This window comes from Anabrus simplex, chromosome 1 (assembly GCF_040414725.1).
Source record: "Anabrus simplex isolate iqAnaSimp1 chromosome 1, ASM4041472v1, whole genome shotgun sequence".
NCBI lineage: Eukaryota > Metazoa > Arthropoda > Insecta > Orthoptera > Tettigoniidae > Anabrus > Anabrus simplex.
The window spans coordinates 708,699,044-708,771,132 of NC_090265.1; positions in this window are offsets into that span (position 1 = coordinate 708,699,044).

Genomic DNA, 72,089 nt, shown 5'->3' on the forward strand with positions numbered 1-72,089 from the left:
CATAGCAGGTGAGGCCGCCTGGGTGAGGTACTGGTCATCCTCCCCAGATGTATCCCCCAACCCAGAGTCTGAAGCTCCAGGACACTGCCCTTGAGGCGATAGAGGTGGGATCCCTCGCTGAGTCCGAGGGAAAAACCGGGATTCGATCTACCGATCCCGCGCTTACGAAGCATGGTTCTTGCCGCTGCGCCACGAACTCGTCCTTTTTGCAAACATAACTTGCACATAAGCGCACTGGAATTTTTCATTAATTAATTTCTCCGAAACGGCTGAGAATTGCGCCTTACTACTTCCACCTGTTATACTCCTGGTGATGCCCTACGCGTGTACCAAAGACGGATCGAGTCGGTCACCCACGCGCCATAGCCTCCCCTGATAAATACATGTTCTTCACTTTATCGTTACCGGTACCATTAATAGTTACCGTGATACAGGCTTGAGGATTTGTGGTGGTGGTAAATGAAATGAAATGGCGTATGCCTTTTAGTGCCGCGAGTGTCCGAGGACAAGCTCGGCTCGCCAGATGTAGGTCTTTTGATTTGACTCCCGTAGGCGACCTGCGCGTCGTGATGAGGATGTAATGATGAAAACGACACATACACCCAGCCCGGGACCCCTGTGACCAAAGGCCAGCACGCTAACCATTTAGCCATGGAGCCGGACGATAATCACTGTTTCACCAAAAGATGAATGTTATTTAAAGGAACTGCCGCAAGTGTCTGTGAGTGTGTGTGAGACAATGAAAGAATGACAGACCGGTAGAGTGAAAGGAAGTATGTGAGTACACGACTGAGTAAATGAATGGGTGACTGGAATTGATTAGTCAACTAGTTGACTGAAAGAATGAATGAGTAGTGAGAAATTAGTTACACAGGACATGTGCTGTGCTGCTGGGAGAGTCGGCATCAAATAACTCGGCAACCATTTAAGATATCAGAAATCTGTTTTCACTATTTAATAATGTTGCTAAGAGGCCCATAATCAAACTTGCAGTAATTTTCCCCCAAGTATCAGTATTTGCGAGGCGACCATACCAAGTTCGATTTCTTACACGCAACCACATCTACCATACGAGTCATGAACATTGTAAACCAGTGGTGTGACTATTTTTTATTAAATCGGACAACTACTTCTCGAGACCACTAGTAAATGTATTCACCCCCCCCCCCCCATGAACGGGGAGGCTGGCCTCCTAGTCCAGCGGTATTCAAACCTCTCGGTTGGCGTTCCCCCAAAATCCAATTGTTTTATCTTCGTACCCCGAAGTACGAGTATATTGCGATTATACCAGAAATAACAAATGATTGTTGCTGGATGACAAATAATAATAATAATAATTGTTACCGTGGTTTGGTGGATTAGCAGAGGTGAAAGAAGGTGCGGGGGTGAACAGGTCTCAAAATACGAAATTAAAGTTAAGATAAAATTTAACAAGGTTATATTTTCTTTTCAAGATTAAGAAATAACAAATAGAACAGGTACTCAGTAGCCGAAACACAATTCGAAAATGTACAATTACAGTGATTACAGGATTTGGGCTCCGAGAGCCAGACACACAATTCTTGAGCTATAAGCCCAACCTTACGATATACAGAAATCAACAAAGGGGCAGAAGACCCCAATCATGCCTAGGAGCACTTGCTCCTCTTTACACGGTAAAGCCTCCTCGAGGCATACAATAACTCAATTTTCAAGAAAGAGCAACTCGCTCTCAAAATTTAAGCCTATCAAAGGCCACACCAAACTCCACATTCAAGTTGTCCTCCAAGGACATGAAAACAGGGGTAAAAATACCCAACCTCCTGAGGCCTATTAAGTAAAGAAACAGGTAAATTACATGGCCTCTAAAATACCAGCTTGAGAGGAGGCGTTCTTGCACTCCTAATACACTTTATATAAAACCTACTTGGCACTAGGCCGTTACTGCAAGGGCTAATCCCATACTAAAGAGGTGACTTTTAGAAGGAAACAATTTACATTACGTTAAGGAAGAAACGGTTGTGAAAATAAGTTCACCTCAATGCAATATGAGTGGGAGCTCGAGAGGGTTAAGCACTCTCTATCCCAATATGTAGTTTAAAAGATAGAATTGATACTAAGTGTTTTTACATTTTAGGGAAAAGTTACATCGTGGAAAGGCTTCGGACCTGCCCCGAGAGTTAAACTGCTGAGCTGACAAGAAAAGAAGTTATTAAACGGCCATTACCTGGTGGCTGAACTGCTGCCCGAAGAAAGAGGCGCTTCCCGCCCCCTGCTACGTACTTTACGCACTGAAAGATGTTACTGAAGTGGCCCGGAGACCCGAAAATCAGCAGTTTATATACCCTCGTGGAAAGTTCGAGGCGTTTCAGGAATGAGAACACCCTCCCACAAAAATTTTATTGGTTAACGACGAAAACCCCTACACTTGATGAGGAAGAAACACCTTATTGGTGGAAAATTAATTACAGAAAATTATGATTGGCCAGTTTCAAAACTGGCAGAAAGAAAGGGTTAATATTGCCAACTTAAACAATAACTGAAATAAATTTAACAAAGAACAAACTTATGAATTCAAAATTTCTCCAAAAACATAGTTCTTTCACTTCGCACTAGGGTGCACAATTGTAGTTCTTCAGTAGTGCCATCTGGAAGAGAATGTCCACACTTCTTACTACAGGCAAAACAAAAATACATCGAAAACGACCCAGTTCAGAAACTTCAAAATTTCCAAGTAGTGACATCTTCTGAGAAACTTGAAAATTAACACAGTAGATAAAGTTCAGACTTCCTCCAGTAGAGGAGTTTCAACTGGCGCACAGTTTGAATTAGCGGCGTGGAGGTGTACCACCCGGTACAATAATAATAAGAAGAATCTTTGGAACAACAAGTCAACAACAACCTGGATTCATGAAGTCAAGAGACATTTGGAAAGAAACAACATAAGGGAAGAAGAAGCAACAGAGAGACAGAGACTTATAGAAAGAAAGTGTTAAAAATGGAAGGATTCCAATCAATCAATCAATCAATCAATCAATCAATCAATCAATCAATCAATCAATCAATCAATCAATCAATCAATCACTGCTGATCTGTATTTTTGCAGTCGCCCAGGTAGCATATTCCTTATCTGTTGTTTTCTAGTCATTTCTTATATGTTTGCAAAGAAATTGGAAATTTATTGAACATCTCCCTTGGTTATTCCAATCCCTGACCCCCCTCCCTCCTATAAATGAAATTTGCTTCAATATTTCCTCTTGAATTCAGACTTTATCTTCATATTGTGATCTTTCCTACTTTTAAAGACACCACTCAAACTTATTCGCCTACTAACGTCATTCCATGTCATGTATCCACTGACAGCTCGGAACATACCACTTAGTCGAGCAGCTCGTCTCCTTTCACCCAAGTCTTCCCAGTGCAAACTTTGCAACATTTCTGTAACGCTACTCTTTTGTGGGAAATCGCCCAGAACAAATCGAGCTGCTTTTCTTTGGATTTTTCCTAGTTCTTAAATCAAGTAATCCCAGTATGGGTCCCATACACTGGAACCATACTCTAGTTGGGGTCTTACCAGAGGCTTATATGCCCTCTCCTTTATATCCTTACTAGAAAAAACCAAACCAAACTCCATGGCACTACACCCCTTGAAGGGCCTTGGCCTAACAAGCGACCGCTGCTCAGCCCGAAGGCTTGCAGATTACGAGGTGTCGTGTGGTCAGCATAACGAATCCTCTCGGCAGTTATTCTTGGCTTTCTAGACCGGGGCCGCTATCTCACCGTCAGATAGCTCCTCAATTCTAATCACGTAGGCTGAGTGGACCTCGAACCAGCCCTCAGGTCCAGTAAAAATCCCTTACCTGGCCGGGAATCGAAACCGGGGCCTCCGGGTAAGAGGCACGCACGCTACCCCTACACCACGAGACCGGCATTACATCCTTAGTACAAACCCTAAATAACCTCATAACCATGTGCAGAGATCTGTACCTTTTATTTACAATCCCTTTTATGTGATTACCCCATTGAAGAGGGAGGGAAAGGAGAGAGGCTAAAATGGCCCGAGGAGAGGAAAAAGGGGTATAGAGCGCATATGAAGGCGTAAGTGGTGGTGGTGGTGGTGGTGGTTATTGTTTTGAGAGAAAGTACAACTGGGCAACCATCCTCTATATAACACTAATCAGAGAGGAAAAATGGAAGGGGTCCGACACTTCGAAAAATGAAGGTATCGGCCAAAGAAAGACAAGGGCCACGAAGGGCGGAGAATGAATAAATGACAATAATGAGAGTCATCATCATCATCATCATCGTCGTCGTCATCAGTGGCGCTGATAAGAATCCCGCTGACCCTGGCGGGAAGGGAGGCCCATGACTATTTCTTAATTCAGTAGCTGAAAAGTGATTTTACATTTTGATGAAAAAAAATGAAATGGCGTATCGCTTTTAGTGCCGGGAGTGTCCGAGGACAAGTTCGGCTAGCCAGATGCAGGTCTTTTGATTTGACGCTCGTAGGCGACCTGCTCGTCGTGTTGATGATGATAATGATGAAACGATGATGAAGACGACACATACACCCAGCCCTCGTACCAGCGAAATTAACCTATTATGGTTAAAATTCCCGACCCTGCCGGGAATCAAACCCGGGACCCCTGTAACCAAAGGCCAGCACGCTAACCATTTAGCCATGGAGCCGGACTACATATTGATAAAGCTACAGCACACAACACAGTATTACTGTATTACAGAGCACGGGCGCCCATATGACAGTTTTTAGAGGGGGGGCCTGACCTGGGGGTGTGTAGTATTTTAAATATTTTGGAAGATGAATGGTGACTTGTATTCCACAGAAGAATAACACCCACGTTATCCTCTGCCTGTTGATGGGGTGTGGTACTTCCACTTCTCCGTAATAGCGACTTTTAAACCATTTTCTTAAAAGAAAAACACCTGACTACGTAAGACTTTTGCCTTTTCCTGAGAGCTAGAGGGGGGCCGCGGCCCCTCCTTGACCCCGGGTATGGGCGGCCTTGTTGCAGAGGGTTATTCCAAGCTCAGGCCGTCGTAGCGCAGAGCTTCTTTCGTCAATAGGAGTACGGTAGTTATTTCTGAAAGAATGTGGGTTTCCTAACCTGTTTCAATAACAACCATCCCTTGTTGCCACTCACAACAATCAAGAAGGCTTTTGAAGTAATTAGCCGGTTCTGAGAGCCCAGTAGTCAGCGAAAATGCGATAACAAAGACATCCTAAACTCTAAATACTGAAGTTTCGAGCCTGTTTATAACTCTCAGTAGTCAGTGTAGGTAAGTAGGCCTACGATAGACGGTTTGGTCCTAGGAACGAGATTATTTCTTTATATTGTGACGGCCAGCGTGTTTTGGTTACTAAAGTGGAATATGCATTCCTTCTATGTGTGTGTTCGTACCATATATGTGTACTATTTATATTCCCTTGGATTTGGAAACTAATTTGTGTAACTTATTATTATTATTATTATTATTATTATTATTATTATTATTATTATTATTATTATTATTATCGTCGTTGTTGTTCATTGTAATAATATACATCCTTGTATTACGAAATAAACTGGTAACTTTCCTTATCAGGAAATGGGGAGCCCATTTCCAATTATTGTGGGGGGGGGGGGGGTGAGTTTCTTAATGCCGCTATGATCATCTTCCGCACTGTGGCATGAAAGAGTTGTGTCCGGGGTTTTAAGGTCGCATGCCCTTCCTGACACTCCCAGCAACACCAGGAGTCAAACCACGGTCGTGGGAATGACAGGCAAGCGGCTAAACCGCAACACCACCCTGTTCCCCAATAATAACAATAGTGTATTGTATATAATCTTCGCTGGCAAATGAAACTTGTAACCCCTTCGTAGTAAAGTTACAGAAGGCACAAAACCGAGCGGTCAGCAGTGGGCGGAGAACTAACTGTTCCTGATATTTTCATTGCTTAACGATAGACAGCCCAGTTATTCAACCATTAGAGTATATTTTTCCCTTCTCGTCGGTGTTGTCAGGTCTAAAAATAAGAAATCAATGGATTGTACGTAAAAATGTCGGGAGTTTTAATGAAACTTTCGGTAGTTTCTCGAGTCCTGATTTATGAAATCATTTAGGAAAAGGATAGGAAACCAACAGATAGGGAATCTGCCACTTGGGCGACTGCCCTAAATGCAGATCACTATTGATTGATTGATTGATTGATTGATTGATTGATTGATTGATTGATTGATTGATTGATTGATTGATTGAAATGTTACAATATGACTAAATTAAATTGAAGACATCATGTGAAGTCGTTATGAGAAAAATATACAATTTCAATCACCCGTACACTCTGGCCACTCTATACTTCTTCTCTTTCTCCTCCACTCTTCCTGTAGATGTAGTTATTCATCAGGCGTAGAAATTGTGTGCCAGTTTTGAAGTCGTAGCAGGATGCAGATTTTGTATTCTATATGCGGATCGGTGATTTCCCTTCGAATGATGCAGTCAAGCTTGAGTTTTGAGTTCAATAAGAGGGGAGAAATTACGTAATTCGAGCCTAAAAATGAATGCGGTGAAGTTCATATAACGAGTGATGTTCTCGATAAAACGTCACGCAGTGAGACGAGGAAAGAGTTTTTCGGAACACATATATTATGTACCATTAATCATTATTATTCATGTTCCTTAACTTCAGATTAGAAGAAATTCCGGAACATTTCTTTTTTTTTGGGGGGGGGGGGTTTCTGCTGTGCTGCAAAAAATTGGGAGATCTGAAATTTCGGTTGACCTGGCAACACTGCTTCTCAGGCAACGCGGCAAGCCTTCACAAGACAGATGAAAAGCGGTGGTTTTCTCGTGAGTGGAATTGCGAGGTTTTCATTGTCTAGCAACGATACACGAGTATATGCAACAATTACTATTGTGCTTGTACACTGCTACTGAAAAAAAAAAACTTGCAGTGATTGAGTGTATTTCGAGACAAACAATAATTAGAAAGAAGGAGTGAAGCATTTTTATATACCTAGTCAAAGGGAGGTACAAACTGGCACGTATTTTAGAACTGTGTATTGGCAGACAAAAACTCTAAATCAAAACAAGATTTTATTGAAACTGGGCAGCCCCAATTTATGTCTGAACTGCTCACTGAAAACAAGCTACGTACCCCTTGAGACGACTCGGCGTACTACACTCACTCACTACTGATCTGCATTTAGGGCAGTCGCCCAGGTGGCAGATTCTCTATCTGTTGTTTTCCTAGCCTTTTCTTAAATGATCCCAAAGAAATTGGAAATTTATTGAACATCTCCCTTCGTAAGTTATTCCAATCCCCAACTCTACCTATAGACGAATATTTGTCCCAATTTGTCCTCTTGAATTCCAGCTTTATTTTCATATTGTGATCTTTCCTACTTTTAAAGACATCACTCAAATATATTCGTCTACTGTTATCATTCCACGCTAACTCTTCACTGACAGCTCGGAACATACCACTTAGTCGAGCAGCTCATCTCCTTTCTCCCAAGTCTTCCCAGCTCAAACTTTGCAAAATTTTTGTAACACTACTCTTTTGTCGGAAATCACCCAGAACAAATCGAGCTGATTTTCTTTGGATTTTTTCCAGTTCTTGAATCAAGTAATCCTGGTGAGAGTCCCATACACTGTAACCATACTCTAGTTGCGGTCTTACCAGAGACTTATATGCCATCTCCTTTACATCCTTACTACCACCCACAAATACCCTCATAACCATATGCAGAGATCTGTGTCCTTTATTAAGTGATCACCCCAATGGAGATCTTTCCTTATATTAATATCTAGGTACTTACAGTGATCCCCAAAAGGAACTTTCACCCCATCAACGCAGTAATTAAAACTGAGAGAACTTTTCCTATTTGTGAAACTCACAACCAGACTTTTAACCTCGTTTATCACCACACTTTGAATATTACTATCCTAGACGGCGACGCCGTCTCTCAGGCCAGGAGATTCGTATCGGAGATAGAGATGTGCGGAGAAGGTGAGAGGGTTGGCGGCCATGGCCTATACTGGGAACTGACCCTTCATTCCCCTTTTAGTGCAGAAGAATGGAAAATCACGGAAAAACCATTCTCAGGACAGCCGACGGTGGGCACCAGTCCCTCTCCGTCTCCCGAATACAGAGGAATGGCATACAGTACTCATTATGAGAGATATCTAGCTCCCAGCTACTTCCCGCGAATATTCAGCCAGACTGTTATACTCGCTACGCAGCGGTAGTCCCATCTATCGGAGATGTGTGGCAGTAGAGGACACAAAGCACATCACAACAATGGTCAATGTAATGTTATTTTCGATTAATTTTATGAGCTTTCTATATTATAGGCCTTCACATTTAGTTTTCTTCCGACTATGTGATATTTGGGCATCTAATAGAATTAGATATAGCGTAGACGGTAGATTTTTCTATTTGCTTCACGTCGCACCGACACAGATAGGTCTTATGGCGACGATGGGATACGAAAGGCCTAGGAGTGGCTTTAATTGAAGTACAGCCCCGGCATTTGCCTAGTGTAAAAATGGGAAACCGCGGAAAACCATCTTTCGGACTGCCGACAGTGGTGTTCGAACCCACTATCTCCCGGATGTAAGCTCACAGCTGCGCGACCCTAACCGCACGGCCAACTCACCCGGTAGAGTGTAGCTCCTTATTCCCCGACTTTACATACCGATTTTCATTAAAATTTGTTTACCCAACATCTCGCGACTCGGCGCTGATATGAAAATCGGAATTCATGAATACAGTATCGCTGTTGTCATAGCCGGTACAGTAAAAATGTATAAGACATAAACGAGCGGAAATTTAATAATATATAACTTTAGTTATGTAGTATTTATCGATAGGACTATTAATAACATAAATATTTGAGAATTAAATTTTAGGCCTTTCCCTAAACTACCATTTCACTCAGCGTGAAAAGAATATTTATTGCCCAGATTTTAGCAACTTATTCCCCGACTTCACACACCAATTTTCATTAAATTCTCTTAAGCCGTTTTCTCGTGATACGCGTACAGACAGACAGACAGACAGACAGACAGACAGACAGACAGACAGACAGACAGACAGACAGACAGACAGACAGACAGACAGACAGACAGACAGACAGACAGACAGACAGACAGACATGACGGAAAATTAAAAAGTGCATTTCCTTGTTACTGTGCACACGACCAATACAGAAATACCATCATTTTTAAATTCTGGGTAATGTACAGACAAACTACTACTACTACTACCACTACTACTACTACTAAAAATGTCATTCCTCCCCTGAAGGGGTAGGCGGGCCACTTAGACGATGACGCCGTCTCTCAGGCCGGGAGATTTGTTACGGTGAAGGAGATGCTCGGAGAAGGTGAAGGGGTTGGCGGCCGTGGCCTATACTAGGAACTGTCCCGGCATTCGGCTTAGTGCAGGAGAATGGGAAACCACGGAAAACCATTCTCAGGACAGCCGACGGTTGGGGCCAACCAGGAGGTCCAGCACTGTCCCGTCTCCCGAATGCAGAGCCGTGGCCACCCTTCCTCTGCTCGGATTGCCGGTCAGAGTGCAGAGCTGTTGGACCACGGACCAGCCGTGGTCACTTATGGGCCGATACCCACACTGCATCTACCGACCACAGACAAACGAACGAACGAATGAAGTTATTTCATCCATGGGCGCCCGCAGGATCTTTTCCAGGAGGGGGCACATTAACAATTTTCTTGAATATAAAAACCAATATAACGTCAGCAACATTAAATTGTTTACAGAAACTTCCAGTTATAACATATGCTAGATGACTGTCAGTAATTTCAGTTTATGAAATAATCTGGTATGACATTAAACAATTGAACATCAACATCTTTAGAATTCCAGGGGGGGGGGCAAGTGCCCCCCTTGCCCCCCCCCCTTGCGGGCGCCCATGATTTCATCCCTGTCCTTTTGACAGGCAGGCCGTCAGCTAACTACAGTAGTAGCACTTAGGCCTTTGATCTTTAGTTTGATTGACTTGAGAGTTGGATGAGTTCGTGTGTTTTGTACATGCGTTCTTTATTGTTGTTTGATTTTGGCGCAGAGGTCGCCGGACCCCCAAGGGGCAACCCAAGGAGAGGAACCGCACCGCACCCCCCCCCCCCCCCGAATAGTTTTTCTCTGCTATCCCACGTTTATTGAAATGTTTGTTTTGTGTTCATGGCATTTACATAATTTATCTTCTCCCCTGCTATCGCCCGTTTATTGAAATCTTTGTTGTTGTTTTTTTTTTGTACATGATATTTACATACTTTACATTGAGTTATATACATTTTATATATTTACTTTGTTATTTCTTTGGTATGCCACTTGTTTGGCTTAAGTCTTTGTGTCCATTTCTTGATGTTATTCGCGTAATTTTAAACAGTTGTGGTAGTACTATTGGATATATGTTTCTTAGGAATACTATTCATTAGTCGTAGTGGTCACTATTAGAGAGTCAAACTCTTATTTTATATATATAGATTATTGCAAACCAAATGACATACGAGTGTCAATTAAGAATTGTTGGTAAATCTAAGACAACGAATGCAAGTTGAATTGTAAAGCTCGAAATACTCGTCACCAAACGCAAACGAAAAATAAAGTATGCATTGAAGGGTTAAGAATGGCAGGAGGGCTGGTGTGTGGTTGAAATGGTACATGCAGCTCACGTCCATTGGAAAGAGCTACACCACCTCGGGATGAGGAGTTCGAGTTGACTGTTTCCTAACACAGCGAAATTGACAAGTAATACAAGGGCCATTAGCCAGAAATAACTAATTTGAGAACGAAGAAATAGCCTGGTTAATACAGAAAAGATGTTTGAAAGTACAGAGTATGAACGGAAGAGGGTTACTGTGCTCCCAGACAAAAACTGGCCTCCGGGAGTGACAGCTAATCACACTAACCACTACATCACAGGGGCGGACATTATTATTATTATTATTATTATTATTATTATTATTATTATTATTATTATTATTATTATTATTATTATTATTATTATTATTATTATTATTATTATTATTATTATTATGGAATTTCTGTGGTTTACAGAGGTGTAAGAAGGTGCTGGTGTGAATGGGTGGACAGAGAAAAGATCAGAGCATAAGTTGAAACACTAAATTTTGAAATGTTACTTCCCTCCTTTTCTTTTTCCAAATTTGGTAGTTAAAAACCTGAACCAACAACAACAAATAACAGTTAAATATGAACCCGTCTGCTCCCACAATAACCACAACTTAAAGTCAAAAATCAGGTACAATGGAGAAGATCATAGACACAATAGTTTACAAGAAATGAGCATTGTAGGTACACTCATTTACAAGAGCAAATTGCTCCATTCACTTACATTCTAGGAGACCGAGCTCCAAAAATCAGGTACAATGGAGAAGATCATAGACACAATAGTTTACAAGAAATGAGCATTGTAGGTACACTCATTTACAAGAGCAAATTGCTCCATTCACTTACATTCTAGGAGACCGAGCTCCAAAAATCAGGTACAATGGAGAAGATCATAGACACAATAGTTTACAAGAAATGAGCATTGTACGTACACTCATTTACAAGAGCAAATTGCTCCATTCACTTACATTCTAGGAGACTGAACTCCAAAAATCAGGTACAATGGAGAAGATCATAGACACAATAGTTTACAAGAAATGAGCATTGTACGTACACTCATTTACAAGAGCAAATTGCTCCATTCACTTACATTCTAGGAGACTGAACTCCAAAAATCAGGTACAATGGAGAAGATCATAGACACAATAGTTTACAAGAAATGAGCATTGTAGGTACACTCATTTACAAGAGCAAATTGCTCCATTCACTTACATTCTAGGAGACTGAACTCCAAAAATCAGGTACAATGGAGAAGATCATAGACACAATAGTTTACAAGAAATGAGCATTGTAGGTACACTCATTTACAAGAGCAAATTGCTCCATTCACTTACATTCTAGGAGACTGAACTCCAAAAATCAGGTACAATGGAGAAGATCATAGACACAATAGTTTACAAGAAATGAGCATTGTACGTACACTCATTTACAAGAGCAAATTGCTCCATTCACTTACATTCTAGGAGACTGAGCTCCAAAAATTTTACTGCAGTCCAGCCTCTCAGAGGCACACGCTTCTTGCCAGATTTATACTAGATAAACTTCGAAAACTGTGTTTACTGTCATTTCTGTTTGACAGTCTGTTGCACACTCGTCTATAAATAATGACAATTTAAACAGGGGCAGTGAGTGGACATTATAAATGGCCTAAATGTACAAAATCAAAGTTTTAAGACGATCGGCCATGAACAAAATGCTTAGGACGCGTAACACTTGCACTCCTTTTGAAAAAAAACACTTAAAATCCTATATGGGATTATGGCCCGAAGTTGCAGAGGCTAAGCCTATACTACAGACGGGTGACTAGATAGCGAAATATTAAGTACCAAAATAGTGTTAAGAATTTGTGGTGAAGATGGTTTTCCGTGGTTTCCCATTTTCACACCAGGCAAATGCCGGGGCTGTACCTTAATTAAGGCCACGGCCGCTTCCTTCCAATTCCTAGGCCTTTCCTATCCCATCGTCGCTATGAGACCTACCTGTGTCGGTGGGACATAAAGCACATAGCAAAAAAAAGAATTTGTGGGTTTAGAAAATCTTTATCACCCCATACCAAGATGAGTGGCAATTAATAGAGGGTGAACACTATTCCCTAAATGTACATACAGTATTTCCCAGCAGGGATTTGAACCGTGCCCTTAGACTTGCCGAAAATTTACATTTAAACAGAAAAGAAGTTTGAAACCTTCCCCTCAAGTTAACTGCCTGGAGCTATTACATGTTAAGAGCTGTCTCCCATTACCTTGAGTTGTTGGGCCTTCCGACGACGACAAGGCTGCCCCTGCCGCCTATTACGTCGTACACACGCTAGACCGGAGCGATGAAGATGACAATACGGCCCTAAAGCGCCGAGCTTTTATAGCAACTCAGAGGGGAACGTTCCAGAACTCTCTTGAACTAGGCAGAATGATTGTACACACCTCCAATTTTAATTGGCTAGAAAATATACACAAAATTTTCTGCTTGGTTAATAACTTAAGGAAGAAGGAAGCCGCAGAAGTGCTAGTAACCTTAGCACATAATTAGTTTGGCTAGGATTTGAATGAAAAAGGAAATAAGTGAAGAAACAAGCGTTTTTAAGCTGTTTTTTCGGAATTTCACTGAGGCCGGAAATGATTTTTCGAAATTTGCTTCTTTTTTTAAGTTTGTTTGAGCTCTCCAAGCCTCACAATTTGAAACCTTTCCGGGCCCTTCAGGTCTTCAGTTCTCGGCATATTTGAGGAAATTGCTTAATTTTACGTTTTTCATAGTATGAGGGCCCCAACTTTATCTGTTAAGAAATGGTTTCAACCTTTAAGAAAATAATGTGAAAGAATGTCGTGCAATTGAAAATTCTGACACGGCATCCCTAAACACACCTCTACAGTTCATAATAATTTCCAGATGTGCAAGTCTGGAGTTTCTTAAAATGTAGAACCACCGACAATGTGGTAGCGGTGTTTATTTTTATTGCGACAAGGTGTAATGAATGTCTTTGTGAGTTAGTCTCTTTGGCTCCGTCCTCCTATGATTTGCCTTTTTCTCAAGTCCTGACAGCCATACCCTGGCGTGTAGGCGCGCTTCCCGGGAACTGCCCAATGCTACAGACCGTTCTGAAAGCATACTTACCTCTAGCATCTCACTTCTTTTCAATTTCGCCCACTCGCTACGTCAGGTGAACTCATGTGTGCCTGCGAAGACGTGCTCCATTCTAAACCCACAACTATCCGCCAACATTGTACGGCAACTGTAGTGCTCCACTAAATTAGCATTTGAGGACCATGAAATTGCAAATTTACATTTAATCATTGAAATTAACGACCTATGAATACTAAATTTTCCTCAGTTTATGTTTGAAGAATGGAGACTTGAATTACTTGGTCAAGTGCCCAAAATAAAACAGCAGATACAAGAAATGGGGTGACAAACACCAATGAATTACAGTTTCATTCTGTTCGTTCACTACTCCCGCATTTGTAAATGACAAGAAATAAATCCAGGTTTTTCTTTCTTTCTTTCTTTCTTTCTTTCTTTCTTTCTTAATCCGCTTACCATCGAGGGTTGGTTTTTCCCTCGGACTTAGCGAAGGATCCCACCTCCACCGCCTCAAGGTCAGTGTTATGGAGCGTGACACTTTGGGTCGGAGGATACTGCTGGGAAGGATAAGCAGTACCTCGCCCAGGCGGCCTTACCTGCTATGCTGAACAGGGGCCTTGTAGAGGGGATGGAAAGATTGGTAGGTACAGACAAGGAGGAGGGAAGGAAGTGGCCGTGGCCTTAAGTTAGGTATCGTACCATCCCAGCGTTTGCCTGGAGGAGAAGTGGGAAACCACGGAAAACCACTTCCAGGATGGCTGAGGTGGGAATCGAACCCACCTCTACTCAGTTGACCTCCCGAGGCTGAGTGGACCCCGTTCCAGCCCTGGTACCACTTTTAAAATTTTGTGGTAGAGTCGGGAATCGGACCCGGGACTCCGAGGTTGTCAGCTAATCACACTAACCACTACACCACAGAGGCGGACAAATCCAGGTTCTAAGGAATTAATTTCCTTTTTTCTATGTTTCCTAAACTTTTAAAAATTATTTTCTTTAGATCGCACCGACACAGATAGGTGTTAATGGGGACGATGTGATAGGAAAGGGCTAGGAATGGGAAGGAATCTGCCGTGGCCTTAATTAAAGTACAGTACCAGCATTTGCATGGTGTGAAAATGGGGAAACCACGGAAAACCATCTTCAGGGCTGCCGACAATGGGGTTCGAAGACGCTATCTCCCGGATGCAAGCTCACAGCTGCGCTCCCCTAACAGCACGGTCAACTCGCCCGGTCTTTAAACATTTGATTGGGGTTTAGAAGTATATGAAGGACAGTACTATCATGCATACAGTTATAAAAAACGCTTTTACTGATCTGGAAATATCAATAAGGAGTATTTATTTTGGACCAATCATTCAGGTGTATCAATTTCTACAGGAAATGAGTGAAAAACGAAACATTCTCTATGACTGGACAGAACTTTGGTAGCGTTCATTAAAAATGTTTAACGTTATATCCACTCGCCTTTCACTTATTCCTGTCATACACATTCACCCTATACAGAATTTATTTCAAAGATGTCAAGATGAAAATTGCGATATAACGCGCGAGTTGGCCGTGCGGTTAGGGGCGCGCAGCTGTGAGCTTGCGTCCGGGAGATAGCGTCTTCGAACCCCATTGTCGGCAGCCCTGAAGATGGTTTTCCGTAGTTTCCCATTTTCACAGTAGGCAAATGCTGGGGCTGTGCCTTAATTAAGACCATGGCTGCTTCCTCCCCTCTCCTAGCCCTTTACTCTCCCATCGTCACCATAAGACCTATCTGTGTGGGTGCGACGTAAAGCATATTGTAAAGTGCTATATATATGTTTACATCATCGAGTATGAGAGGCTTCTGACACAATAGACAATTTCTAACTTCAATATTAGCTGCCATCCTCGTAGGCCAGGGTTCGACTCCCGCTACTGCCAGAAATTTAAGAATGGCAGAAGGGCTGATATGTGGTACCAATGGTACATGCAACACACCCCCAGTGGGGGTGTGCCTGATAGGAGCTACAAATGAGGACATGAGTTTAGTCCGACTCCGTGGACCAGAGGATCCCGAGTTCGATTCCAGCCGGGTCGGCGATTTTAACATTCATTGGTTAATTCCAATTGCTCGGAGGCTGGTTGAATGGGGCCCCACATGGCGTCAACTCGAAAGACCTGCCATTATTATTATTATTATTATTATTATTATTATTATTATTATTATTATTATTATTATTATTATTATTATTATTATTATTATTCCAAACATATTTGAAGATCTGTTTGGTTAACCTGTTGTCACTCATTCTGTATAAATGTCCAAAAAATATCAAACGCCTCTGGCGCATTGTATCTGTTATGTTTTCTATATTCCGGTATATTTCATCCTTACTTCTTGATTTCCAGAGTTCTCTAGTTCTTAGCGGACCGAGTATTTTCCGTATAATTTTTCTTTCCAGTACTTCTAATTTATTCACCTCGTAATTCAGTACTAGACATTCACTCGCGTATAGGCATTCCGGTTTGACTACTGTGTTGTAGTGTTGTACTTTGATGTTTTTAAGCACTTTTTGTTGTAGATATTCCTAGTTATGCTGTATGCTCTTTTCATCTTGTGTAACGTTTCTTCTAGAGCGGATTTTCCTGATTTGTTTCTCCCAAATATTTGAATTCCTTTACCTTTCTAATTCGACCAATTTCTGTTATTAGAAATTCAGGAGCATTTTTTTAAAAATATTTGTCATAAATTTGTTTTTCTACAGAAGTTCTTAAACCTGTTCTGTTGGCTATTTCTTCCAAGAGATGGACTTGTAATGCTGCATTTTTCAGGTTTTATGAAAGTATGGCAAAATTATTTGCAAAAGCTAGAGAGTTTATTTCAACACCTCTGTTCTTTCTTCCCAGTGTTATTGGTGATAGCTTGTGTTCTTTCAGCTCTTCATTCCAAATTCTATTATTATTATTATTATTATTATTATTATTATTATTATTATTATTATTATTATTATTATTATTATTATCATTACTATTACTGTAAATCCCCAAAGAAACTGGACTTGATAATATTGTTAAGAACTATTATAACTACACTGGAATAAAAAATATAACTTATGTCTTATTCTCCGCTACACGGGAAAAGCATTGAATCATGTGTATATTTTTGGACATAAAAGAGGACAGAGCGAGTACAGATTCCTTGGTTGTTCCTCTCTTAGTGCACACGCTCCCTACCCATAAGGATCTCCGGCGATAAAATACTGCCCCGACTCCTACGATAGATGAATCGGTCTGAACAATAAACTTCTGTGAGAAGTCCGGGTATCCTAGCTTGACACTATGGGCTAACAAATCTTTCGCTCTTGCAAACGCCTCATCACAAGCAGTATCCCAGTTCCATTTGTTATTTTCTTCAGGAGATCCTCTAATGGTGATACTATGTCAGTGTAGTATGGACAGTGATGGGCGAAAAAGTTACAAATTCCCAAAAATTGCCAAACATGCTTCACCTTTGTAGGCTTAGAAAAATTTTTAATGGCCTTCAGTTTTACAGGTTTGGGAACAATACCCTGTGAATCTATTACATGGCATAAAAATAAGTTACTCTTTTGCCAAAACTGCGATTTTGATAGGTTCATCTTGAATTTGTTCTTTTCCAAATCTTCTAACAACTTATAGATTTTCTGTAAATGCTCTGGCAAGGTTTCCGATGCGATGAGAATGTCGTCCACCTATCTCAACGTGAATTGCTTGACTTCTTCACTCAAGTTCTGATCTAGTGCCTTAATTAAGGCTGATCTCGCCGTTTACAATACAAAAAGAAGCCGATTAAAACGTAAGTCTGTCCATCGAGTAAAACTCCAGTTAAAATTTTGGAATAGGGATCTAGCTCAACATGGTGGAACCATGATGTCAAATCCATACCACTAAAGAATTTCATGCGTCGAAACTTCTTAAGAACATCCTTGATGCCTGGTGCTTGATCATATTCTGGAACTAACCGTTGATTGATGACTCCGACGTCGAGATAAACTCGCAATGAACCGTTTGCTTTTTCAACCACCACCAGTGGATTAAAAATGGGGTGGAAGATTTCGAAATAATGCCGTTTTATCTATTATCTGTTTTAACAGTACACAAGACAAAAGAAACTGGAGCTCAATCTAGACACATATCTGTCCCTCGCGAGAAGGAAAAACCGACTGCCCTGGGGTGACTTTTCTAAAGCCTTATATTAACTGAGAAGCTTCCCCCTCTCAAAATACCTATACACTCTGTTTTCGGTGTATTTGAGGCACAATAGTGCGATAATCAGGTAACCAAAAATCTTATAATATAGACAAGACACATCCGTGCGAAATTCAATACGAGAATTTCCTCTAATAAATATATTTCTTCAATTTTCCCCTGCACTGCACAATGATTCAAAAGAGCTGTTCGTGATTAGAGAATTTATTTAGAGTGTGTTACGTCATTTTTGGTAATAATCCTCTGTTAAAGGAAGGAATAGATGATTAGGTAACAGCGGAAAGTTACAGAGGCTATGTGTTATATGTCTTCCACTCTGTTGACAAGGGGAATCCTGTGAGCAGTTCTTTTATATAGAACGGTTGCCTTGTGAGCTTATAGGCTCGAAGGAGCATTTTTGCCAGGCAGAGAATTTTTTGAGATACATGCCTCCACTCTTTCTAGAACTACTGGAAAGAAAAAGTATACGTAAAATGCTCGGTCCGCTAAGAACTAGAGAACTCTGAATATGTTTCTCCAATACTCCTTCATCTCTTCACTATGCCTCCTTTTCCTCTTCTCGGACCACTTTGAGCATGCTCTCTTTCCCTCTCGCCCTTGGAATCCTTCCATTTTTAACACTTTCTTTCTAAAAATCTCCCTCTCTCTCTGTTGCTTCTTCTTCCCTTATGTTAATTCTTTCCAAATCTTTCTTGACTTCACGAATCGAGGTTGTTGTTGACTTCTTGTTCCAAAGACATTTGAAGATATGTTTGGTTAACCTATCGTCACTCATTCTGTATAAATTTCTTTGTTCGGTAGCGAGCTCGCGGGAACTCGAAGCTTGGAAAATATCAAACGCCTCTCTGTTATGTTTTCCATTTCCAGTATATTTCATCATTACTCTTTCTAGTGTAGCTAGGTTATACTTCGATAGGTGTTCGAAGATAGTACCTAAGGCCTATGGCATAATAGGGGTCGGTTTGTAAAGAGATTGTTTTCCTTCAGCAGCATGCAAGTTATTAGGAACGCTCTGCCATCTTTTGAATATATTTGGAAGCTGGGAAGGGTTAGAGAATCAAAATATATCTAAGAGAGAATAGTATACATCCGCTCTAGAAAGAACGTTACACAAGATGGAAAGAGCAAACACCATTACTAGGAATATCTACAACAAAATGTGTTTATCTAAAAACCTCAAAATACAACACTGTAACACAGTAGTCAAACCCGAATACCTATACGCAAGTGAATGTCTAGTACTGCATTACAAGCTGAATAAATTAGAACTAGGGAATCCCCGGCTGAAAGAAAGGTAGAAGTCATCCCCACCTCATGTTGTTGCTGAGTGGGAGAGGTACACTTTTTAGCATTGGAATATGGGAGCCATCTTTAAATTTAAAGGAAGAAGAAGTAACAACAAAGGAGTGAGCATTGAAATTGTCACGTGGTCCCTAGAAGACCCTAACGCAGAGAGAGAAAATTCAATAAAATATTAATAATAATAATAATAATAATAATAATAATAATAATAATAATAATAATAATGTTAGGTCTTTCGAGTTGACGCCGTATGGGGCCCTATCCAACCAGCCTCCGAGCAATTGGAATTAAGCAATGAAAGTTAAAATCCCCGACCAGGCCGGGAATCGAACCTGGGATCCTCTGGCCCATGGAATAGGACTACAATCATATCCTCAGGCACACCCCAATGGGGTATTATAAAATTCGTTAATTCTTTCATTATAGAGGACGAAGTTGATCATGCGATTAAAAATACCCTTGCCTTCTACGACTCAATACCAAGCTTTACATCAAGAACTGTAGGATCAAAAAGCGAATATATGGATAGATTTTTACCAAAGAGACGGCATGATGACGTCAGAATGAAAGAATTCTGGCTACGAACTGCGGCGTACCATATCGAGCTTCTTATTAAATGTTCATGAAACCATTGAAAAAGGCAGGCATATCAAGACGAGTTATGTGACCTAAATAGAACGAATGCTGCTGAGCAGCACAGGTCCTCTAGTGTTATATAAAACGCTAACGTGTATGTTTCACAAAACTCAAGCTCTTAAACCAGAGGGAGTTAAATGGTGCGGATTTTACAAAAAATTCCAAAATCATCTCAATAGAAGAGGAAATATCTCGCATTTCCTGAAAAGTCAACGGAAATAATGGCTGGATACACGAAGATCGAAATATTGAATTCAAAACTTTGAAATTGGCAGATTTATTTCCTTTCTTAACCTTCTTCCTTCTTTTCAGATGTTAAATTTTAACAAAAACAACTCGCTAAGCGAATAACAAAATCTCGGATACAACAATGAGCTCGAGAACAATTAAACAACATTAATTGACAATACGAGCTTGAAGCTCCTACCTTGCCCATGTGACAAGAGCAACCACTGCTCCATTCAATAATGTCTCTAGGAGACAGAGTATCCAAAATATGCTATCTTACAAGAGCATCCTTGCTCCACAAAATTATCTAGGAGACTACACTCCAAACATTATACCATTCCAGCTTTCCAAGACACCATTCAACCTTTACATTAATAGGAAGAGCGTCTTTGCTCTATAACTTCACACTTTCCAGGCCTATCCAGACTCAACCTACATTTAACAAAATTAAACAGTCTTCACTGTTTTATATGCTCAACAGTCTGTTAACATGAAATTAATGAAATAGTGTGTAACAGGGGTAACAAGTACCCATTCTGCATGGCCTTCGGTAAAAACAAAAGGTTAATGGCCAAAAACCAATAGGTAGGGAGGCGAACACCTGCACTCCTAGAAATTTACAGAACTGTTGAACACTCTATTTGGGCTTATGGCCCGACGTTACAGAGGCTAGGCCTATACTACGAAGGTGACTAGATGGAGAAAAATATTTAAGTTACAGAAATTACAAAATAGAAAAGGTTACATCATACTCGCCTCAAAATCAAGGTGAGGGGGAATACGAGAGGGTGCCTCACTCTCTAGTCCCAGATTTCGGTTAAGTTTTTTCGTATTGATTGAAATTGACTTCTAAGGTTTGAAATTTACATTTTAGAAAATAAGATTACATTACTAGATATATAAAACCTTCCCCTCGAGCAAGCTTTGAAAGACTATCACTGATCTGCCATTACCTTGAACTGGTGGACCTCCCGAAGAGGGATGAGATGACCCCCGCCTCCGTTACGAACACACTCTAGACTGGAGCGATCACTAAGACAACCTGGTCCGAAAATGTGCCAGTTATTACAGCAGAGGGGAAGGTTCCAGAAATGTCTTGGCCAAGGCCCTGACACGCCCCCAAATCTCATTGGATAATCAAATAAATATCAAAATTTTGCCATTGGTGAATAAATAAATGTACAACATTTTCGATTGGCCAACGCCTTAAGTTGACGGGAAGAGATAGTACTGTTGATAACATTTGAACATCAAAAACAAACACTAAACATTCCAGTTTAGGAAATGATGTGGGCACGACATAAGTTTATAGTAGCAACATCTGTTGAGAAATGTCCAAACTTCTTGAACTAGTGGTTTCCAAGTTTATATTGCAGATGGCATTATCCAAGGCGCTAGTTTTAAACGTACAGAGCGAGTGTACCTCCGGTACATTATTCTTCTTCTTCTCCTTATTATTATTATTATTATTATTATTATTATTATATATAATTCGCTGGGGCCATCAAGGACCACGTAGTTATGTACGACAGGTTATCAGTACGGACTTCATTTGATATCAATTGCAGTCTATCATTTATTTTTTGTGTGTTTCATAATCTGTCTTGTGTAACAAAACATGTGAGGTTATGTTACGACACGTCTGCGCTATGTATATTAATACGACTTTATTTAATGTAGGAACATGGAATTAATAGTATATATTTCATTATTACCTGTAAATATGATATACAAGTCCAACGTAATGTTGTGCAATACAGGGTAATATTCTTTGTCATTGTCACTCGGGTTTTATAGAATGTTCTATCCATTTGTACATAGGTTAGTGGACACGCGAGAAGATACGAGAAAGCATGTTGTGTCATACTTTTCTAGAAGCCTGGCCAGGCAAGGTATATAAAGGATCGTCTTGGGAGTAGTTATTAGTAAGTGTGTGAACTCATGTTGTGAGTTTGTTGTGTTGGTAGTTGGTTGACTGTTGTTGTCCCATTTGCGACCACTCAGGTAGAATACAAGACTAATTTATTTTGGCGGGTTAAGCATTGTCCCATTTGCGATCACTCTTATCAGTGACATACAAACAGTCAGGTTGCTGTGAGGGAATTCCCTGCTGATGGACTGGTAAAGGAAGACATCCCTCAAGTAACTGGCGAAACTACATACTGGGATTCTTACGAATCGTATGTTGAAACTCATTAAATTACATTTACCGTTTGGGACTGATGCGTTAATATCGGGACTGACAGAGAATAAACAGGAATCAATTGAACCTTCTATTTAGAGTTACCAGATGGTTGTGGGTGTAAAGGCGGTTAAATGAGTTTTAAGAAGACAAAAGATGGGCGTGTTAAAACCGTTGAATTGTAAACGTTCCAATTTCAAAACAGAGGATTTTGCTGTAACACTTTGCTTCTTCGATAGTGCTACCCTTTTTGAAGCAATTGTAGCTCATCTGAGACTTAACAGACTTAACATTTTCTTATACAATAGGGGCACTATTAAATTACTGCTTAAATAATGTTCAAACATTCATACTGACACTGCTCAAAATATGATTAGCCTACTTTAATCTATCTGTATGTATGTCTACCTCTTAGACTCATTTCTTGATACCGGTTTGGGATGAGATGAGATTAATTTATACGGGATGTTTCTACGATCGGATGCCCTTCCTGACACCAACCTCAGTCGAGGAGCTAATGAAGATAAATGTGTTATGGTGAATGAAATTACGTAAGAGGTGGGAGGACTCACCTCTGGCCTATAGATAGGAACTGTACCGGCATTTGCCTGGAAGTGAAAATATTAAACCACAGAAAACCATTCTGAGAACTGCCGACGGTGGGGTTCGAACCCACGCGTTCCCCGAATGCTTGGCGCCATAGCCATAGTGCGTTAAAACGAGCGGCCACTAAGCCTACTTTCACCTATATAAATAAAATGATAATTTTTGTCCGTACGTTCGGATTAGATGTACAAGATTCCAGAACTTAATGTTAAGAAAATGTTTAGATTAAAATAAGTTGAAGAAATGATAATTCTATAATGATAGCGCGAAAAGATAAGATTGCATTTGGGAAATAGTAGGTTCGAATCCCATTGTCGGTAGCCCTGAAGATGGTTTTCCGTGGTTTTCTATTTTCACAATAAGCAAATGCTGGGGATGTACCTTAATTAAGGCCACGGCCGCTTCCTTCCCACTCCTAGCCCTTTCCTATCTCATTGTCGCAATAAGACCTATCTGTATCGGTGCGACGTAAAGCCAGCGATAAAAAAAACTCATGTCACCAAACATCCCTGGCTTTTCCGTAAATTTATGTAAGAGTATCCATCATACGAAGTCTTCTTCGTCTCAATGACCTGCATGTCGCAAATAAATACGCAGATAACAACATAACAATAAAAGCGACATCAACGATGGATGTCTACAGCTTAATAATTTCAGTATGTTAAAAACTAGACTACTATTACCTCAAGAAAACCTTCAAGAGAGGTTGTGTGGAGTACGTCCTAATTAGCAGTCCCCCTGCTACATGGACTTTGGAAAACCCTGATAGGCTGCTGATAATTTTACAGTAGTCGCAAATGAGATACGAACTGGTCTGTCTTCACATTCTTGTTTTCCAGTGTAATGGAAGTGATTGCAAATGGAACAACTTTTGCTGTGATCGCAAATGCTAATGTGGCAATGTTCTTCGAGTCAGTTCAAGATAGCAGTTCATTAGTGTGTGTGTATGATGTGTATATAATATGTTAATAAAACAGTGTACACAATTGACAGCATCTCCTGTGTCTTGGTGATTACGATACCCCGCAATGAAAATCTTTCCTTATATAGTAAAACCCCTCCCTTTGGACACCCGTATATCATGGACACCCCTTTTGATTGGACTTACATTGTATGCACCGTTTAATTCCCTAAACGTTTACATGTACATTGGACACCCCTCAACTGTGGACATTGGACAGCCATTAAATGGCAGTTTGGACAGGTTCAAAACTATGTTGTTTTGTGTTTTATAATGACTTAGTGCAAGCAAGTTTAACATTGTCACTGGCAATGATGCCTGTGATGATTATGATGAAGATGATGATGATGATGTTACATGCTTGTTGTTTTAACATCTAGGTCCTCGGCCCTTAAAATGATGCCTGTCCAAAAGCATTTGAAAACAATATTGTTAGGACAGAGAGTCTTCCTGTAAATTGGCTAATGCAATCGACACGGTTCTCAACGCAATGTGCTTGAATGGGTGTAATTAATGAAACAATTGTGAAATATGTTAACTGAGGAGCTGAGATGTCTCCCTCAAGTCCTTTGAAGTAAATTCTGAAACGTTGTTATTTTTAGTGATTTCGATAATGTGTTGGAAGTCCACGACGATATTGCTTGAACAATTGGTGGATTGTTACAAAAGGTGATTTATTTAGAAGAGGTATTGTCTGAAGAAGAACAAGAAGAAATAGTTTGTCTTCAAGGAACCACATACTCATTAAAATGCTGTGTAGTGCATTAATGAGTTGGAACGTGGTGTATTGGTGTATAACCAATCAGAAATGACTGAAACTCTATTTGGATTACGTAAGAAAATTGAATCAGGATGTGCACATACAAAAATCGAAAAATAAAAGTCTTGTGATTTTTTTTCGCTAAGCAGTGAACAGTACAATTTGCAAAATAAAACATAACAAAATACTGTAGTGCGTTTTTAAACTTTTAGTAGGCATGAAATTCAGTGTACTTTACTGTATATAAATTCAAGGAACCACTGCTTTTGTTATGCATATACAGTACACACTAGCTCAGAGTCTTTCCTTTCCTGCACTGTGAGTGTACTTTTGAAATACTGTACACTGGACACCCCACTACATTGGACACACGTTTAAGGAAGCGTACCAGGTGTATGCATAAGTTTTTTTCGGTTTCACTAAGAGACGGCGCCAGCGTCCAGTACGCAGGGTATGAATTTGACACATACTGTTGTATACAAGGAACTTGGTATACAAGGCACAACATAAAAGTGTATTGCTTCAACATATTTATACAATATGTACATGAAATAGAACAAAACTTTTCTGGAAGCTTGTTGAGTTGCACACGTTTAATGTTAATATAAGGTTAATATAAGGCATTTAATCTTGCCTTGATGAGACAGTCTGTTCAAATTAGAGAATGTTGTTGATAGTCGAAAACTATCGGTCATGTATAATAACAAGTGGAACTTGTACAGAGAGTTCGCATTAGCAGAATGCTAACAGGAGGCGTATAACTTGCAAGGAGCCTGCATCTAATGTTCATATATAGCAGAAAGCTATGATTGGGGTCGGAGCAATGTAGGGACTTGTATAAGTAGCAGAATGCTTGGATGGGTGCTCGACGTGGCTACGGGATGCAGGATGAATGAGGCAATGTCCAGAGGTGAAACCTCACGGCCAGGAATCAGTCCACCTGTTCAGAACACATTTTTAAGAGGGTGCCTCCGTGTCTGACTTGCGGTGTAGTCTGGTCGTTGGACACTGTAGGAGTCCTGGAGAGGCGAGAAACGTTGCTCCTTTTATAGCGCTGGCTGACGTCACCGACGATCACGTCAGCGCACTGCAGTCTGCCTCGTGGTCTCTGGAAACATCCATGTGTCGGGCGGGCTGCGGAGATTGTAGGCTCACATACGTCAATTCGTTCGTCTGACATTAACCTAGCAACACACAAAAGTTGAGTCCGCCAAACACTAGCATCTGTGTTGTATCGTTCAGTGATCATGTCGACATTTGTGCCTGAAAAATAACATTTGCGGCGCGCATTGCTTTTCTTATTTAATCAAAAGAAAAAGGCTGTGAAAGTCATCGTTTGTTGGTAGAAACATATGGTGACCACGTTCCATCGATTAGAACATGTGAGACAATTTAAACGTGGTGATTACAATGTAAAAGACAGACCACAAAAGGTATGAACGCTTGAAGCCCGGCGAAACCGTTAATGCACAACGCTATCGCCAACACATTATTAATATAAATCACGCATTGATCGAAGACATTGCAAAGTGATTTTGTTACACGACAATGCGCAGTCCCACAGAGCAAAACCAGTGAAAGTCCCGGACTGAGTGGCTCAGACGATTGAGGCGCTGGCCTTCTGAGCCCAACTTGGCAGGTTTGATTCTGGCTCAGTCCGGTGGTATTAGAAGGTGCTCATATACGTCAGCCTCGTGTCGCTAGATTTACTGGTACGTAAAAAACTCCTGCGGGAGTAAATTCCGGCACCTCGGCGTCTCCTAAAACCATAAAAGAGCAGTTAGTCGGACGTAAAGCAAATAACATTATTATTAAACCAGTGAAAGACTCCTTGAAATCACTTGGATGGGACATCTTTCCGCACCCGCCGTACTGCCCCGACCTGGTGCCATCAATGGGGCACGCGCTCGCAGAGCAGCACTTCAGCAATTTCGAGGAAGTTGGAAAATGGCTCGACGAATGGTTTGCCGCAAGAGATAGCAGTTTTTCTGGCATGGTATTCATAACTTACCTGAAAGATGGGCGAAGTGTGTAGAAGCCGATGGACAATATTTTGAATAAACAAAAAATGAATTTCCCTTGAAAATTACGTGTTTTATTTACAACAAAAATCCGGCAAAAACTTATGCATACACCTGGTAGGTGTCCAACTTAGAGGGGTTTCACTGTAGTATCACTCCAGTACTTGCAGCGATTCCCACGAGGAAGTACAGTATCACCCCATTAACATAGTAATTAAAAAGTATACTCTTGGTGAAAATTACAACCGGACTTGCCATCCCACTTTCTGTAGTCCATCTCACAACATTGTTGAAGTCCCTTTTTGTCACTCACCATCTCGTAACTGATTTACTACTCTATACAGTATAACATCATCTGAAAATAGCCTTAAGTTATCTGTGATTCCAGTTCTTCAATCATAACAATTATGTGTTACAGCACAACAACAAATTTAAAAATAATCAAAAGGAAGGAAGCTTTAATTAAAATTCATTGATTGCGAATATCGAAGTATTCAAACTCTTCAGCCCACTTCAGTCGTGAATCGTGAATTTACCAGGCGAATAACTTATTTACATAGTTCTTTCTGTAATGTGTTCCTTGGTTCAATACCCTCCGGAGTTTATTGATTGTTTTGAAAAATGTCCACACCGAATGTAGTTATGAGGCGTTAAGTGAAACTCTGCATTGACTCACATTAGCGCTCGTAGTGGTAGAAAGGGGCAAACTGCTAATCTAATCGAGCGGATAACGATGCTTAAGAAAAGCTTGTAATGTTTAGGCATAAATAAAGAATATATTCTCACAATTTATTATATTTAACTAAAATTCGTAGCTCATATCCCTAGGATGTTTTCAACATTGAGTTGTTTGCCTGTGGATTTTTGTCTGTACGTTGCTCAGAACTTGAAAAGAATGGTATTTCTGTATCGCACATGTCCACTGTAACAAGGAAATGCACTGTCTGTCTGTCTGTCTGTCTGTCTGTCTGTCTGTCTGTCCGCGCATCACAAGAAAATGGCTGAAGAGAAAGTAAAGTCGGCGAACGAAGAACTATAATCCAGGCTATAAATAATTGTATTCACGCTGTGTGAAATGATAGGGGAAGGCCTAAACGGTAACTCTCAAATATTTATGTTAGTAGTGATCCTGTAGCCTCCGTGACTCAGGCGGCAGCGCGTCGGCCTCTCACCGCTGGGTTCCGTGGTTCAAATCCCGGTCACTCCATGCGAAATTTGTGCTGGACAAAGCGGAGGCGGGGCAGGTTTTTCTCTGGGTACTCCGGTTTTCCCTGTCATCATTAATTCCAGCAACACTCTCCAATATCATTTCATTTCATCTGTCACTCGTTAATCATTGCCCCAGAGGAGTCTGACAGGCCTCGGCAGCCGGCACAACCCCTATCCTCGCCGCAAGATGGGGGCTTCATTCATTCCATCCCTGACACGGTCAATAACTGGAAAACAGGTTGAAGGTTTTCATTTTCAGTAGTGATCCTATCGACAAATATTATATAACATAGAGATTTACATAAATTTCCTATCATTTATATCTTGTACATTTTTACCGTACCGCCTATAGTTACAGAGATATTCATAAATTTCCAATTATGTTACAAAGTCCATATCAACACCGAACCTCGAGAAAATGGGTGAACAGAATTTAATGAAAATCAGTCTGTAAAGTCTGGAAATACGGTAATACAGTCTAGACTGTAAATAATTTTATTCACGCTGGATGAAATGGTGGTTTAGGGGAAGGTGCCAAACATTTATTTTTTAAAATACCTATGTTACTGGTCTTATTGAAAAGTATTAGGTTTATAAGAAAAGTTACAGAGAATACAGGTTTTACCGCACCGACTATGATAACAGAATTAATGAATTTAGATTTTTGTTGCTTAGTGCATATCAACACCGCAATATTGTTTAATCGTGTTCACTGACGATGGTTCTTGTCATGATTGTCTTAAGATGTAAAACCGCGGGATCATCGGTCCATATGTCCGGCTCCATGGCTAAATGGTCAACGTGCTGGCGTTTGTTTACAGGAGTCCCGGGTTCGATTCCCGGCAGGGTCGGGAATTTTAACCATAATTGGTTTATTCGCCTGCTACGGGGCTGCTGGTGGTGGTGATTATTGTTTTAAGAGGAAGTGCAACTGGGCAACTATCCTCTATATAACACAAATGGGCCGATGACCTAGATGTTAGGCCCCTTAAAACAACAAGCATCATCATATAACACAATTCAGATTGAAAAAATGGAAGGGGTCCGACACTTCGAAAAATGAAGGTATCGGCTAAAGGAAGACAAGGGCCACGAAGGGCGTGAAAATGAAAGACTCCCTAGGCCTCCATTCGTAATAACGTCGGGGTCGAAAAGAACAAGAGTTAACCAAGAGAGGGCGGATAGGATAGATGAAAGTGAGGAGCTTGGCACAAGTAAGTGGAAGCAATGCCAGGACTCAGCTAAGGGCCCCGTGGTCGCCAACCCATGCTCCAAAGTTCAGATCCTCTGGTGCCCCTTTTAGTCGCCTTTTACGACAGGCAGGGGCTATCGTGGGTGTTATTCTACCGCCCCCACCCATAGGGGGAGCACGGGGACTGTGTGTATGTACCGTCTTCATAATCATTTCATCATCATCATCTCGGCGCCCAGGTCGCCTAAGGGAGTCAAATCATATGACCTGCACCAGGCCTCTGTAAAGGCCACACGCCATTAAAAAATTCAATCGGTCCATATCGAGAAGAAAAATTGTGAAGATGATTATAAAAAATGAGAATCGTAGAGGAAGGATCTCTTGAAGAATGCGTCCCGAGAAAAACAGCATGGCTGGCGAAAAGTAGCTGGGGAGTTAGATAACTTTGCACATGTTATTTGATTGTCCGGTAGGCCTACAGCTAGTTAGTTTTTAAGTGTAATTTGTTCTGTTTAACTTGAATCTTGACCACTATCTGGCTTTATTTCGAGCATTCTTTACCTGCATATTGTGGTGTATACACGTGTTACTCATACTGTAATGTAACTAGGCCGCATTCCAAGCATCTTGTCAGTATCCCTGTTTGTCTCTTTAAGCGATGATGTGTAAATAAGTTGACATGGATGCGTTTCCCAACTTCCGAGATCTTATCAGCCACAATAATTACTGTACGACTTGTAAGAGGACTGACGGGGAAACAAGCTGTGAGTAGTATTCACTTAACTTGACAAGCCTTGGTTCCGGTCAAAGCTGACCAATCACAAATGACCATCAAGCAATCGTGTACCTACTGTATCAGAGACTTTCCTTTCCTAATGTATTACATGGACAAGCACGCAATGTGCAAGAATATAAACATATTCACTACAGAGGACAAGGCCTCTTCAGGCACTCCAGGGCATGGTAACGACCACAAAACTTTTCACACCATCAGCACACACAATCATGGTTCGGTTCGTGAAAACTAAGTACAACACACGCCTTATAATAGGAACCATGGACCGCTGCACGAGTCACTGTATGCCTGAGATCGAAGCAACTTTGGCACCAACTGTCTGTTGACATTGCATCTGTTATATACACGTCACTCCAAATTTCTGTCTCCTTCGATTTTAATTCATGTAACAGCTCTTGGTATTCTTTTGTTGATTGTCGAGTCATAGTATTTCGTAAGTCCTCAATAAAGGAAAGTTCTTTTTTTTTTTTTTTTTTTTTTTGCTTGACGTCGCACCGATACAGATAGGTCTTATGGCCTTAATTAACGTACAGCCCCCAGCATTTGCCTGGTGTGAAAATGGGAAACCATGGAAAACCATCTTCAGGTCTGCCGACAGTGGGATTCGAACCCACTATCTCCCGAATACTGGATACTGGCCGCACTTACGCGACTGCAGCTATCGAGGAAAAGTTCTCGGGTCAGTCGATATACACATAGCGCTCCTTTAAGGAAGATTGCCTTCACCCTTTCTATCTCTCTTAGGTCTCTTTTTCAGGAAGGTCCATATAATTTCAATGCCGTAGGTCACGATTGGTGTAATTTTTAGATGGAAAAGTTTCAAGGCTGTTTTGATCGATAGTTGACTAAGATGATCTATGTCGTTTATTGCTATTATTGTTACCAGAGTCCTTTCTTTTATGTGAGCTGTCCCAGTTCTCTGGAAAGTCATTCCGAGATATTTGAACGCATTTACAATGCTTAGAAGTGAGCCTACGTAACTGAGTGTGTCTGTTGCTGCTCGCCTTCCTCCCCTTCTAAAAACCATGACTATTTTTTTGTTCATTAATTTCTAAAGTGTTTTCTTTGGACCATTTTGACTCGTTGATGAGTACTTTTTGAATTTCATCTCGATGTGGCGACATAATTGCCATATCATCCGCGTGTAGGTAAATTCTAACATGATACTCAGCGACTGCTTCTGTTACATCACGTGTTACTACACCGAAAAGAAGTGGACTCAAATGATCCTCTTAAAGGATCCCTCCAGTCTGAAGAATTGGCTTCGATTTTGCTAAATCGTCACATATTCTCACATAGTTTTCTGATAATATACTTGTTATCAATTTTATAAAACAGTTTTTCCCGGTTATCTCTTCTTGTTTCTGAAGGATCAGGCTCCTGTTTGTGGAGTCAGAGGCTTTGCGAATATCGACAAACACTGAATATAATTTTCCTTTGTGTGGCTTGATTGCTTCTTATACATCTTCAATTAAACAGCTAATTGCCTGGGTTGTTGATCTGCCTCTTCTAAATCCGAATTGTTCTTCTGGAATTTTGTCAATCGATTTGTTAGCGTTTTTGTTAAAAGCTTCAATAATGCAAATTTTGAGGCAATTCCACGAAGGCGTTCTTTCCTAATTGAGGAGTGAATTCTCAAATTTTGTATTGTACAGTACTGTACTTCAAGGAGTAATAGAAACTGACTAAGACCGAATTTAACTTGGATAATGCAATAAATATGTGTACATCCTGTAGTACTTACATTATGTTTTTGTTTTTTCTAATGTCCAAATTTGTTTTTAAGAATAGTGTACAGCACGGGTGTCAAACCTTGCCCACCGTAAGCACAGTGCCTATGCTAGAACTGTGCACGCGGGCACATTTTTTTTCTTTTTTTTTACAATTTGCTTTATGTCGCACCGACACAGATAGGTCTTATGGCGTCGATGGGAGAGAAAAGGGCTAGAAGTGGGAAAGAAGCGACCGTGGCCTTAATTAAGGTACAGCCCCAGCATTTCCCGCTGTGAAAATAGGGAAGCTACGTGAAACCATCTTTTAATCAAGCGTTTTTTCTATTATATTATTATTATTATTATTATTATTATTATTATTATTATTATTATTATTATTATTATTACTAGGGCTCGGATTTTTAAGACCTAAAAATAGCCCAAATAAGCAAGCAAATATGACCTCAAAAGTGACGAAATATGACGTAAAAATTACAAAATATAACCGAAGATGATTAATCTAAATATGGCAATTTCAAAATAAGTTACAAATAGAAACGGCAATTACTTTGATATATATGTCTTAACTAAATTCTTTATTCTTACTTTCATACTAATTTTCTGAATATACATGTTCAGAAGTTATTGACAGTGTATTATCCTTGATTCAATGATCAAACATTTGTGAATACATACCTCTAAAGTAGCCCTAGGATCAGATCACAGAACATTTTTAAAATCCATGTGGTTGTTGTCTGAAAGTCCAACACTTCTCACAATTTCAATACTTGCACGAATTTCTAAGCTTGCAGCTTCTAAACGAGTATTTGACTCGATATAATTCCAAAGTCAACTTAATATATGCCAGACTTTCTGACAAACTGTTGGAAAACAATTCCTGCGCAATGTTGATAGAAGAGGCAGAGTATTCCAATTGTATTAACAGCAGATGTGATACCGAGAAACAGTTTTGTGAATGCTAGTTAGCTTTCGATAAGTTGAAGATGATTTTGCACAGCTACATCTGCCGTCAAATCGCCGAAATATGACCTTATGACAAAAATAGCCAAAATATGCATTTATATTACAATTTAAAATCACTTAACTGTGACGATAATCACCTGATTTGGACCAAAATCCAATTAGGCAAGAAAATAGAGACAAAGAAAAAATATGACTTTTCCTAAACATCCGAGCCCTAATTATTATTATTATTATTATTATTATTGCCTTTATTCGTAGAGGCGAAGTTAGGACTCATGGTCCTCTCTTACACTTAACCACACTTCATTAACACTGTGTCTCTGAAGAAATATACATATATTACTTTTACCTTGCTGCACGTCGCAACGACTCAGATAGGTCTTATGGCGACGATGGGATAGGAAAGGGTTAGGAGTGGGAAGGAAGCTCCAGCATTTGCCTGGTGTGAAAATGGCAAATCACGGAAAACCATCTTCAGGGCTGCCGACAGTGGAGTTCGAACCCACTATCTTCCGGATTGAAGCTCACAGCTGCACACTCCTAACCGCACGGCTAACTCGTCCGGTGAAGAAAAATATTCATAAGCTTATTTACACTGACTGACAGAGCAAATGCAACACCAAGAAGGAGTGGTCAGAACTTTATGCCAATTGCAGGGTAGACTGACGTCACTGAGGTATGCTCATGATGTGAAATGCGCCGCTGTGCTGCGCACGTAGCGAACGATAAATGGGACACGGCGTTGGCGAATGGCCCACTTCGTACCGTGATTTCTCAGCCGACAGTCATTGTAGAACGTGTTGTCGTGTGCCACAGGACACGTGTATAGCTAAGAATGCCAGGCCGCCGTCAACGGAGGCATTTCCAGCAGACAGACGACTTTACGAGGGGTATGGTGATCGGGTTGAGAAGGGCAGGTTGGTCGCTTCGTCAAATCGCAGCCGATACTCATAGGGATGTGTCCACGGTGCAGCGCCTGTGGCGAAGATGGTTGGCGCAGGGACATGTGGCACGTGCGAGGGGTCCAGGCGCAGCCCGAGTGACGTCAGAACGCGAGGATCGGCGCATCCGCCGCCAAGCGGTGGCAGCCCCGCACGCCACGTCAACCGCCATTCTTCAGCATGTGCAAGACACCCTGGCTGTTCCAATATCGACCAGAACAATTTTCCGTCGATTGGTTGAAGGAGGCCTGCACTCCCGGCGTCCGCTCAGAAGACTACCATTGACTCCACAGCATAGACGTGCACGCCTGGCATGGTGCCGGGCTAGAGCGACTTGGATGAGGGAATGGCGGAACGTCGTGTTCTCCGATGAGTCACGCTTCTGTTCTGTCAGTGATAGTCACCGCAGACGAGTGTGGCGTCGGCGTGGAGAAAGGTCAAATCCGGCAGTAACTGTGGAGCGCCCTACCGCTAGACAACGCGGCATCATGGTTTGGGGCGCTATTGCGTATGATTCCACGTCACCTCTAGTGCGTATTCAAGGCACGTTAAATGCCCACCGCTACGTGCAGCATGTGCTGCGGCCGGTGGCACTGTCGTACCTTCAGGGGCTGGCCAATGCTCCGTTTCAGCAGGATAATGCCCGCCCACACACTGCTCGCATCTCCCAACAGGCTATACGAGGTGTACAGATGCTTCCGTGGCCAGCGTACTCTCCGGATCTCTCACCAATCGAACACGTGTGGGATCTCATTGGACGCCGTTTGCAAACTCTGCCCCAGCCTCGTACGGACGACCAACTGTGGCAAATGGTTGACAGAGAATGGAGAACCATCCCTCAGGACACCATCCGCACTCTTATTGACTCTGTACCTCGACGTGTTTCTGCGTGCATCGCCGCTCGCGGTGGTCCTACATCCTACTGAGTCGATGCCGTGCGCATTGTGTAACCTGCATATCGGTTTGAAATAAACATCAATTATTCATCCGTGCCGTCTCTGTTTTTTCTCCAACTTTCATCCCTTTCGAACCACTCCTCTTTGGTGTTGCATTGTCACTGTCAGTCAGTGTAAAAACCACCATTACAAACTGGAGCTAATATGAAACAAAATAACATAATATAAGCATTATTCATATAGTTTTTTTTTTTTTTTGCTAGTTGCTTTACGTCGCACCGACACAGATAGCACAGATAGGTCTTATGGCGACGATGGGACAGGAAAGGGCTAGGAGTGGGAAGAAAGCGGCCGTGGCCTTAATTAAGGTACAGCCCCAGCATTTGCCTGGTGTGAAAATGGGAAACGACGGAAAACCATTTTCAGGGCTGCCGACAGTGGGATTCGAACCTACTATCTCCCGAATACTGGATACTGGCCGCACTTAAGCGACTGCATCTATCGAGCTCGGTTAAATATTGTTAGTTATACCTTAAAACTATCGTTACAAATTAAAAGTTGAATGAAACAAAATAAAATTAAGCATAGTAAACTCACTCCACGCGATTCATTCAGTCTGGCGGCACACATCGAGGGGATGCTCACGGCAAGACGACTTAAAGGAATTTAAGATTTTAAGGCTGTAATGTTATGGGGGAGAGAATTCCATATTCTAGGTCCACTGGCAAGAAAGGAACGGCTATATGCTGCTGACCTGCTGAGAGGGATAGCAGGTGTACTGTCGGAGTGTGTGTTATGCTGGGGGCAAGAGGATAGGATATTTAGTTGTGAAGATAAGTAGTAGGGATATTCTCGTTTAATGCTCGAAAGATTAATACTGCCACGTGGAGGTTTCTATATTGTTGAAATTTTAGAACTGAAAGTTGACGACAATAAGGGGTAACATGAACATCATAGAATAAGGAGAAGATAAATCTGATACAGGAGTTCATAGCACGTTGTAATCGGTTGAGTTCTTCTCTCGTGGCAGTAATTAGTACTACGTCACAGCAGGAAAATATAGGACGGCTAAGAGTATTTATAAGGCTAATTTTCATGTTCATTGGCAGGATATTTTGATGATATTTCATTCGGTGAAGGGAGGCGTACCAATAGCGACTCTGAGAAGCTCGAACCCACTCCCCGCAATAATTGAAAATGAGCCCCGCGTTTCCTGATAAGGAAAGTTATAGGTTTATTTCGTAGTTCCAGGTTGTATATTATAACAATGAACAGCAACGACGATAATAATGTTACACAATTTAGCTTTGAAATCCGAAGGAAGTTTGGAATAACCCTCTGTAATACAAAAAATATTGTGTTGTGTGCTGTAGCTTTATCAATATGCAAAATCACTCTTCAGCTACTGAACTAAGAAACAGTCATGGGACCCTCACAGTCCATGGGGTCTGCGGGGTCCTTACCGCCGCCACTGATCTGTACACTTTTCTACACACATTGGTAATGTGCTCACTCCAGTTAAGATTCTGTTACCGTGTTTTCGTACGGAATTATTTTACCAAATAAAGTTAGTGGAGGATTGTTTTTGTTTTTCACCGCACTGATTTGTTTCATCTGCCCAACAATAACAGCTTTAGATGTTGATATATTAATTAAAATATAGTTTTCATGAGCGTATGCACAGATATTATTTAAGTCAGAGTTCATATAACTTATTGCTTGATTGATGTCTGAAACTTTTGGAGTGATAGATTTGTTTCTAGTGTACCGTATCCTGTCTCAAATTCGGCCTAGCTCATGGTTGAAGCGCGTGGAACGTCCGGATGTGGGCAATAAAATCTCTACTGACTAAATTATACTAAAAGTATATGGCCAAGAAATGCGTACATATAAAACTAGTGAACGAGAACTCAGGTATTCGGGTATTAATCTGAAAACATGAACAAATCATTCTATTCAAAAACAAAAATCAAATAAAGGAGAAATCGACCGTAAAATTGGTCAGGGAAAGTAATACGTACATTTTCATGAATCGACATTTAACATTCATATACACATAAGAAACACGGGCAACGACCCGTAAATGTGATCTTAAGTTACGGTACATGGAATTGGAATGCGTTACATAGTTTTGTTTGGTTGACTGCTTCGTTAAGTCTCTAAGTCTTTTTCCCGTAGGCTCGATCTAAAACCGTCCATAATATGCGAAAATAACACTCGATACACTAGTAATTGGTCCATTTATACATGTATATTCCGATTACACACAAATAGATAGAAAATACTTGTTCAGGACTACGTCTAAATTACCCATCCAAAATAGCACTGACTCTAATCATATGGGTCCGTACCCATTAGCAAAGAGTACGGGCAGAACCTTACTTCCCTAAAATTAGCCGACGGTCTAATGTATCCCCGTTACTCAACAAAGGACAACATTACAAGACAAAAACAATAAACGCACTGAATAATAATAAACAACACAAGGTACATATACAAAAATCAAACCTGCGAAATGTAACACACACAAATACGCACTGAATTTCATAGAGGCGCCAGGATTCGATTCTGACATATACAGGCTGTGAAGATTTCCAAGTCTCAAAAGACACAGCACCACCTTTCCTCTCGACACGGGAAGGGGCATCATCTGGTAAGCAACAAACATTTAAATAACTAGGGAAGGTAGTCAGCAGTTCGTGGAACTAACGGAATCTATCGTAAAATACTTTCACTCATAGTAGGCTCACAGGCTACAGATGTCTCGGGTTTTCTTTACGTGGGAGCTAATATCTGGTCGGGACCACGCCGACTCCTTATCTCTGCACAATGGCACAAAATTCTCTCTGACAGAAATAACACACAGCCAACACATTCACGTGCATAATCACAGGCTGGCTTATTAATACACATATAAATCAGGGCTCCCAGTAAAACACTATGGCTTCATAGCCTTTCTATTATCACTTCAGTCCCGTCAACATCTCACGGCAATTCTAGCCTCTCGCGTAAAATATCCTCGGTTCGATACCCGTTACATTCCTGAACTTGCCTGCCACCAAAGTTGAAGATCCTGCTCTGTATTCAAAGTTGAAAATAACTCTACCGTACAACTCCTTGCAGCTGAAAAATTCATGCTTCATGCATAGAAAAACATCCTGATCTTATGCTGTCTCTAATCTACCCTGTATTATCTCGCGACGCTGAAGGCGCACAGCCAATTTGATATTGTGAAGAGTCTGCCCAACATCTCTATCAAAATCAACTCATACAATAATACAATACTATTAATACAATCTAACCTATATCTAACCTATTCTATCCCTTGAACCCATTAATTGAAATACACACACTTTGGTCGGGGATTAATCATGCAAGCAGCCCTGAACGTATTTAATTTTACAAAAACAGAGCAAAGCAAATGCCGCACTGGCTTACATTTAATAATTATTTAACTGACTTGAGAAAAACCTATACTAGTGTATGAATGTTACTTCACATGCTTATAGAACTTAAGGACTTAGCAGTCATCTCTCCACCAGCGACGAATCACATGATCGCTATGTCATGCTTGCTTAGCCCATGGTAACAGCAGTCAGCACGGGGTTGATAATCGTCGCCTCGAGTCCTATATACACCATGGTTGTCGTCTGCGTGATCCTGGAATCGTCTGGAATGGTGATTTACTTCAGAACATCTGCTTCACCGCTTAACGTGTTCGCACACTGGAATTCAACCTTAGTTTTAAAATACCATTGACTAAAGCCTCTGCACAAATTTTAGTCACGATCTGTACGTCACTAATTATGGGAGCTAGGCCGGTTGAAATCAGTCCTTCACAGCGGTTAAACTTTACACGGCTCGCTCACGTTACTATCGCGGTCCGCGTACACGTTATAAATGTATGTGTTACTTGATATTGTTATTAGCTCTTGTGAGCTAACTCACTGCGACTGAATGACGTACGCCATGCCGCACTTGGCGTTTCAAAACAACGAATTAGTATTAATCGAGAAACTATCAATGAGTTTCTGTAACACGACTGAGCGAACAACACTGAGAGAATCAGACTAACTGAATTAGACACAATGAGACTAACAGAATAAGACACAATGAGTGCTGCGAATGAGAGACTGCCAGAATGAGGGTCACTGAATGAGAATGCATCTCCCTTGTAGCAAACTTTTATAGCCTAAAATGGACGCCGAGGTCGAGGCATTTCACCGCCTAACAGAGAGTTCTCCTTTGTATCGACCCATCAGATGTCAACGGCCCCTCCTGTAAATATGCACTTCCCTCAATCGTGCACAAGTAAATAATATTATCGACTCCTATCATTGGATAATTCTGTCCTTAATTATGTGTCGAGTCAAGTCTGTGGAATTTAGCTTAGTGGCGTATTTATTTAAATTCCGTTGATTTCAGCCTTGGGAAAGAGAGGTTTTTCAACCTGTGACAATTGTTCTGCAGATCCCCCCGTTCAAATCTCATCCCCTCCAGATTGCAGCGGTTGGGCTTCGTGATATAGTAGGAGTCTGCATGACTGAATTCACGGCTTGCGGCTCAATTCCAACTCGAGGAATTCGTTCCTTTCGGACCAATACGGGGGTTCTCACGGCCTATGGCACGCCCATCCGGGGTTCCTGCCTTCACTCACTGTGACTCTATGACGCGTTAAATAAAATTATGCCACAGTGTTCTAATAAATAAATTGAGGCTCACTAGTACAGCACTCGAAGATTTGTTCTTAAAAATCATTGCTAATTGTACGTAGTTTGCTGCAGAATTGTCCTTTGCACCCTTTATCGTAGTAGTCGATGACGAATGGCAATCCTTGGGGTGCGTTGGCCGAGCAAGTGGCTGCTTGGTGTGGGTCACGCAGCTGTCAGTTTACATTCGGGAGATGACGAGATCAAACCCAACTGTCGAAAGCCTTGAAGATGGTTTTCCGTGGTTTCCCATTTTCACCCCAGGCAAATACTGGAGTTGTACCTTAATTAATGCTTCGGTCGCTTCCTTCCCTATCTTGTGGTCGCCGTAAGTCCTATCTGTGTCAGTGCGACGTAATGCAAATTGTAAAAGAACTGCGTTGTGGTATGTTCTATTCCAGTGGTATTCAAAGTGTGGTACGCGGGGTTATCTCAAGGGGTACGCAAACTTATCCTAGCTTCTGTTTCAGGGAGCAGTTCAGAAAAGAGTCGAGCCTGCTCATTTTCATTAAAATCTTGTTTTGATGTAGCGTTCTTTGTCTACCGCTACACAGTCCCCTTTCCGAACTATTCGTTCCAAAATATGTGTCAGTTTGTATCTCCCATTGACTAGGTACGTAAACATGCTTACTGATGTTGCATTGCTCTTTTTTAATTTTTTCAAAATCTACTCATTGCGTTCAATTTTTCAGTAGCAGTGTATACAGTACAATAATAACTGTTGCAAAATAATTATACCCGTGTATATATATCGTCGGTAGGCAATGAAAACGTCGTAATTCCAATTACACGAAAACCACGTTTCTCCGTCTGTCTTGGGAAGGCTTGCCGCGTTGCCCGAGAGGGAAACAGAGGTGGTGGTGGTGGTGGTGGTGGTGGTGGTGGTTATTGTTTTAAGAGGAAGTACAACTAGCCAACCATCCTCTATATAACACTAATCAGAGAGAAAAAATGGAAGGGATCCGACACTTCGAAAAATGAAGGTATCGGCCAAAGAAAGACAAGCGCCACGAAGGGCGTGAAAATGAAAGACTCCCTAGCCCTCGCGAACCTAATAATATCGGGGTCGGAAAAAACAAGAGTTGACCAAGAGAGGTCGGATAGGATAGATAAAATTGAGGAGTCTGGCACAAGTAAGTGGAAGTAATGCAGGAATCAGCTGAGGGCCCCATGGTCGCCAACCCACGCTCCAAAGATCAGAGCCCCTGAGGCCCCTTTTAGTCGCCTCTTACGACAGGCAGGGGATATCGTGGGTGTTATTCTACCGCCCCCACCCACAGAGGTACCCGTGGTGGCCAACCCACGCTCCAAAGTTTAGAGCCCCTGGGGCCTCTTTTAGGCGCCTCTTACGACAGGCAGGTGGTGGTGGTGATGATTATTGTTTTAAGATGAAGTTCAACTTGGCAACCATCCTCTATATAACACTAATCAGAGAGACACTTCAAAAATGGAGGTATCGGCCAAAGGAAGACAAGGGCCACGAAGGGCGTGAAAATGAAAAGACCCCCTAGGCCTCGAAAACCTAATAGCGTCGGGGTCGTAAAAGAACAAGAGTTGGCCAAGAGAGGACGGACAGGATAGATGAAATAGAGGAGCCTGGCACAAGTAAGTGGAAGCAATGCCAGGGCTCAGCTTAAGGCCCCGTAGTCGCCAACCTACGCATCAAAGTTCAGAGCCCTGGGGCACCTTTTAGTCGCCTCTTACGACAGGCAGGGAATACCGTGGGTGTTATTCTACCGCCCCCACCCGCAGGGGGAGAAGGGAACAGAAGACTCCAGTGGTCGAATAACTACAATGAAAACGCCAGAAATAGTTCTCCAGCCATTGTTCAATTTTCCGGATTCTTCTGTAAACTTTACTCCGAAGGACGATATTGCATTATTGTTATTATGGGGGAACAATACGGTGTAGCGGTTTAGTTGCTTCCCTGTCATCCCGGTCACCGTGGTTTGATTCCTGGATTTGCTGGGGTGGAATTTTCAGTTGAGAAACCCGTGATATGAGGAAGGACATGCGATCTTACATCCCCGGCCACAACTCTTTCATGCCTCAATGCATGCAAGGACTGCTGAGCAAGCGGAGTAAGCTGCGGATGATGATGGTGATTATTAGAGACGGGAATTTGCCTATTTGCCTATTTTATTTCTGTGTCCAGAAACGTACGCTTTTGAGATATAAATCCGTTGTAGGGTCCTTTAAGCTAGATTTCGTTGGTTTTATTGTGCCTATAAATGCCTATTTCAGGGGTTTGTGCCTATTTGGAGTATAACTGCCTATTTGATGCCTTTGAATCTATTTTAAAGAAGCCGATTCTCTTCCAGTGCATTATATTGTAACTGATGTGCTCGACAGTATTATCTTCTCATTTCTCAACATCTGTTTACCCCACGAGCAAAAATGGGAATTTTTAGAAGTCACCAGAAATAGTTCTTGGGAAATTTCCGTCAGGAAAAACAAGGAACAATTTGACCTCGAAGCCTTCAACCCCTCCAACCTTCTAAGACATATGCGAGAACCAATCAACGTCGAACCCTTATACCTCCTTCTCGATGTGAACTGTTGTACGCGTTCGCTTTACATACAGAACGTGTTGTGATTTATTGTGAAGAAGAAGTGTGTCTGTGGCAATGCCCAAAGAACAATCACCGGGCCTGTTGGTTGTGCTCTTAGGGGCACGCAGCTGTGAGTTTGCATTCGGGAGATAGTGGGCTCGAGCCCCACTGTCGGCAGCCCTGAAGATGGTTTTCAATGGTTTCCCATTTTTACACCAGGTAAATCCTGGGGCTGTACCTTAATTCCTGAACGAGGAGTTAGAACGCCGGTGGTCTCTTGTCACAGAGTGGATGAAAATTAAAAATCAGTATTTTGAACTCTGATTCAATTCCCGTAAAAATAGAGCTTTACAACTGAAAAATTTTCTTTCTTTCTTTCTTTCTTTCTTTCTTAATCTGTTTACCCTCCAGGGTAGGTTTCTCCCTCGGACTCAGCGAAGGATCTCAGCTCTACCGTCTCAAGAGCAGTGTTCCGACTTTGGGTCGGGGGATACAACTGGGGAGGAGGACTAGTACCTTGCCCAGATAGCCTCACATTCTATGCTGAAGATGGGCTTGTGAAGACATGGGAAGATTGGAAGGGACAGGAAAAGAACAGGAAAGGAAGTGGTCGCGTCTTTAAATTAGTTAACATTCCGGCATTTTCCTGGAGAAGTGGGAAACCACAGAAAACCACTTCGAGGATGGCTGAGGTGGGAATCGAACCCACCTCTACTCAGTTGACCTCCCAAGGCTGAGTGGACCCCGTTCCAGCCCCCGTGCCACTTTCCAAATTTCCTGGCAGAGCCACTCGGTCCTCCGTGGGTGGCAGCTAATCACGCTAACTACTACACTACAGAAGCGGACTACAAGTGAAATGTAATTTTTTTAAATCGTGAGTAACTTTCCCCAGCGCTATGTGTAGGCTCTAGTGAACTCTATTACGCTTCCGCTATGCCTTCACGAAACATAGGTTGAAGATCGAACGTGGTGCAGCTAGGACGATGTCACAGAGGCTAGACATACAAGATGGCACGACATGAGCGATGTCACAGCGTGTTTAACAAGGCTCAGGCCAGCGAAAAGACCGTTGGTCTGGACTGGTGAGGTCCGGTTAGTAACCGTTGTGCTGGGGGAGGGGGGCAAGTAGAGAGAGTCTGGGGTGCGTAAGCTCTAGCGTCCCATCTAGAGTTTTGCTAAATTGTGACAAAAAGTAAGTTCATGGGCGCATGCCACGACAATTTCAAATCACGCGGTTTTCTAATTTTCAACGAGGGTGGCAGCCTTGTGGGCACACATGATGCAGGATTTATTGCAGGCAACAGAAAATAGTCTTCATGACGGCTGACTCGGGTGACCAAAACCGCCGAATAGTAACATATAAAATGTTCACAAATCTGAGATTTATAGTGTCTCCGTTTTAATTCTTCTATATCCTCCTCAGTCCCTGTGTAGCATATATGCTACATGAGTTCTTTATTTTTTTTCCCGCTCGGATAATGGCTGTATCGCGCGGTTGCCGGGTGTAGCGTATAGTCTACTGTGTGTGCTTCGCGCTCATCACTTGTTTTTGTTTATCGCACAAGTGTATAGGTGGCAGTACTAGTGAGAATATACAAGTTTGTTGACATCAAGACATGGGGACGAGACGTGCAGGTATTTGTTATGTATTTGTATATTTAATTACTGTGAATGTTTTTAAGATAGCTTATAAAAGGTCAATAAGTGTTATGCTAGTGATCAGAACTGATTTGATATTGTATACTGCCGACAGCATGACGCTTTTGATGGTGTAGCGTATACTCTACATTAGGCAATAACCTAGAAAATTTGTGCATACAGCAGAAAATTACTGTTTTTTTCTTAACTCGTTTTCTAGCTGCAGTTGTTAATATTAAACCATAGTTGCCTTCAATATTAAGTACGTACTTGATTATCATTATATACTACAGTATTTAAATGAATACTTGGTACGAAGAATGCGACAATTTATATTTTACCTTTCATTATTTTAGCCTTGAAGGAAACAGATATTGCGGATCTTATTGACACTATCAACCTTGATGTGTCAGATATTGAACTGGATGGAGATGATGATGATGATTATATTGATGAAGATGACTTAAGAATTAACGCTGCAACTCCACCTATCGATGAAAGCAGTTTTGAATCGGAAGAAGATGCATTGCTGAAACGCCGCAGGGTTCCCGCAGCTATGCCACCACTTCAGTCCAGGAATTACCATGCTTTGCACCTACCAGAAATGACGACCAGAACACAGAAAAGTAGGTCAAGATGTAGGCTACCAGGTTGTAAGGGTTTCATTTTTGTACAGTGCACTCAGTGCAAAATAAATCTGTGTTTTACAGAAAAAGAAACTGTTTCTTGGCATTTCATAGAAAATAATAGGAATATTATTGCACCATGTTTTTGTGTTTGTTTACAAAAAAAGGGCAATACTTACATTTAATTTGTTGTAAATATGCTTTATAATTTGTGTCACAGTTTGTATTGAACACGGTGAGAGAGAATAAAAGTGTGTGATGTTGTTATTTATTAATGTATTTTAAGTGTTTAGTGCACTTACAATCATAAAATACAATATAAGAAAAAAATAAGAATTGTAGGAAAGTCACTTCTCAGTCCCGATGTAGCATATACGCTACATGACATAATGGCTTAACGAAACATACTAATTTTTTTTTTTTTTTTTTTTTTTGGTTAGCATTTTTCAAGTTATTTTAGCCTCTTATAACACACTGAATGCAAAAACAGAAATTTCCATGACTAAAACTTGCTCCGGGACTGAGGAGGATATACGGTACTGTATGTAAGAATACTGCTAGAAGCAGCTTGGTGAGTCCCTGGCAAGCATATAGGAAGGATCTTTCCTCTACGCTACTCAGGTATCGTTTCACGTCATTTTAATCTCGACAGGAAACTGCCAGATCATAAGTGAACATTTTTGAGGACATATTTCCATGTAAATTACGAATTCTCTTGTTCCTAAAGTTTTGTACCTCTACAAACACCACCTCAAATAGTCTTTCTCTTATTTTATGCAATGGTGGGAGCTAATATCCACCTGCATAAACTGGAGCATCTTCAAACTTCAACACGCTGCCGGGATCAGTCACCGAGTTGGAGACGGGTGGCTTTCCCTCGATGGAGTCATTTAGGGTTGTGAAAGAAGTCAGGCGAAATTTTGACTGAACCTCTGGGAAGATAGCCGCTGTCAGCAAAAAGTTCCATAAGAGTCTTGCAGCAGAATCCATGATGGAAAGCGACGGTAAAAGCATCCAGGGTGCTAGGAGGTGAGGTAGATGAAGCAGTTGAACTAAAACCGGATGAAGTGGCTTCATTGAAATTTTGTCCAATCACTTTCTGTGATGTTGAGAGATTTCTCTCAGTACAAAACATTCTGCCCGACAGGAGAACAAGATTGGTACCGGAAAACATTGAAACGTTGCTTGTTGTAAGTTTCTTTTATAGTAACTGAGCGTGTTATTAAATTATAAGTATTTTTTCATGCCTATTTGGTTGCCTATTTTACACGTTAATGCCTATTTATATGCCTATTTGGGCTAATTTACGAGCCTATATGCTTGCCTATTTTAACTGTTTTAGTGCCTATAATTCTCGTCTCTAGTGATTATTATTATTATACAGTGGAACCTCTATATCTTGAATCACCTCGGGAGCTAAATTTTATTTCGAATTATCGAAATTTCGAGATATAGAGAATACGGTTTTTGAAAATGTATACACATAATTTAATCATGTATCTACGGGTTTGTACTGAATACATTATTTTTAATACTATAGGCCACACACACAAAAAAAAAAACCTCTATTTCACGGCATCACACCCGCTAAACAGCGAGGCTTCACCGAGTTTCCGATCATTAGAACTTTTAGTTTTTCGGTTCCTGTCATATTAGCTCGCATCATTGCAAACCTTTCATTACTTCTGAACTGACCGGGCGAGTTAGCTATGCAGTTAGGGGCGGGCAGCTGTGACCTTTCATTCGGGAGATAGTGTGTTCGAACCCCACTGTCGGCAGCCCTGAAGATGGTTTTCCGTTGTTTCACATTTTCACACCAGTCAAATGCTAGAGCTGTACTTTAATTAGGCCACGGCCACTTTCTTCCCAGTCCTTCGTCACCATAAAACCTATCTGTGTTGGTGTGACGTAAAACAAATTGTAAAAAAATACTTGTTAACTGTTCCTCACAAACCACAAATGCCGTATGGCACAGTTAATGTTGCACAAAATTCTAGTAACAGGTCATTGGCTGAACGGTCAGCGTACTGGCCTTCGGTTCAGAGGGTCCCGGGTTCGATTCCCGGCCGGGTCGGGGATTTTAACGTTAATTGGTTAATTCCAATGGCACGGGGGCTGGGTGTATGTGTTGTCTTCATCATCATTTCATCCCCATCATGACGCGCAGGTCACCTACAGGTGTCAAATAGAAAGATCTCCACCTGGCGAGCCGAATCCGTTCTGGGATATCCCGGCACTAAAAGCCATACGACATTTCATTTCATTTCGACTAATAGAGAAGAAAATACACGGAAGAATGGGACAAATGGCCGGGAAGTTTAAGTTACTTCGAGATACTGAATATTCGAGTAATAGAGGTTCGAGATATCGAGGTTCGACTGTAAGTAATATTATTTTACATCCAGCAACAATCATTTGTTATTTCTGGTGTAATCGCAATATACTCGTACTTCGGGGCTAGGAAGGTATAATAATTTCATGTGGCTATTTCTTGCTGAGTGCAGCCCTTATAAGGCAGACCCTCCGATGTGGGTGGGAGGCATCTGCCATGTGTAGGTGACTGCGTGTTATTGTGGTGGAGGATAGTGTTATGTGTGGTGTGTGAGTTGCAGGGATGTTGGGGACAGCACAAACACCCAACCCCCGGACCTTTGGAATTAACCAATGAAGGTTAAAATCCCCGACCCGGCCGGAAATCGAACCCGGGACCCTCTGAACCGAAGGCCAGTACTCTGACCATTCAGCCAACGAGTCGGACGGCTAGGAAGGTAAAACAATATGGATTTTGGGGGTACGCCCACCAAAAAGTTTGAAGAAGGCCGTGCTCCCAAAATGACGGCCTAATCGCTCCCATCTTCCTTCTGTAGCCGTTCAAAGCAACAAGCCCTGTGTGATAACGTTATCAAGTCTATTGTTGGAGACCGACCGTTATTCCGGAGCGAACTCATTCAAGTGGCCTGCGAACAGGAAGTAAACAAGACCGGTGGCGAGATGAGCCCTGCTTCTTGAGACATCGCGGTCAACAGTCCCATCTGATAACACCAACACGGTGACCACCAAGTCCTCTTACCCCTATGCAGGAGATAATAAACATATACTGTAGGATATGTTCCTGGCCTATCACTTCCCGACACTATTGTAACCGTGGTAACCACTGTAGGTAGTGATGGGATAATCGAACACAAAATAATTGCTTATTGGGTTGTTTCATTTTATTCCGAATGAATGACGCAATCAAATACTGAATATTTTTTCCAGCCGATTATTTTTTTCGATTATTTATTCGGAACTGCATTCGAATGAATGAGGCAATTCAATAGTGAATGCTTTCGAAATTGTCGAATGAAAGTGATGTTATTAAGACAGTTATTTCCCTCATTTAGTTTCAACATTTGGAGATAGCCTGGAAAAAAGCGTATTTCTATATTTCATAAGAGTTCATCTGTTCACTTATTTCAATCGATCATCCATCCGACACACATTTTTTTGCTAGTTGCTTTACGTCGCACCGGCACAATAGGTCTTATGGCGACGATGGGACAGGAAAGTTCTAGGAATGGGAAAAAAGCGTCCGTGGCCTTAATTAAGGTGTCTTAATTTGCCTGGTGTGAAAATGGGAAACTACAGAAAACCATCTTCAGGGCTGCCGATAGTGGGGTTCGAACCCACTATCTCCCGAATACTGGATACTGGCCGCACTTAAGCGACTGCAGCTATCGAACTCGGTCCGACACACTTAAACCGAAAAATTGATTCATAACGCATCCGAATATTCTATGCGATACAACTCGATAATTGAAACCCATTCGATTATTTTATTCGACCATTTATTCGAATATTTAAATACTCGGATGGAGGTTATTCTATTATTAAAAGTATTCGATTATCCCATAACTAATACTAGGTCAGTAGTGTCATCTTCTCGCTCTGCGCTTTCTTCCTGTAACTGAGAGCTTGAGATGGTGATGGTGGTAGTGCTGGTGGTGGTGGTGGTGGTGGTGGTGGTGGTGATTATTGTTTTAAGAGGAAGTACAACTAGGCAACCATCCTCTATATAACACTAAGCAGAGAGAAAAAAAATGGAAGGGGTGCGACACTTCGAAAAATGAAGGTATCGGCCAAAGGAAGACAAGGGCCACGAAGGGCGTGGAAATGAAAAACCCCCTAGGCCTCCATACGTAATACCGTCGGGGTCGTAAAAGAACAAGAGTTGACCAAGGGAGGTCGCATAGGATAGATGAAAGTGAGAAGCCAGGAACAAGTAAGTTAAGAGCTTGAGAAAATCTCGTATTAAGTGAATCCCGTTCTATTCCTGCGTCCAGAATGCAAATCTTTGAACTAGCCGGGAAACCAACCCAGGACCTTGGAATAACAGACAGCCACGCTACCTATACACCACAAGGTTGAATAATAGTATTATTCTTAATAATAATAATAATAATAATAATAATAATAATAATAATAATAATAATAATAATAATGGAGGACCCGTCTTGCTCCACAGCATTAGTTACGAATAGGTCAGATAACTCGTCTTGATATGCCTGTCGTACTCATATTGTTCTGCCTGCCCTTTCTAATGGTTTTATGAATATTGAATAAGAAGCGCATTATGGTACGCCACAGTTCGCAGTCAGAATACATCCATTCTCACGTCATCATGCCGTCTGTTTGGTAAAAATCTATCCATGGTTTTTTATCCTGCAGTTCTTGATGTAAAGCTTGAAATTGTGTCGTAGAAGGCAAGGGTATTTTTAATCGTAGTTCTTCTATATAGAACGGTTGTCTTTTTAGCTCGTATGTTGGTCTCGAAGGAGCTTTTTTGGGCAGGTAGAGAACTTTTTTAAGATACATGGCCTTCACTTTTTTTCGTGTAGCGAGGTTATCATTCGATAGGTGTTCCCAGACGATGTGTAAGGCGAATGTCACGATGGGGTCTGTTTGTACGTAGACTTTTTTCTCTTAGCAGCATGTGAGTTATTCGGAGCACTCTGCCAACTGTTGAGTATATTGGGAAGCAGGGCAAGGTTAGAGAATCAGAGAGTATCTAGCAGGGAATAGTATTAATTCGTGATCAGGGAAAGTGTATACTCTCTGGCTTGACAGGTAGTAATCAAACATGGCTGCATTCAATTACATTAATAAGGATGAAAGTCACATAAATCAGAATATTAATGAAAGTGTTCGTCGCTTAGCAACCTGCTAAGTACAGAGTGTATTGCGAGTTAGTGTAAGTCTTCGCCTGTGATTATTGGAGTGATAATTTAATTATTTTATTTTATGATTACTCAAAGTTGGCTGAACTTAGAGACCTACCAATGTCTCATGATTCACCGGCAGGTGATTCCGAGAGAAAAAAAACAAAAATGAAGCAAATCGGCCGAGTAGAACGGACGGACGGATTTGCGAAAGCTGTTTTAGTAAAATCTTTTAATATATACTTACGATATACAGAATGTATTTCATGTTCTCACAATTCATAAGCCTCACCCCATTCTTTTGGGGATACACACGTTTTTCTTTCTATTTGTCGGACCACTTTATCTCCGCTGCAGGTGGAGTCAAAGGGTGCATTATACACCGCCTGACAAAAATAGTGAAATACCCAGAAGGGGAGGAGGAAACAATAAAACTTCACGTGCTGAGTGGGTATTAGTGAGGGGTACGATGCGCATTCGTATCCCTGAAATATCACTATAAAATTTGTCACAACATACTTAAGGCTTAGAGACAGGACTGGTTTATATCGTACTCCGCTGCTGGTGCCGTCTTTTGTTACTTTCTTCAGATCCAGGGCTAGCACCGTGGAATGGGAGTGCTATGTCTGTGGATTCTCATTATCTTTGTCCATTCGCTGCTGGTGCCGTCTTTTGTTACTTTATTCAGGTCCAGGGCTAGCACCGTGGAATAGGAGTGCTATGTCTGTGGATTCTCATTATCTTTGTCCATATGACTAGAGCGGCCAGTTCAAACAGCAAAATGGAGGTCAACAGAAAAATAGCATGATCCCTGGAACAATAAATATTTTTATTTTTGTTCGAACGAAAGTAGCTCGATCCCTGGACCAATAAATCACTAGTCCACAGAATTATTCTTATGTACATTGGCCATACCATTTTGTCGCCTATTAAATATTGCATATCGCGATACAATTCAGGAAAGGATGTCATTGACAATTGAAGCAATGAAACGAAAGCAAAGAACTTCAGTGAACACAGACATCACACACGAAATTGTTGAAAATGTAAGACAAAAGACATACGTGTGTCACTGTGAGCGTAACACCAAATGTACTTGTAAAGTGGTAAAGTACATGTACATAATATTCTCCAAAAATCAAATATTTCTTAATTTGCCGCAGATTTTTCACTTGATATGTGTAAAAGCAATTATTGTGTTCCATTTGTGACAAATTTTATAGTGATATTTCAGGGATACGAATGCGCACTATATCCTTAGTGAGTACAAAATCGAGTCAAATTTACAAAGAACTTGACAGTACGAGCCCACTTAGGACGTTGCACACACTCTGGCCTGGATACATGCACAGATTCGGTTGGGAAGTCTGTCATGAAGCCGTTGTATCTTCTCCTGAGGCAATCTGGCCAAAAACTGTTGTAACTGGTCCTTGATATCCCGGTTACTGGTACTGGGACGGAGTTGACGTCCGAGCTGCTCCGACACATGTTCTATCGGGGACGGATCTGGAGATCTTGCTGGCCACAGGAGGACCTCAACATCACACAGACAGTTCATAGAGACACGGGTCTTGTGTGGACGAGCATTGTCCTGTTGAAAAATAGCACCAGGATACTGTCGCATGAGAGGTAACCCATGAGGATGCAGGATGTCATTGACGTACCCTTGTGCTGTCACTACCAGCCATTACCAGAAGTGGTATCCGATGGTTCTGCATACCATGATGACTAACACCGCTGTCCCTCTTCAAAGCATTGGCAGAATGGGATTTCTCCCCAGGTCGCCTCCATGCTCGCAGATGATGGTCATCCTGGGTAGTGCAGAACCGCAATTCATCGCTGAATACGATGCGACGCAGTCAAAGCTTCCCGGTCACGGTACCACTCCAAACGCAGCCGTTTGTGTTGTGGTGTTAACGACATCGTACGTACTTACTTATTTCCTTAATTCCTCTCGTTCCCACTGGAACATAGGGCATCCGTGAAATGTCTCCATTGTGGTCGTCGACTTGCCAATGCTTTAACTTCCTTCCCTACTTCAAGGGCCTCCTCCTCTACCTATACCTGCTGCTTTATCATTCTTTAACTGTTTCAGTGCTAACCTAACTTCATGCCTTTTTGGAGGATCTAGCTTTGTTGTTGAGTCTGCACTATCTAAACCTTCATTTACTTCTTCTTGCTTTTCCTGCTCATTTCCGCCATGCTTAAAATTTCTCAAAAGTACTCTTGCCATCTTCTCAATTGTTCTTCTTGTGATAACAACATATTTATTATCTCTCACTGGTTTACTCTTACTATAATCTCCTTTCGACAACTTCCTTGTAGTTTACCTTCCTCTGTCAAAGTTCTAAATTCCAACAACCAATTCTCATTTTCCATTTCAGGCCAAAGTTTGTCATCGAGGTATCCATCTGGTTTCGTTTCACTTCAATTTCTTTAATAATTGGATTTAAGATGGGGGAGTTATTAAGCCCATTACACCCGAGCTTGGTGGTGGTGCTGCTACCTGAGCCTCCAAGCCTGCCGTTTACTGTAGGAGTTGTCTCCCTTAGCCTTTGAAGATTCCTCTTCACTACAAGGCAGTGGATTTCCGCTATTCCTTTAACCCCACGGGAAGAAGGTTGCTTCGTCTGCCAGATTTGCCGTTCCAAAGGTCTCCTTCTCTGCCGCATCTGCCACTAAGGACTTCAACAGAGCCCCGTTAGCCGTCACATTTCAGGGTTCCTGAAGGGCCTTCGCAGCTACCATAGCGGTCCTGGAGCACACACCGTCCCCGCTGTACATCACCCCTACAGGTAATCCCCTACTTTATGCCGTTGCGCACCTCCCACGACGTGGACGCAGGATTGGACCTACGGGAGGCGCAGCGTACGTATGGGACGGTAATTCCCTAGTCCGTCTGCTGCTAGTCTCCGATCAGTGGTGCGGGATGACACATAATGTTGCAGGGAGTCCATTCCTTATCGCAGGCACAAATGTGAACGGGTTATGATGTGCTTGGTGCACAGTACGGCGATCCTCCAGGCGTGGTCGACCGGAACCTTAACGACGAGTATGCTTGCCCTCACGATCCCATGCAGTCCAACATGGGGCCATTGTCACATCCGAATGCCCCACAAATGAGGACCCTTTCAAACTCTGTCAGGTGCTGTTTCACACGAGTACGCGGCATCTCGGGGTCCTTCACAGTGATCACTCAAAATCTGACGCTGTTCACGCCCCTTATATACTCTACCAGTCCTGGTAATAACACTAAACACGAACAACACCAACCCACTTTGCTGCCGTTCTGCCTGTCATAGAGAATCGCCAATGGTGTGTACATGTACGAAATTATACTGACATCCGACCATTTCTTCCGGGTGCTTCAATTTTATTGTCAGGCAGTGTGTGTTCTCCCTGCATGTCGTAAGGGTCTACTAAGAGGACAACCACTGTACTCGCTCTCTCGTACTCTAAACCCAAAAACACATTTCGTATATCAATGATATGATGTGGTGGTGGTGATTATTGTTTTAAGAGGAAGTACAACTAGACAACCATCCTCTATATAACGCTATTCAGAGAGAAAGAACGGAAGGGGGTCCGACACTTCGAAAAATGAAGGTATCAGCCAAAGGAAGACAAGGGCCACGAAGGGCATGAAAATTAAATACTCCCTAGGCCTCCATACGTAATACCGTCCGGGTCGGAAAAGAACAAGAGTTGACCAAGGAAGATCGGATTGTATAGATGAAAGTGAGGAGTCTGCGACAAGTAAATGGAAGCAATGCCAGGACTCAGGTAAGAGCCCCGTGGTCACTAATTCACGCTCCCAAAATTCAGAGCCCCTGGGCCCCTTTTAGTCGCTTCTTACGACAGGCAGGGGTTACTGAAGGTGTTATTTTACTGCCCCCACCCACAGGGGGAACAATGATATGAGCAAAAAAGTTGAATCAGAGATAAGGCTGTTTGCAGATGATGTTATTCTGTACAGAGTAATACATACAGTAAGTTACAAGATTGTAAGCAACTGCAAAATGACCTCGATAATGTTGTGAGATGGACAGCAGGCAATGGTATGGTGATAAACGGGGTTAAAAGTCAGGTTGTGAGTTACACTAATAGGAAAAGTCCTCTCAGTTTTAATTACTGCATTGATGGGGTGAAAGTTCCTTTTGCGGATCACTGTAAGTACTAGATATGAATAAAAGGAAAGATCTTCATTGGGGTATTCACATAAATGGGATTATAAATAAAGGGTATAGATCTCTGCACATGGTAATGAGGGTATTTAGGGGTTGTAGTAAGGATGTAAAAGAGAGGGCATATAAGTCTCCGGTAAGACCCCAACTAGAGTATGGTTAAAGTGTATGGGACCCTCACCAGGATTACTTGATTCAAGAACTGGAAAAAATCCAAAAAAATCCGTCAAAAATAGCGTTACAAAAATGTTTCAAAGTTTGGGCTGCGAAGACTCGGAAGAAAGGGGACGAGCTGCTCGACTAAGTGGTATGTTCCGAGCTGTCAGTGGAGAGATGGCATGGAATGATATGTGTAGACGAATAAGTTTGAGTGGGGTCTTTAAAAGTGGGAAAGATCACAGTATGAAGATAAAGTTGGAATTCAAGACGACAAATTGGGGCAAATATTCGTTTATAGGAAGGGGAGTTATAGATTGGCATAACTTACTAAGAGAGATGTTCAATAAATTTCCAATTTCTTTGCAATGATTTAAGAAAAGGCTAGGAAAACAACACATAGGGAATCTGCCATCTGGACGACTGCCCTAAATGCAGATCAGGATTGATTGATTGATTGATTGATTGATTGATTGATTGATTGATTGATTGATTGATTGATTGATTGATTGATTGATTGATTGATTGATTGATTGATTGATTGATTGATTGATTGATTGATTGATTGATTGATTGATTGATTGATTGATTCTATACTTGTCCATGTGGCGGATAAAATCTACGATAGCGAAGTTACTTTTAGTAAAGTGCAGAGTTTTCAGTAATATTAGCACAGTTATGTTGCCTGTGTTTGTAATGGAGTCCAGCTTATGAACAATAAGCCTATTTCTTTTCATGTATTTTATCTGAGACTACAGAAGATCTCGAGAAGCTGCTGAATTCTATGGACGAAGTCTTGGGTAAGGAGTACAAGATGAAAATAAATATGTTGAAAACAAAAGTAATGGAGTGCAGTCGAACGAAGGCAGGTGATGCAGGAAACATTAAATTAGGAAATGAAGTCTTAAAGGAAGTAGATGAATATTGTTTTTTGTGTAGTAAAATAACTAACGATGGCAGAAGTAAGGAGGACATAAAATGCAGACTAGCACAAGCAAGGAAGAGTTTTCTTAAGAAAATAAATTTACTCACTTCAAACATTGATGTAGGAATTAAAAAGATGTTTTTGAAGACTTTCGTGTGGAGCGTGGCATTGTATGGAAGTGAAACATGGACGATAAGTAGCTCAGAAAGAAAGAGAACAGAAGCTTTGGAAATGTGGTGTTACAGAAGAATGCTGAAGGTGAGATGGATAGATCGAATCACGAATAAAATACTGAATCGGTGAGAGGAGATCGATTTGGCTAAATTTGATGACAAGAAGAGGAGATAGAATGATAGGAAACATCCTAAGACACCCTGGACTTGTTCAGTTAGTTTTTGAAGGAAGTGTAGGTGGTAAGAACAGTAGGGGTAGACCAAGATATGAATGTTGCAAGCAGATTAGAGCAGATGTAGATGCAGCAGTTAGAAATGAAAAGGTTAGTACAGGATAGGGTGGCATGGAAGCTGCATCAAACCAGTCTATGGACTGATGACTCAAACAACAACAACAACAACGCTCAATTTGGAAAATAGGGAACTGACGAAACAGTAATACTGGCATGTGGCCTCCGGAGAGGCCTGGTGTAGTTCTCTTCGAGTTGACGCATCTAGGCGACCTGTGAGGCCCTAGCTGTGAGAAAACTCCATTGCTGAGAACGTCACACACACGTCACAGTCGGGATTAAGCAGTTAAGATTAGAATCCATGACCCGGCTGGTAATCGAACCCGGGACCTCTTGGACCAAAGGCGAGCACGCTGACCATTTAGCCGGACGAGGAAACAATGGGACGTGATAAGTGATATCCTGCCTGGCTGAGTGGCTGAGTGGCTGAGTGGCAACTGCGCCTGGAAAATATGGCTTCCTTCTTAAAAATTATTCAGCCAGTCAGGCAAATCACGAATCCAAAAGATTCAAATCATACAAAATCAAAATCATGAACATTGACAAATCAATTGCATTTAATAATAAATGTCTAGACCTGAAGCTCTTTCTCAAACATATACCCATAAAAACGAAACCCACACCATCATCGGCTAAAATATCAACATCTAAATCACAGTTATTTTGGACAAGAAAAGAAATTAAATTCGCATATACAAAGAAATAAGAAACAAGAAACAAATTTTATGCATCCGCTGAAATGGCTGTCCACACGCAGTTCCTGAAGGTAAAGGGCGAGTAATGAGCAGCTTAGATAAGTACAGAAACATTTGTAGAAATTATCAAGATGACAGTTGAAGTCTATTACAATTATTATTTGTTCATGATGTCTTTCTTTTTCAATCTGTTTACCCTCAAGGGTTGGTTTTTCCCTCGGACTCACGAGGGATCCCACCTCTGGAGCGTCAGACTTTGGGTCGGGGATACAACTGGGGAGGAGGACCAGTAGCTCGCCCAGGCCGCTTCACCTGCTATGCTGAACAGGAGCTTTGTGGGGGTAAGATTGGAAGGGATAGACAAGGAAGAGGGAAGGAAGCGACCCTGACCGCATTTGCCTGGAGGAGAAGTGGGAAACCACGAAAAACTACTTCGAGGATGGCTGAGGTGGGAATCGAACCCACCTCTACTGAGTTGACGTCCTGAGGCTGAGTGGACCCCATTCCAGCCCTTGTACGACTTTTTAAATTTCGTGGCAGAACCGGGAATCGAACCCGGGCCTCCGGGCTGGCAGCTAATCACAATAAGCACTACACCACAGAGGGGTAATTTAATTCAGGTAAGGAATGATTTTTTAAAAGATGGGTTTGAAGCATATGGCTCTGTGTGTGTGTGTGTGTGTGTGTGTGTGTGTGTGTGTGTGTGTGTGTGTGTGTGTGTGTGTGTGTGTGTGTGTGTGTGTGTGTGTGTGTGTGTGTTTTGAAAGGTGTAAGGAGTGTGCGAAGATCCCAGGTTCTTCATTAAAAACAAGAGCTGCGAGTGAATAGAACAGGGACATTGGTACAGTATGTATCTATGTTGGGTATTCAGCCCGAAGGCTGGTTTGATCCTCCACAGCTCCACCAACAGCTGTCATAGATAGCCTAGGTGTCACTGAAGAGGCATACTAGCGAAATGAGGAGTGAGGTAGTTTCCCGTTGCTTTCCTCACTGAGCCAGAAGTTGCTATTACATATCAGTCTGCCAAGCCCACTGAAATGCATGCACCAACCAACCCCATGAGCGGAATTTTCGCACCATTCATAAAAAGGACCGGCTGCATAAGGAATGGTATTACTAGCATCACTCATACCTCAGTCACTTTCATATTGTCAAAGCCAGGATGAGACTGAGACAGATCAATGAAAGTAACAAATTTATTCTAGCCCATACCAGAGGACATAGTGCACTGTAAACACTACATCTCGCCAGCAAAGGCATATGCGATATAGGTATTACTTGTAAAACCAAAGTCTCACGCTCCAGGGCACTGCCCTTGAGGCGGTAGAGACAGTGTTGCCAACTCAGCGGATTTTCCGCCAAATTCGGCACATTTTAAAATGGAACAGCAGGTAAATTTTCCATTTAGCGGACATCGGATTTTTTGACGGATTTTCGAACTTCTTTTGGCGATTTTCAGCGGTAACAATATCACCTTACATCACCAGGAGAAAAAAAATAATATAGAACTTACTACGGTATAATAGTCTGCTTAATCCCGTTGTATTGAACTTGTGCTGCATACTACCAGTCGTTTCCTAGACCAGCTCTGGTCCATAACCTCAGTCACAATTTGTTGCAATCGTTACTGTATTTTTGATGAGCCGGGTAGTGTAGTGTTTGATATCGTATTACTTTTGAGATTAGGTTAATTTTGGTACGTCAATCTGTCGAAAAAGAGGTTAAAAAGGAGTCAGATACTTAGTAAAGAGTGGTTACGTAATTAAACTTTAAGCGAGTGGTTGGTTGAGCTTCCCAAAGATCCCAAACACGGACGATGCATCTATTAGCTGTGCAATATGAATGCAAAATTATTTGACATTATTTCTTTTCGCACTTATCAAAAACAATGAAAACAGAAATGAAAGTGAAAATAACTTTCGAAATAGATTTGAAATTTCCCTATCTGTTTTGCTGTTGTGAACTGCCAGCATATATTTTGAAAAAGAATAGTACCATATGTGCTGTTTCACAGTTCTTTATAAGAGCTGCAGGAACAAAGATGGAGTCTCTGCGATCAAGATGTTAAATAAAATGCATTTAACGTCAGTACGGGCCGAAATGTAAGTATTTTCATCAGTCGGTTACGGAAATAACCATGTATAGAAGGCGCAGGAAAAGAATGACAAATGGACATTATTTAAACCTATTATTCAAGAGAAAAATTTGCTCATCACCTACTATATAATCTGACCTCGAAGCAGTAAGAAGACGCAAGACTAGATTGAAAAGGATTATCCAGCTGAACTAAATATTGTAATTTGGAAACGGAATATAATTCGCGACTACACGCCAAACAGCTGTTATCAAGATTTAATCGCTGCGCGGAAGATTAAATACGTTAAAAAGGAAATAAACAGATTACAATAGAACTACGTCACGAAGTGGCGCAGAGCTTCAATAAATTTGCCCGATACCGCTTAATAGGGAAGGAAACTTACTGATCAGCTGTTGAGTGCATTCACACCAACAAAAATATAGAGGAAAGAAATTCATTTTCAAATTGGAATAAATATTTAACATCTATATTAGTCTATTTGGAGCTAGTTTATTGGATTAACTGTCCCATAACGAAATCCATACAATCTGAGCTTCACAAGAGATATATTAGTTGAAGAATGACGGCAATGAATCACATATTTTGTTATTATTCTGTTACATACGTACGAGATTCCACTATGAGCCTGTAAAGAAGCAAGGCAACGCTATTTGGATCATGATGAGGCGATACGATGTTGGCTATCCCGGATGACCAGTAATCAGTGTTGAGGAGCTTAGCAAAGCTAAGTCCATTATCTAAGTCGTTTTTGTAAGTCAGAGAATATTATCTTTTATTATTGTATGTTGATATGTGTGTTTTGTGCGAAGACAGTGCGTAGATAAACGTCTAGCTGAGATGATTGGAAGTAGGTATTCATCTATATGAAATGTCAATTCCATTAGTAGGCGTGGTCACCAAGTGATATTCCGATCGTAATGTTTCCAGTGATATGTGAGGATAGATAGTTAGAGTTATATTTGTAACATTAGTCAATGAGATTAAAGAATGCGACAAAGTAAAATGGATCGAAAAATTGCAGCAGATGATTGATGCACGGTTTAGCAGGATGCCCCGAGGATGGTGGCCGAAAATAACCAAAGAGTTTCAACAACGCTTTGATCAAGGAGCTCGTCAAATTGATGTCAGGAATTTATACAATCGATTCAGACACAAGAGTCAGAATATTAATGCATATGAAACGGATAACCTCAAAGAAAATAATGCAATACAAATGCCATCTATGGTGAAGAACACAGACTTGTTCCTCAAAGTGAAACGAACGTTATTGACAAATATTGATGAATACTGTAAGAAGAAAGAGGCAAAAACAAGAACTAAGAAAATATTTAGCCAGGAAATAAATCAAGAAATATTCGAAATGATGAATGTAATCATAAAATCGGAACGAGTAGAACAGCAAATAACCACGATCGCCGAAATGAATGATGTGTTGTATGCATGCCAACAGACGTATGAGATGGTGACAGATAAAGAAAAGAAGGCATCTGTCTGGAAAAGCTCTATCGAAGCCAAGATCAACAAATTGAATAGAAAATTGGAAATAATTGATGCCCACCGCCCAAATGAAAGAGCAAGTAAAGAGTTGATTAAAATGTGTAGAGAAAATCGAATTCATTCAAACAAGAGTAGTGATATTCAGAAGATGCGTGATACGATTCTTGAGAAAATAGCTATTTACAAGAAGAAGATAGTGATAGCTGAAAATCGTATAGCATCTAGGAACACAAACCGAAAGTTTGAGTTCAATAGGAAGACCTTCTATCGTGACCTTGAAGGCGACAGATTTACAGTAAGTGAAGATATTAATCTCGAAGAAACCAAACGCTTTTGGACTACAATTTGGCAATATGATGAAAGACAAGATTATGAACAACTGATCCAAGAACTAAGTCCAGCGGAAGTGGAGGTAGATATGGATAGAGATAAGATTAAAGAGGTCATATCCAGGTGTATAAAGTACCTTGCGAACTGGAAAGCAACAGGACCTGATTTTGTATATAATTACTTTATTAAGAGGATGTATGCACTACATGAGAGGTTAGAACAACTAATCCACGAAATAATCCAAAACCCAGACTTGATCGATGAAGAGCTTTATGCTGGGATAACATATTTGATTCCAAAAGTCCCGAATGCAAACATACCGCAGCTCCTGAGGCCAATTACATGCCTTTCAAATTTATTCAAATTAATCAGCAAAGTGTTCACGGTAATAGTCAATGATTTCTGTGACGTGAACAATATTATCTCAAGTAATCAAATGGGAACACGCAACCGATGTCAAGGCGCTAAGGAACAAGCACTTATAAGCAAAACCATAAATGAAAAGTACAATAATAAATTGTGTACTGCTTGGGTGGACATTCAGAAAGCATATGATTCGTTGTCACATGAATACCTAATTGAATGCCTACGGAAGATACATATGCCAGAAAACATCATTAAATTTGTCAATAGAACACTTGACAAACAGAGAACAACATTAATATGTGGAAATAAAGTGGTCGGTGACGTGAAAATAAATAGAGGAATATTACAAGGAGATGCTCTATCACCCAAGTTGTTCGTAATTGCTATGGAATCGTTAAGCAGAATTTTAAATAAGAACTGCGAGAAGATCCAAGCAGATGAACATGGAAGAATTGAGTGCAACCACCTCATTTTCATCGATGACATTAAATTGTTCGCCAAAGATGTGCAGACATTGAACGAGCTGAGCCAGTGGACGAATCAATGTCTCAACAACATGGGTTTTACAATCAATCAGCAAAAGTCAGCGAACAATATCAATTCGAACCATATCTTTGGAGAGAAGGTAAATGACGTGGAAGGATACAAATACCTAGGTATATTAGAAGACTCGAGAAATGTAATTAAACCCGAGAATAAAGTTATCATAGCCAACAAGATCGAATCACGGGTAACAAATGTATGCCAAACAAAGTTGAACGCGAGAAACCTGTTTGCAGCAATAAATGAGTATGCGTTATCAACTATTAACTATTATATTGGCCTGATCCCGTACGAGCATGAAGAATTTAACAACATTGATCTGAAGGTGAGAGGAATATTGAGAGAGCATAATATCGTCAGAACAGCAGGTAATATGGAACGACTGTACCTGAAAAGACATGAGTTAGGAAGAGGACTACAAAATATTTCTGAGAAGGCCGAATTGATTTTACTAGAATTATGTAAATATTTGGCAATAAACACAAGAACGAAGTTTATCGCAGAAAGTGAAAGAAGAAATGCAACCCATCTTGGACTGATTGAAGAACATTTGAAACGGAAGTACCTAATTGAGGACGGAAACGATGTAACGGTAAAAATAGTTAAGCAGAAACAAAAACAGATGCGAATGGATCGAATCATGGCTAAGTCAATGCATTCCACATTGTTCCGTGAACAACAGGAGAAATTTGTTGACGTAAAACAGTCATCGTTATGGCTAATGAGGGGGAATATATCTCCACAGGAAGAAGGAATGTTCTGTAAGATACAAGACAGAAACATCTTCTTTAGTCATGGGAGTATATTCCAGAGGTGTACTGCAACCAGGGCAATAAGACACTAGATCACCTGGCAACACAATGTGGACGAATGCTTAATTTGGACTACAAGAAACGCCACAATGATGTTGTCAGATGCTTGCATTTCATGTTCACCAAAAAGTATGGGCTGAATAATTCTAAGAAAATAAAGAACTATAAAGTTGAAAATGTCATATCCAATCAGCGAATTAGAATAAAGTCAGACGTCATCATACAGACTGAGCTTCGCATTGAACACAATAAACCGGATCTGATGATACATGACCTTGTAAAGAATGAAATCCTATTAATTGAAGTCGGAATCACAAACAAAAATATCCTAAAACAGACTGAAACCACTAAAGGAAGAAAGTACGAGATGCTAGCCAACGAACTCTCACTTATGTACAATGGGGCCAAGGTGACGATGGTCCCTGTGGTAATAACATGGGACGGGCTAGTTACCAACTTGTTCAAGAAGCACATGGACAAATTGGAAGTGAGCAAACAGCTACAGGCCTACCTACAGACCATTGTACTAAAAAGAACATGTGAGAGTGTGCTAATCGACTTCAGACGAGGCAACTTGGATAACGAGTTGTGGACGGAGGACTTGCAAACAATGATGGACCAGATGGAGGCGGTCCTGGTACCGTAAATGGTGTGCAAGAAGTGTGTATACAAATGCGTAGAATCATTGGATGTAACATGGACTTAAAAACTGATTGAATAAATTTATTATTATTATTATCAGTGAAGAGTAAAGAGTGAAGTTGGCATTAATACAGTGTGCCCTATTTTAATCAAAGTCACTCGGTGCGAGATCGTATATAGGAAGTGTTTTATGAAGGAATAAGGCAGTAGACTACTCAGAGTTATGATGTTAAATTTGGCACTATGACACTAGGAAGTAAAGTATGCATTTTATGAATGTCACGGCACGTTGATGTGGGGTTTAAGGAAGTGATTTGAATATGATGAAGTGAGAGATTTGTTATACGTGAAATGTGTGTAATAATTAACGCGTTATAGATATGGTACAAGGATGATAGTGATTTATGATGGTCATATTTATTAGTTTCTTCGAGAGAGATAGTCATAGTTGTGCGAAATGAGATCTCGTGATTTCAAATGATGTTTCTGAGAGTGTCAGTGAATTCTCGCCAATTCCATGTGATAATTCTTGATCCTATGCATTTTTACATAGCTTAGGATATGATCTCGAGACTGGAAGAGCGATGTTTTTTATCCATGTTAGGATTGCCTAGAGAGTCATATATGTAGTCATGATAAGATTTAAGCCTTCACTGATTTATTTAGGATGATCTTGAAAACTCTCACTGTGTATAACATTATTCTGGACAAAATTCAACCTACTAGACTAATCACTGGTGACATAGATATTCAACAGAGAATTATTTTTAGTCGGAGATAGTGTCTTCTGACCAAGTAGATTTTTCGTTAGTAGTATGTGTGATGATAACTACATAGGATATGTGTGGTGACGTTTCTTGCAACCAAATACGCACGTAGACTAATACTTATCACTAAAATTAAGGTCACATTACCTTAAGTTCATAAGTTAAATCTTACGATAACGATACTTGAAGGGTGATTACGACTTACAATGGACGTAGCTTAGCTTATGGTGTGACACAGGGAAATATGAGTAACTAAGAAGCAATTAAGCATGTGAAAGTGAATATTTAAACTGTGAAACATACAAGAGAGTAGTTGTCAATTCAAAGTCAAGAAAATTTTGTGATAATTTTTATTGAGAATTTTAAACCTGCATCGAGACAGACAGTTAGTGAAAATTAAATAATGTGTCAGTTTAAAGAGTAAGGAATAGGTGGTAACGAACAGAATTTCATATTTATTCCAACAATAACTGATATTCAGACAACTTGAACTCCAATTCTTAACTGAACATTAACTCGACGATTCCACAAACGTTCTTTATTTCTTAATAGAGTATAGTCAGAGATATTGTAAATAGTAATTGATACAATTTTTATTTTTCTTCTTAACGGATGCATCCTATACTCTTAGTATTCTTGATTTTAATGTTTATTTTCTTGCCAGTACGGCTCATGTAAATATAATTAATTTCATTCACATTAATTTAATTCGTTATAGCCTAACTTCGTAAGTGAGTTGCATACGGATGAAAACACATGTTTCTCAATAGTTTTCAAATGTTACATAATATTTATTCTAATATTATATGATTTTGAGAGATCAATGGACTTATGAAGTGAAATAATGTAATCCGAGGAGGCATTTATTTATGATGAATTCGGAAGACGTAATTTTTCTGAAATGTTGATGACGGATATGGACTGTAGGAATGACAATGAGTCACTCACTTCAAGAAGTATTCATTGGTAAAATTTGAGATAATTTTTATTAAATGTCTGATTTAATATTTGAATAAATATGGGATAGTGAAACCTCAACATTCTTTCTATGTGTTCCTAGGATAAGTATTAGTTGAAGACTATAGTAGTTTCAGTTGACGACAACTTCTCTAAGAGCTAGTAAGAGTATGGTATGTAACTAGTTACGGGTAAGAGACGTCTTTCAACGTTAGTTAGAATCTACCATTAACCGACCTGGACGTTTTTCTATTGCGGAACTCACACCCATAAAACTTAGTCATCGGACCCATTGAATTTAGAGCTAGTCAGGATCTCTTGTGTCCACGCCTGGACGCGGGAACGGCGCACATATAGCTTCTTATGAAACCACAGGACCCAGCACATCTGCTTCAGAGCATATAGTGCAGGGAGGAGAAGATGATGAACTCCTGTTCTGAAACTGGTGAGTGTTGAGTTAATCTCTTTTATTAAAACAGCTTGTATATGATATTTTGCTTCAGTTCAAAATTTAGCGGAATTTAGCGGATTTCCAACTAAAATTTAGCGGAGGAAAGATTTATGGATTGGCAACACTGGGTAGAGGCGCGATCCCTCGCTGAGTCCGAGGAAAAAAAAAAAAAAAAAACAACCATGGAGGATAAACGAATCAAGAAAGAAAAGAAAGAAACATAATCGTAAGTCAAATACTGCCGGCGATATACGCGTTCTATCCAAACACTAAATTGTCTCCATATACCCGTTGTTAAATTGCTCATTTGGTAAACGTTTGAGATCCGCAGAGCAGGCCATGAAGTGCGCGGTGTCCAGAAAAGGTCTACTTGTTCGTAGACGCAGGACAGTTTCTAAAAGTCCTACTTATTGTTGTGGTAGTAGATGGTATTCTCCACACAGTACAGTATCTGGTCACGTCCTTGGCAGAGCGACCCCAGAGCTGTGAACTTGAACACTGCTCGTCCTCGTCACGAGATATCGACTCTTACAAAACGTTCGCTCAGAGAGGAAGGGATCAACTGTTATCAGTACCACGTATCCGGTCTGCTCGAGTCTTACACCCGCATAGCATCCACCCACATCACTGGGCTTACCATAGATCTGCGCTACCTAGTTATACGTGTGTAATAAATTAATAATAATGTGCACTATCAAAGTGTGACATATCCACATAAAATTTACTTTTAATAAGAGAGTAACCTCCATCCGATTATTTACATAATCAAGTAATCAATAAAATAATCGAATGAGCTTCAAATACCATTAGTAGTGATGACAGTGGTGGTGGTGATTATTGATTTAAGAGGAAGTACAACTAGGCAACCATCCTCTATATAACACTAATCAGAGAGGAAAAATGGAACGCATCCGACACTTTGAAAAATGAAGGTATCGGCCAAAGAAAGACAAGGGCCACGAAGACCGTGAAAATGAAAGACTCCCTAGAATTCGAGTGCTGTAATACCGTCGGGGTCGGAAAAGAACAAGAGCTAACCGACGGAGATCGGATAGGATAGATGAAAGTGAGGAGCCTGGCACAAGTAAGTGGAAGCAATGTCAGGACTCAGCTAAGGGCCCCGTGGTCGCCAACCCACGCTCGAAAGTTGAGAGCCTCTGGGGGCCTTTTATATTTATTTTTATTTTTTGCTAGTTGCTTTACGTCGCACCGACACACATAGGTCTTATGGCGACGATGGGACAGGAAAGGCCTAGGAATGGGAAGGAAGCGGCCGTAGCCTTAATTAAGGTACAGCCCCGGCATGTGCCTGGTGTGAAAATGGGAAACCTCGGAAAACCATCATCAGGGCTGCCGACAGTGGGGTTCGAACCCACTATCTCCCGGATGCTAGCCCACAGCTGCGCGCTTCTAACCGCACGGCCAACTCGCCCGGTGGGGACCCCTTTTAGTCGCCTCGTACGACAGACAGGGGATACCGTGTTATTCTACCGCCCCCACCCACAGGGGGAGTAGTGATGGGATAAACCGAATACTTTTAATATTCGAATAACCTCAATCCAATTATTTAGATAATCGAATAAAATAATCGGATGAGTTTCAAATATCATTGTTGTATCGCATAGAATATTCGGATGAGTCAATTTTTCGGTTTAAGTGTGTCGGATGGATAATCGATTGAAATAAGCGAATAGATGAACTCTTATGAAAACAGAAATACGCTTTTCTTTTTTCAAACGTATTTCCAAATGTTGAAAGTAAATGAGTGAATTAACTGTCGTAATAACATCACTTTGCATCAAGGTAGTTATCTACGTACCTTGACTTTGCATTCGATAATTTCGAAAGCTTTCACTATTCAGTTGCCTCATTCATTCGAATGAATAATCGAAAAATAATCGTTTTTGTTTGAGTTATCAGTCGATAGAATGGTTTGATGAAGCCCTCCACGCCACCCTATCCTGTGCTAACCTTTTCATTCCAACGCAACTACTGCATCTTACATCTACTCTAATCTGCTTGTCATATTCATACCTTGGTCTACCCCTACCGTTCTTACCGCCAACAATTCCTTCAAAAACCAACTGCACAAGTCCTGGGTGTCTTAAGATGTGTCCTATGTTTCTCTATCTTCTTCTCGTCAAATTTAGCCAAATCGGTCTCCTCTCACCAATTCGATTCAGTATATCTTCATTCGTGATTCGATCTATCCATCTCACCTTCAGCATTCATCTGTAACACCACATTTCGAAAGCTTCTATTCTCTTTCTTTCTGAGCTAGTTATCGTCCATGTTTCACTTCCATACAATGCCACGCTCCAGATGAAAGTTTTCAAATTCCTCTATCAATGTTCGAAGTGAGCAAATTTCTTTTCTTAAGAAAGTCCTTCCTTGCTTGTGCTAGTCTGCATTTTATGTCCTCCTTACTGCTACCATCGTTAGATATTTTACTACCCAAGTACCAACATTCATCTACTTACTTTAAGACTTCATTTCCTAATCTAATATTTCCTGCACCACCTGCCTTCGTTCGACTGCACTCCATTAATTATGCTTTGAACTTACTAATTTTCATCTTGTACTCCTTACCGAAGACTCCGTCCATACCATTCAGCAACTTCTCTAGATCTTCTGCAGTCTCAGATCGGCAAATCTCACGGTTTTGATTTCCTCTCCTTGGATTGTGATCCCCTTTCCAAATTCCTCTTGGATTTCCTTTACTGCTTGTTCTACGTAAACATTGAAAAGGAGGGGGAACAAACTGCAGCCTTGCCTCACTCCTTTCCGGATTGCTGCTTCTTTTTCAAAGCCCTCGATTCTTATCACTGCAAACTGATTTTTTTTTTTTTTTTTTTTTTTTTTCAAACGGTAGATAATTCTTCGTTCTCTGTGTCTGATCCCAGTCATCTTCAGAATCTCAAATAATCGTACATACATACATCCATCATCATTATAGACCCCTATGCCTTTCAGCGTTTAGTCTGCAAACCTCTGTGAATTTATTAAACGTCACCACAATCTATTTGCAACTAGTGCCGTGGCCTCATTTAGTTCTGGTGTGGGTTACTATAGTCACGTCCTAGTGCCTGAACCATGGGCAACGGCAGAGTGGCCTAGTAAGTGGTCCTGAGAGTCGGGATACCAGTTGCTATGGAATGGGACTGGGAATCTCGGACATATTCTGAGTCATGGTCCTCCTTGTGCTCAGGCGGCTAGGACTCTCCTCCCGTTAGAGGAGAGATCCTCACTTGGACTATGTGCAAGTAGGGTAACATCATGCTTCACGAATTTACCGTGCTCAGAACATTTTAAGCAAGCCTCAAATACTCGAATGGGAAAAATAATCGAATAATGGAATAAAATGAAATAATCGAATAATCGATTATTTTGTGTTCGATTATCCGATCAGTAATCCCCATGAGCTACTATCACCCCATCAACACAGGACTTCTCCACTTAGTGAAATTTATAACCTGACTTTTCACTCCTTTTACCCGTAACTAAACAGAAATGAAAAGGATAACACAGAATAGTGTGGTGTGCAGAGCTGCATCAAACCCGTGTATGAACCGATGAACTAAACCAGTGGTATCTAAATTTTTTGGTTGGCGTACCCCCAAAATACAGTTGTTTTAGCTCCGTACCCCCGGACCACGAATATCTTCTTCTTCCACCGCCTTTCCCACATCTCTGGGGTCGCAGGTGCGAACTGTGTCGCACATGGGGATTTGTTCCTGTTTTACAGCCAGATGCCCTTCGTGACGCCAACCCTATATGGAGGAATGTACTTACCATTGCTTGTTTCTGTGGTGGTGGTAGTGGTGATTATTGTTTTAAGAGGAAGAACAACTAGCTAACTATCCTCTATATAACACTAATCAGAGAAAAAAAATGGAAGGGACCCGCCACTTCGAATAATGAAGATATCGGCCAAAGGAAGACAAGGGCCACGAAGGGCGTGAAAACGAAAGACTAGTCCTCGCAAACCTAATAGCGTCGGGGTCGGAAAAGAACAAGAGTTGACCAAGAGAGATCGGATAGGATAGTTGAAAGTGAGGAGCCTGGCACAAGTAACTGGAAGTAATGCCGGGACTCAGCTAAGGACCCCGTGGTCGCCAACCCACGCTCCAACGTTCAGAGCCCCTGAGGCCCCTTTTAGTCGCTTCTTAAGACAGGCAGGAGATACCGTGGGTGCTATTCTACCATCCCCACACACAGGGGCGTGTTTCTGTGGTGGGCCGGCCCCGTGGTGTAGAGGTAGCATGCCTGCCTCTTACCCGGAGGCCCCGGGTTCGATTCCCGGCCAGGTCAGGGATTTTTAACTGGATCTGAGGGCTAGTTCGAGGCCCACTCAGCCTACGTGATTACAATTGAGGAGCTATCTGACAGTCAGATGGCGGCCCAGGTCTAGAAAGACAAGAATAACGGCCGAGGGGATTCCTCGTGTTGACCACACGACACCTCGTAATGTGTAGGACTTCGGGCTGAGCAGCGTTCGCTTGGTAGGTTGGTAGTCCATGGCCCTTCGGAGCTGTTGCGCCATGGGGTTTGATTTAGTTTGTTTTCTGTGGTGGTTGATGGTGTAGTGTGTTGTCTGAATATGAAGAGGAAAGTATTGGGACAAATACAAATACCCAGTCCCCGGGACAGAAGAATTAATCACACGCGATTAAAATCCCCGACTGGACCGGGAATCGAACCCTGGACCTTCTGAACCGAAGGCCTCAACGTTGACCATTCAGCCAATGAGTCGGACCCCGAAGTACGAGTATATTGTGATTATACCAGAAATAACAATTGATTGTTGCTGGATGCCAAATAATTTTAACTGCATTAATAATAAGAAGAAGAAGAACAATCATCTTTTTCCTTTTTTTGCTAGTATCTTTACGTCGCACCGACACAGATAGGTCTTATGGCGACGAAGGGATAGGAAAGGCCTAGGAGTTGGAAGGAAGCGGCCGTGGCCTTAATTAAGGTACAGCCCCAGTATTCGCCTGGTGAGAAAATGAGAAACCACGGAAAACCATCTTCAGGACTGCCGACAATTGGATTCGAACCCACTATCTCCCGGATGCAAGCCCACAGCCGCGTGCCTCTAACCGCACGGCTAACTCGCCCGGTCCATCATCTTTTGCAGCTTATCCCGCTTGCTCACGGTCCCTGCGCGCACTGAAGCATGAAAGAGTTTTGGTCGGGGATTTAAGGTCGTGCGCCCTCACCAGGAATCAAACCACGTTCGCCGGGATGACAGGCAAGCACCAACCTATTCCCAAATAATAACAATAATGTTCATGCTGTATGTAACTTATATGGTCGCTGGGCGAAGGAAACCTCGTAATCCGTTGGTAGTGGCGGTGGTGGTGATTACTCTTTTAAGAGGAAGTACAACTAGGCAACCAACCTCTATATAACACTAATCAGAGAGAAACAATGGAAGGGACCCGATACTTCGAAAAATAAAGATAAGGGCCAAAGAAAGACAAGGGCCACGAAGGGCGTGTAGTGAAAAACACCCTAGGCTTCTAGTGCTCTGATATCGTCGGGAGTAAAGTTTACAGAAGGAGCGGTCAGCAATAGCCGGAGAACTGTTGCTGGCATTTTCCTTGCTTGATGATAGCCCAGTTATTCGACCACTGGGAGTCTTCTGTTCCTTTCTCAGGCAAAATGGCAAACCTTCACAAGACAGATGGAGAAACGTGGTGTTCTCGTGAGTGGAATTGCAAGGTTTCCATCGCCTAGCAACGATACACGAGTTATTAATGCAACAATTACTATGTACACTGCTACTGAAAACAAAAGAAGTGAATGAGTGGATTTCGAAACAAAAAAATTAAAAAAGAGCAATGCGGCATAAGCAAGCATTTTTACACACCTAGTCAATGAGACGTACAAACTGACACATATTTTAGAATGAATAATTCGGAAAGGGGACTCTGTGTAGTGGTAGAAAAAACACTAAATTAAAACAAGATTTCACTGAAAATGGTGTAGCTCAACTCATTTTTGAAGTGTGCTCACTCGAAACAGTTAGAAGCTACTGTGCGATATATTTTGTGCACCCCTTGAGACAACCCTGAGTACCACTGATCTAAACAGCATACATACATACATACATACATACATACATACATACATACATACATACATACATACATACACACATACATACATACATTTGACCCGTGCTGAGTGGCTCAGACGGTCAAGGCGCTGCCTTCTGACCCCAACTTGGCAGGTTCGATCCTGGGTCAGTCCGGTGGTATGGAGCTCAAATACTTCAAGAGGACAAATTGGCGCAAATATTCGTGTATAAGAAGGGGAATTAGGGATTGGAGTAACTTACCAAGGGAGATGTTCAATAAATTTCTAATATCTTTGCAATAATTTAAGAAAAGGCTAGGAAAACAACAGGTAGGGAATCTGCCACCTGGGCGACTACTGCAAATCAGTAGTGACTGATTTGTTGAGCCTCGTGTCGGTAAATTTACTGGCACGTAAAGGAACTCCTGCGGGACTGACAATTCGGCGTCTCCGAAGACCGTAAAAGTAGCCTAGTTGGTGTGACGTAAAGCAAAGAACATTTTTATTACATACTGTATATTTGAGACATGCCTTTTCTAGCAGGACCTAGTGTTTACAGTGCTCTATGTCTTCTGGTATGGGCTAGAGCAATTTTGTTACTTTCATTGACCTGTCTCAGTCTTATCCTTGGCTTTGACAATATGAAAGTGACTGAGGTATGAGCGATGCTAGTATTGCCATTCCTTGTGCAGCCAGTGTCTGCTATGAATGGTGTAAAGTGAAATGGCGTATGGCTTTTAGTGCCAGGAGTGTCCGTAGACATGTTCGGCTCGCCAGGTGCAGGTCTTTTGATTTGACTCCCGTAGGCGATCTGCGCGTCGTAATGTGGATGGAATTATGATCAAGACGACAAATACACTCAGCCCCCGTGCCAGCGAAATTAACCAATGATAGTTAAAATTCCCAACGCTGCCGGGAATCGAACCCGGGACCCCTGTGACCAAAGGGCAGCACGCTGACCATTTAGCCATGGAGCCGGACTATGAATGGTGTGAAAATGTTGCTCATAGGGTCAGATGATCCATGCATTTGAGTGGGCTTGGCAGACTGATATGTAATAGCAACTCTGGCTCGGTGAGGAAAGCAATGGGAAACTACCTCACTCCTCATTTCCCCAGTACGCCTCTTCAGTGATGCCTAGGCCATCTATGACAGTTGATGGCGGAGCTGTTGAGGATCCAACCAGCCTTGGGGCTGAAGACTGAACATGCACACACATATTAGAGTACTGTAGAAGAGTGCAGACGCGATCTCGTGATGTAAGTCATGGCCCCCACGATGGTCACCCTGCTTCCTGCCTGCCAGCTCACAGGGGCCCGAGCAACCCCACGCGCTACTCCTCTACGAGTTGAGTAATCTCCATCAAACGAATGACGATTTTGGGAATTGTTTCCTCTCCTCATGGCGCGGGCGGGAGTTCCACACTCACGCAGGAACGAGGGCTTCCACATACAGGGGAACTTCACGTGGATGGTTTTGGTCTATCTGGAATTAGCTTCGTCAATTCCCGACACCATGCCAAGCAATGTTCGTCTATGTATACTATAGTCAGTAGCGTCGTCTTCTTCCTTCCTCTAACTAAGAGCTTCAGAAAATATCGTATCAAGTAATCAGAGGAATCTGGGTTCGGTTCATGACCGGGTCAGGGATTTTTACCTGGATCTGAGCCTAGGTGATTACAATTGAGGAGCTATCTGACGGTGAGATTGCGGCCGTCTCATCTTATTCTTCAAGCGATCCTTCCTTTATAGTTTTTCTCACTTTTATGATCATTTTCACAACTTTCCTTGTCGATATGGACGCGGTTTTAAACCTTAACACAATCTTGACAAAAACCATCGTCTGATTGAACAAGATGTCCATGTTAGCAATGCTCAGCATTGATATGGACTAAGCGACAGAAGTCTAAATTCATGAATGCTGTTATCATAGTCGGCATGGTAAAACTATATAAGATATAAATAATCGCAGATTGTATTCTCTATAACTTTCGTCATTTAGTACTTTTCGATAGGATCAATAACATAGGTATTTCAAAATTAAA